The sequence below is a fragment of the Haliotis asinina genome, chromosome 5 (genome assembly GCF_037392515.1).
Source record: "Haliotis asinina isolate JCU_RB_2024 chromosome 5, JCU_Hal_asi_v2, whole genome shotgun sequence".
Taxonomy (NCBI): Eukaryota; Metazoa; Mollusca; class Gastropoda; order Lepetellida; family Haliotidae; genus Haliotis; species Haliotis asinina.
The window spans coordinates 47714125-47786213 of record NC_090284.1 but is presented as its reverse complement, the minus strand read 5'-3'; the positions used below and the strand labels follow the sequence as shown (position 1 = coordinate 47786213).

General features: G+C 42.5%; 2 protein-coding genes across 2 annotated transcripts; both read right to left on the bottom strand.

The window, feature by feature from the left end:
* Positions 1-31548: 31548 nt before the first annotated feature.
* Positions 31549-35402, bottom strand: LOC137284645 (transcription factor ATOH8-like). Its single transcript, XM_067816535.1, has one exon. It carries the CDS (start codon positions 34983-34985, stop codon positions 34107-34109), a length of 879 nt encoding a protein of 292 aa, XP_067672636.1. The 5' UTR covers positions 34986-35402; the 3' UTR covers positions 31549-34106.
* Positions 35403-35800: 398 nt separating this feature from the next.
* On the bottom strand, positions 35801-40773 carry LOC137283889 (cGMP-specific 3',5'-cyclic phosphodiesterase alpha-like). Its single transcript, XM_067815564.1, has 2 exons — positions 39840-40773; positions 35801-35829 (listed from the first exon to the last, which is right to left on the bottom strand). Exons 1-2 carry the CDS (start codon positions 40771-40773, stop codon positions 35801-35803), a joined length of 963 nt encoding a protein of 320 aa, XP_067671665.1.
* Positions 40774-72089: the final 31316 nt, after the last annotated feature.

The window sequence follows — 72089 nt, the reverse complement described above, 5'->3', positions numbered from 1 at the left end:
CTGAATGTGGCACTGTCAGTGTATCGAGTACATCACACAGATATCAGCAATGAAATAATAACAACTGAACCATCTTACCATCTCTTGTTCTTTTATAGTGTCCTGAAGAAAGAATGTGAAGTTTCCTTTTTGACTCAGTATACATACCTTTTCAAAAGCTCCTCCAAATCATATTCAGTGCAGAGGAGAAAGCCCCGCTGGGTGACGTGAACCATTCGCAGACTTCCAGAAACCATGGCATCAGTGGTGCGTGCTACACAGCTCTTTGCAGTGATTCAAGCCAGCGAGTGTTTGTCCAGGACATAAATATGTTTATTATGACAGATCTGGGGCAAACGATGATGATGAGTAGACGATACTTGCTTCGCATTATTCTCCACTAACGATTTTATGCAGCCTGCACAATATTCTGTTTCCAATCATTCTGTCCTTATTGATTTGCCAACGATGAAAGAAAAACCGTTCTCAAAGTTTTCAAAGCTCCAAGCTTACAGATTCATCTACACTGACGCTTCTCAAAAAGGTTTTACAGGGGAATCTCATTAATGCTGACATAACATGCTTCCTTTCACGCAATTATGTGCATCTCAGATGATTTGAAGGTACGCCAATTCGATATTTAAGTTTTCTATATTTTTTGTGAAAAAGCAATACTGCATCATCGCCACCATCAACGCTATCACTGGCACGTTCATTATTTTACATTTGTCGGATTTTTAAAATTCTTTATCATTACGTATTTTACGTTTTAGGTGGAAGGGGTAAAGGTACCGGTCGCCTGGATAAAAGTGGTCTCGATTACAAGGTCATTGACGCACAGGAAAATCAATGTGATGACAACATTTTAACTCTCTCAACCAATGGTATTAACACAGTAATGATGTGTGTGTAACCTGCAATATAACAGGGTGTAACTATAGCTTGTAGGTCTGCATAAAATATTAGGACAAGATAAGGGAGAAGCACTTGGTCGGGAGAATGCGTCTGAATCTTCTAGGAATATTACACTCCCCTTAATTTCAATTTCCTCCACTTCTGTTCCCCAGCCAACAACTCACGTTCACGCGTTCACGAACAGCTGCTCCTCACAAGACGTCCGACAACGCTGTCGGCAAAACCCCCCCAAAATAACCATCGTCTACGACAACTGTCCGCACCCCGGTCGATGCAAACCGCCCCCAGCAGTTTGCCAGTGTAAATGTCGGTGTGTCTGCTGTAAGTGACGGAGTCAGCAGCACAATGACCTTGGTCAACTCATTGCCCGGTGTCAAGGCACATCGTATTGGGAGGTTATCTTCTTGAGTTATTTCAAAGCTTTACGATACATTATCTTGATGTCTTAAAAGGAAATGGGCGGTTGGTTCAATCTTATAGAGCGTCGGTGTACGTCAATTTGGTGTCGCGTCCCGTTGAAGTCCCAGCACCCGCATACAGGAACACGTCTAGATGTGGATTTGGCCGTTGTTGTAGAGACATGATTCAATGACTGTAGCACTGACTGACTGATTTACTCACTCACTCTGGTTTGGATATCATATACAAGAAAAGAACTTGGAATTATCACGTGAAAGGTATACGATGTCCTAGTTGTCGAAGGGGCTGCAGTCATCTCTACAGTGCTGCGTTCCTTTTGGTTTCCTTGACACCTAATATCTTGGATTCGAATCCCGACTGGCGCTGACAATCTTCGCAGGTTTACCAGCATCTTTGTGTTTATTTCACAAAAGTGGTTAACACCTAAAACCTACACTCGTAAAGTTCCGGATTCGATTCCCCACATGGGTAAATGTGTGAAGCCCATTTCTGGTGTCTCCCGTCGTGATATTGCTGGAATAGTGCTAAAAGCGGCGTAAATCTATACTCACTCACTCATGCTACACATCAGATCTTCCCCATATATAGATTTGTTTTCATAACTTACAATCTCGGATTTAAATCCGAATCACTAACTCATTATTCATAAGAATTACGCCTGCGTAAAGAATCTGAAAACAAAAATAATTTCATCCGTCATATTTAAGAGAATAGCGGGATGACAGAAATAGAAGGCTTAGTGAGCAAGCAAGTGCGAATGCATAAATCCATGAACATTTGAAGTGTCGCGACGTCACAGCCTGGCCTACATGCTAGAGTATAGGGAAGCCACTTTGCAACTGGCATGCTTGACTTTATTGCTCAAGCTTGTCGTGCATCTAAAATGTAAAGAGTGTTCCCAGATTATTTATAGCTAGGCAGCAGATGTGATAGAGACAAATACAGCAATTTTATGACGGTTTTCCTCTTGCCCCCAGTTGTGCTGCCAAAATGCCGCTGCTGCAAGTGCGCTCTTGCACGGCTCACAGAGATGTGGGAATTAATATAATTATGCAAAAAATGATTTGTTCTTTTTCTAGACACGTTTAATCTGCTCGTCAGGTGGTTGAGTTGGGAAAATTTCATTTGGCGTTAATTGTAGCGACATATTCACAGATGTTGCTTGACGTCGATCATGGCGCTGAGTCGGAAATGGTTCGATATTAAGATGTTTCCATAGGGGCTAGCGGCATCAAATTGCGGTCATTGGCATTGTGGAGGCGAAATTCTGAGGTTGCTGATAAAATTTGTTAAATAAATAATGAATGTGGAAATTTTAATTTTTTCTTTTCAATGCTGACGTAGGAAATTGTCAACTCTCAGAAAAAATAAAGTTGCTTGTGTCACTGCGCTGCATAACATAGCTCGACATAGAAAGATGTATTTGTCATGCACAACTCAATGATATTGAATGTCACAGCACGAAAGTGTAACTGATTATTGTGTACATACCTATATATACCTATATGACAGGCTGGCGTCTGTTAGGTGCTCAAAAATAAAAAAAATGGGTTCGAATCCCATTGACTGGTTTGTCTGCACCGATGTTAATTGCTTTACCCAGCTAGTAAACATTTTAGCGATGTCACGTAGGTTTCCTTTATACATACTACACTGTAGTGGATTTAGCAGTAGCAGAACGGCCAAGACTGACTATCATAAAAGCATACATGACTTCGGATTTTCCTCCCACATTAACCAGACCAGTCTTGCACGAAATACCCTTTGATAAACCAGAAGAAAGATAGGCCTAAATGTATACATATATAATACACAATATAATAATAGTTTTACGCTGCTTTGGCAACATTCCATCAATATCAGAAATACCAGATATAGGCTTCACACATTGTACCCATTTGGGGTATCGAACCCGTGTCTTCGGCGAGACGAGCAAAGTTTTTAACCACTTGGATATCTAATCATCCCAATATATTGTCAGACCGAGCATAGGCTCACAAGATTTTAACATATAAAAATGTATTACGAGTAACTTAATAAACAACGGAACAATTGATGGGTTAGGTCGCCCTAAAGTGATATTTACAACACATTCTACAGAATGACATAAACAATGTACAGAGTTTGTAGATCAGACTCAATCTGGCGAGCTGTCAAGCGGATGAATTGAAACATTTACATCTGTGGGGATCTAAACACGCCGATTAATGGCGCGATTTTTCAAGGCAAAGCAGATAATGTTTCTACTTCGCACGAGCGTTCACTGATAAGAAATCCTTAAAAAATGTTTATTTTCACATTCTTTTTATTATGCATTCCTATCAGATGTTACTTTTTTATTTGAGTTCCACGTGTTCACTTGATTTTTTGCAAGCATTTTTATCCTTTTTCTAGGACGCGGGTGGTCTAGTCGCCTGAGGGGCAGCATGTTGATTTGTGCGTCATTATTCTGTTAACGTGGGTTCAAATCCCTGATCTATCATCCTGAGACCCGGGAATATCCGGGTTAGAACTGGACTTCATTAACCCATGTTTTTCGTAGGAGGCGACTAACGGGATCGGGTGGTCAGGCTCGCTGACTTGGTTGGCACATGTCATCGTATCTCAACTGTGTAGACCGATGCTCATGCTGTTGATCACTGGATTGTCTTGTCCAGATTTGATTAATTACAGACTGTCGCTATATAGCTGGAATGTGGCTGCTTGCGGCGCAAAACTAAACTCACTCACTCAGGGTTACATTAAATTGTAAACGTTTGAAAGTTGTATCCCTTGTTAGAGACGACTATCTTAGCGCTAAGAAAGCTTCGAACATCTTGGCCCAGGTTACACCTCGCCGTCGGTAGTTATGGCCCATGTCCGTGCTAGGGTTCAAATCCCAGATTACATAAAGCGCAGCTGATCACAAATCAGATTAAGTTTGGGGAGAGTCCGCTTTTTATTAACTTGAATCTAGTTTTATGCTGAAAGTGTAATCGCTATGCCTACCGATGTATCTGAGCAGAGGTATTCATGAGATGGACAAGTGGTTAATGTGTTAGCTCGCCAATTCACACGTTTGTGTTCGATTCACACGATCGCGACAAGGAGTGAAGCGAATTCATGTTGAACAATGATATTCAGTTATATTACTGGAATAGTGAAGAAACCGTAAATGTATACTCACTCATTCAGTTCGCAGGGTCATGTCCCTAACGCGTGTCAGGAAATGTGTTAGCTATAGAATCCTATAATGTCGCCTGTTATTGTTTATTGTCTATCAGCATCATACTTATGCTAGGTTGATTTAGGAAGAGGGTGGCATACCTCTTCCACGTCAAGATGGTACTGATGCTGAAATACTCAACAAGGAGCCGTTAAACCCAGTTTACTCACTCACTCACCAGCCCACTCACTCACTCACTCACCGACCCATCACACTCACCAGTCCACTCACTCCCTCACCGGCCTGTCACATTCACCAACCCACTCACACACACCGACCCATCACACTCACCAGCCCACTCACTCACACACCGACCCATCACACTCACCAGCCCACTCACTCACACACCGATCCATCACCAGCCCACTCACTCACTCACACACCGACCCATCACACTCACCAGCCCACTCACTCACACACCGACCCATCACACTCACCAGCCCACTCACTCACTCATCGGTCCATCACACTCACCAGCTCACTCACTCACTCACACACCGACCCATCACACTCACCAGCCCACTCACTCACACACCGACCCATCACACTCACCAGCCCACTCACTCACTCATCGGTCCATCACACTCACCAGCTCACTCACTCACTCACACACCGACCCATCACACTCACCAGCTCACTCACTCACTCACACACCGACCCATCACACTCACCAGCCCACTCACTCACACACCGACCCATCACACTCACCAGCCCACTCACTCACCGGCCCATCACACTCACCAGCTCACTCACTCACTCACACACCGACCCATCACACTCACCAGCCCACTCACTCACACAAAGACCCATCACACTCACCAGCCCACTCACTCACTCACCGACTCATCACACTCACCAGTCCACTCACTACTGAAGAATTCATGATGGCATCCGTGACGACAATTACCTATTCAACATAACGTCTTCAGGAAAATCTTTTCCCGATGAAGCACTGTATATCTGTTACTTTATTTTATACCTGTATAAAATAGCTCATACACTGTGATGGACAACACAAGACAGTTCTGTAAATGTCAATGTCTTATGTGAGATCACGTTATGTGATAGTTGTGTTTTATTATTAATTACTTTTCTGGCATAGATCAAGACATTACAACGGCGAGTACTCTATCTCGGGGTTACAACCAAGGGCACTTGGAGCACTGTTTTATTTACAGCCATTATACAGAAAATGAACATTATAACTTGTACAGTGTAAGGCAATGAAGTTATCATTTACAAATAAGTTTATATTATTTTCATAAAATATTTAATTGGGGACATTTCCTTCTTCTATCCAGTTAATCTGGTTCCTACTCGAAGAGCCTTCTACTTCTTTCTTTTGACTTCAAACCCGCAAAATAGGTTATGTGATACTTTTGAGTTGTCGTGAATTGCCATGTTAAACCTATAATGTTAAACCTTAAAATGTCATAACGATATATAAGCTATTATGACGTCTAACATGCATGCATTATTTACTCATACAGAAGCTATTGAGTACGACTCTGATATGGTAAGGGAAAAAGTGCTGAGTTGAGTAGGACGGTGTCGTGTGTGTGTGTGAGATTGTGTTTGTGTGTGTGTGTGTATGTGTGTGTGTCTCTGTCTGTCTGTCTGTCTGTGTCTGTCTGTGTCTGTGTGTGTGTGTGTGTGTGTGTGTGTGTGTGTGTGTGTGTTCGGGTTCATTTGCGTTTGTTTATATGAGTGTATGTGTGTGTTGGGGGGAGGGGGTGGGATGGGTTCATCTGTCTGTTCATTTGTTTTGGGAGGTGTGTGTGTGTGTGCGAGCGTGCGCGCGCGCTTGTCTTCGTGTGCGTGTGTGTTTATGTATGCTCGTGTGTGTTTGAAACTAACTCAAACAATCCTTGTCTGCCGATCAATCGTTCAATCACTCAACGCCGAGTGGCATGAAGGGTAACAAGCAGAAGCATAGTTTGATGTACTAGTATTCAGCTATAAAACTCAGCAGTAGTAGACAGTTGTTTCTCGTGCCTTTACTGCCCCTAATATTAACCCATCTGAATCGTTCACCGAAAAAAATCAGTTCAGTTTAAACTGATTTTGAAACTGATTCTGAAAACACCAGTACATTTTGCGTATCGTGTCAGATTTCCTGGGAAAATAGGACATAAGGCTTCTTTGCATACTTCAGCTGTGTGCAGGGTAGTAATCAAAGGAAGGTCAAACCACGTTCACTTCATCAAATCTGAAATCAACCAACCCTTCCTCTTACGAATCCTTGGGCCGTATCCGACGAAATAGCGAACTTAACGCTATCGTAAGTCTGTGTAGCTTCAGGGACTTGCGAAGTCGCTCTGTGGAACGGGTCGCTGTCAGTTTTGAAAAATGTCGTGAGAAACAAACATACTTTTTAACTGTCGATCAGCATCACAGGAAGAAATCTGAATACCTGACATATGTTCTTAGACTGTCTACAAAAATTGTAAATTGTTTATTTTCAAAACTCATAGAAGAGAGTTCCGGCGGACGTGGCATTATTCATTTCGAAACACGTGGAATTGGATTTGGACCCGAACTACGTCAGTGTTGTGTGACTTCTGTGGCAAATTTGTCAACTATTAAATTTTTTTTAAAAAATTCTCAGTATAATTGATGATATACCAAACGAACAGTTATGTCATTATTGCCATTATGTTGCCCAAACAAATCTGATTCATGTCATTAAGAAAACGGTAAACGGAAGGGTTTATCACTTATATTAATGTACGTGTTGATGACAAACTCAGTTACACAAAGGTGATTATATTCACAACTGACACTATTCACAAACTGATACTTTAAGATGTTACAAGTCTGCTCACAGTGAACTGCTTTATTTTCCATTCTGCCAAGCCCTTTCTGCAAAGCTAAAGTCCAAAATGGAATTCAGATTTCCCCAGGTTCTGAATCTCCCTCTCCAATTTGACTTCTTTTTGATGTAAAAGGAATAAATTAGTGTTCGTTCTATCAATATCGTATATATGCAGAGCTACTGGTTTTAGTCTGAGATGTTACATGCAAACCAATGACGTTCACACAAAATCATCCAAGACTATCTGTACCTGTAAAACTAACTAGGTAGTGACTACCCACTGGCTATGTAGTTCCAGACTAACTAGGTAGTGACTACCCACTGGCTATGTAGTTCCAGACTAACTAGGTAGTGACTACCCACTGGCTATGTAGTTCCAGACTAACTAGGTAGTGACTACCCACTGGCTATGTAGTTCCAGACTAACTAGGTAGTGACTACACACTGGCTATGTAGTTCCAGACTAACTAGGTAGTGACTACCCACTGGCTATGTAGTTCCAGACTAACTAGGTAGTGACTACCCACTGGCTATGTAGTTCCAGACTAACTAGGTAGTGACTACCCACTGGCTATGTAGTTCCAGACTAACTAGGCTACCTACCCAACGACTTGGCTGTTGACCGTCTGGATCCAGACGAGACGGGTCCAGACTAGATTGGCCAAGACTAGTCAGGTCCAGATAAGGCAGGTAGAGACTAGATTGGCCAAGACTAGTCAGGTCCAGACAAGGTAGGTAGAGACTAGATAGGCCCAGACTAGACAGACTCTTGTAGATACTGCCAAAAACAAAAAAAAGTTCCTAGTTTTTCTGTTTATCATTCACATAAGGATACCCCGTGGACTTTGCAAATACAGTTACTTGAGTAATGGTCTGAATTAGCTACTGTTTCAAAAGTGTCCATACATTTATAGCCACATCACATACATCATCTCTTAGATATTGATTTTCAATTCTAAAAAATGTGTAAAAACAGCAGTACTTCAGTTTGTGAAACTAATCCGAAGGAAGTACGGGCGGTCTTTAGCGAGCAAAACCGATGAAATAATGGCAACCGGAAATTGATAAATGAGACAGCAGGACCGGAGATCCACCTGCCCGAAATCTGATTGGTTAGAAATCCAACACTTGAGCAAAAGATTGATTTTGCTCCAGCTGGGAGATTCGAGCAATAAAGATAATTTAATTGTAAGTGCTGTTCTACAGATGCGGAAAAATCGAAGTCAGATAAATACCGTTGTTTGTTGGCAACATGGGTGCAGTAGCTTGGAACTTGGCGATGCAAAAACTCCATTAGAAACAGCCATGGATGCGAGAGTGAACTCAATCCTTAAACTTTCGACACTGTGAGTGCATTCGTGATATTGAGTGTAGCATTAATTGAGTTCCGATGTCATTACTTGAATACATGCAGTTTGATAAAAAAAACAATAGCGTTGCAATGGATGAGGTGTGTTCAATACATGTTGGCGATTATTTGTTACTGTCGTGGGTATTTTTATAGAGATTATTTACCATCCAAGGACGATCGAATTCCGTCGAACAGATAATATCATGGATTGGTTCCTCTCTGAGACAGCTGAACTGTGACGGCCCAATTTTCTCGTCAACGTGAGAAGGCTCCGTCTGAAGGCTTCATCTGCATGGCCTGGAAAGGGAGTATTTTAAAGTTAGTTGGTTGGATTGTTGCTCATCGCCGCTCACAACAACATTCAAGCGGTCTGCAAATAGTCGAGTGTGGACCAGACAATTCCATGATCAACTACATGAGGATTGTTTCCACGCAAGTGGGATTTGATGACATGTCTGACCACCCGATCCTCTCAGTAGCCTCTTACGACTAGTATGCGTTACTGAAGATCAATTCATACCCGGATATTCACAGATTAGCGGAAAGACAGATACGAACAATACAGTTTTGACCGTAAATAACATCCAGTGATTAGGGAAAACCCACTAGAAATCAAACGTCACTGAGTAAACGTGTGAGTGAGTGAGTGAGTGAGTGAGTGGATACATATTGGGCCATTTAAGACAACATCAAGTAACTTACGCCAGTAATAGGCTTCACATTTTGTGTCCATATGGGCAGTGGAACTCGAACTTTGGGCGGACAAGTGGATGCTTTAACAACGGAACTACGCCACTGCCTGCTTAACCAACCCTCTAAACAATGACTGCTTTGTCAGTGTATATACACTGCAGGTACTATCGTAACACTGCCAGCAACCCAGTTCTTTGTTCCTGTCTTTTCCAGATGGCGATTGTTTGGTTTCCTGTCATGTGATATCGTCACGACTGGGCTACCGTCTATCAGCATCAAACATCTTCATCAACCGTGTTAATATCGTGTAAACATGTTCTGTTCCTGATCGAGAGTATGACTGTTTCGGTTTGCCGTGTTTCAAAATACGTTAGCAAACAATGTGTACAAACAGTTGGTTTATCATTAAGAAACCAAGAGGCCCTGATGCCCTTGTTTCAACTCATACCCTAATACCACTTGATAAAATGTAACTGTATCTAAAGCATTGGAATCACTACCTTTACACTCACACCCAGCTAATCTGGAGCCGGAAATCCGGTTCCTCTCACAAGCGGACCTCCGCAAACAGGACCGGACCGGACCTTGAGAGAGTGATACTGTTTATAATCTTACCCTAATAACACTTCATGACATGTGGATCTATCTAGACCAACTGAATCACTACCTTTGGCCTCGCACACTGCTAATCGGGTCGACGTCAAGCCGGCTCCCTTAAATCCGGACCTCCTCAAACCGGACAGACCGATAGAATCAGGACATTCTTAACGCACAGAAAGGACATTAACACTTGCATTGCTTCATTAATCCGAATATCCATAAATCATTCCCTGGCTGTATTTTCTTCCTGAATAATAGGGTTTCAGTACTTTTCCTGGGGATCAGAGACAAAGGTACTACAGTCCGTTTCTCTATTCATCCATACTGAGCAAAGTTGTCCATGCTGGCGGTAGAGACATCCGTGTATCACCTAGTCTGTAACTCTCCCTGTAAAAAGCCAAATGTGGCATGCATAGATTTCCACAGCTTCTGAAATTAAGAAAGACTTCTTTTCATTAAATTATATTTTTTACAATGAACTCTCTTTGTATTCTATGTCCATTTCAGAGAGTTGTTTGTCCCTGTATCACCAAGCTGTGTGTTCCTGGAAACGGGGGTCATGTAAATCATACGTAGGGTGCGGTTTAATCCTTTTCTTGGCATGACGTTTGTTTCCTCAGTAACACATACGTATATAGCGTATGTTGTGAGATCAGCGAAGGGAACAAGCCATTGATGGGTTAGTAAATAATCGCTTACAAACACATACCAAGGTCGAGAATCGCCTTGTTCCGCCCATGGCCGTGTGTTGCACAGCCATTTAGCGACATATTTGTTGTATTCAACGTGTAACCCTATAGCCACATGCAACAATAAAAGATTGTTGTCTGACATTTTATGTAGGCAGTTCTACAGATGTCAGCATCAGCGAATTAAACATGGTCCGATCACCTACTCCTGCTGCTCTCTCCACCCAGATGGCTGGGTGAAACATCTACGAGCTGTTATCATAAGACATATTTATTCGCCTATAATACGGAGTTGTCGTGTTATATCCAAATACTTCTTGTTTTTGCCTCGTTGAGCAAAATGGTCTTTGTTTCGTGCAAAACTGCCACAACACTTGTTTAAACACAGAATATCACTGGATTCGACTGAGATCGCATTCCTAGCGATACAGTTCCAGAAGAAAACGGGTCATATTCTCGCCCCAGGCTCCGCGAACAGGTGGTAGACATGTTGTGGTGTGTATGTTTCTATGGAAGCCCGAAGGGGATGTCACTGATACAAGGGGTGATAGTGTACAGCGACATGCACGAGTTCCGCCTAGGTTCGGTCTGTACTCGAATCCCTGTCTTGTAAGTACAGTGAAACATGGCTCTGTCTATGTTAATCTCTCTGTTTCGTCTCGTCTGAAGGATTCTCAGGCCCTTGCCCTGAGTTGGACAATTCTTTTAATCAGTAGGTTCGCCCTTTTCTTGTTTGTTTGCTTTGTCTGTAGTCGGGTCCCTCTGGTTTAAATTCTTAATTCGAGTTAAAACATGTCTCTGTTTCTCTGTTACTTTGTAACAGGTTAAAACTGTTCTTCCCAAGGATTCTCATCTCCTTGTACAGAGGAGGACATGATCTTGCAGCAATACTTGCTCTTCAATTCTCGTTAGGGACGGTGGGGTAGCCTAGTGGGTAAACCGTTCGCTCGTCACGCCGAAGACCCGGGTTTGATTGCCCACATGGGTACAATGTGTGAAGCCCATTTCTTGTGTCCCCGCCGTGATAAAAGCGAACTCACTCACTCCTGTCGTTGTTAATGCAGGATGGAAGCACTGGGTTCTCAGACTCGCTGACTTAATTGGTTGATGAAGATAAGAATTGTATTTGTGAACAATTTCTTTACTTATGTATCACCCAAATGCAGAAGTTGTTCATCGACAGAGTTTATCCTTATCTGGCTCGCCAACTCTAAAACTCTAAAAATGAGACTCAAAGAAGTTGGTAGATGCATGTCATGGTATCACAATGTGTCAGAGCCTATGTGCCCAGTTCTAAATGACCATATATATGTGTTGACGTTAATTTCAGGAATCAGAACATGTTACAAACGCGCTGCTATAGTTTGCGCACTCTGCCAAGTATTCATCAACACGTGACAACGTCATCGCCAGGTGTTTCCATGGCTACTGTGTGTTGTCCTGACGCGATTCCGTACATTTTAATCTCTTATCCTATTTATAGAGACATTTGTGTACTGCTCCGAATAATGCTTCCTCTAAATGTAGAATCAGCCAAAACTTACCGGTTTAATTAAACAAAACGTCCAGACATACGCTCTAGTTCGAAGTGTGGATTTCCAGAAACTAACAACAAAAACTATTTGATAACATACACTGAAACTCCCTCAGTCCGGACCCTCTTTAACCGGACTGGCTACTCCCGAGCAATACCACTTCCGGGGTGTAGTGGTGAGAGCATCCGCCCGGGAGATCGCAGGTTCGATTCCCGGTCGCGTCATACCAATAGACGCTAAGATACGATACTAAGTCTTGTTGTTCCCTCCCTGGCGCTCGGCATTAACTGGAAAACCATGACTGGTGGTCTCGGAGTCAGTATAACGTGTCTGAGTGAGCTATTCTTCCTTAACTGCGACATGGTATCTCAGTGAGCTAGCACAATAAAACCAACTGGGCAGCCACACAAAGACATGCAAGCACATCGTCATATGAGCCAAATATTCTCAACATTAAACCCCATTCAGCCTCACCAATACCAGCATGAAATTCAAGACATGTTAGATCATACTTGTTCACTGACTCGTTGATAAGGACACCGGTCAATCCGGATGACTCCTGTGTGAACGGATCCTGACGAATCAACGTGCCAATGATCTGCTAAGCCGAAATTATATTCATCTCTTTTAAAACATTTATGATGTCTGAATGAAGTAAAAGTAATAGTTTTGACGAGAATAAAGACGGACACAAAACAATATTGAATGAAAGTATCATGTTCATAATTTAGTTTAAATAAATATTTCCAGAGGTGTCCTGTAGCCAAGTTTTACGTCAGTGGGGGAATTAAGGAAGAATAAGAATAGCATCTTAGAATGCATTTTACACTTATGCATAAGCACTTAACTGAATTTTAGAAGGGAACGTATGCGCTTTCAAATATTAAGATCTTAATCAAAGTTATTAACTTGAAAGGTACTTACGACTACGAAAATCCATGTTCGACAGGAGCTCACTAACAGTGACCGTGAGTGTCACCATAGTGTTAAATGTCCGAGACCTGGGGACGTCGGGATATAACTGAGATATTGTTTAAAGTCAATACCTAATCACTCACTAACTCAGTCAGCTTTCGCATTAGCGAAGATAACAGGACTGTATGGACCGACATGGACTGAGGACCCAATGGGTTAAGTAGTGTTGTGTGAGTTGACTCAAAGTGTGGTGTTCTGTATGCTCAACATGACTGACTACATGTATTCTGTATCGAGTATTTCCAAAATTCATTGTATAACATGGCGGATCTAATTAATGTCACACTGAGATATTCATGTATTCTCTACCAAATGATTTCCTGCTGACGTAGTATCACCTTGCAACATGTATCATATTTGGGATTTCACTTTCTTAGTAAAGTACAAATTCTTGTACTTTTTTTGGTTGAGTCCAGTCCGGGATTCGAACCCGCATCCTCAGTGTCAGGCACCTCTTGTGGAACTCGCGTTGCCTGAGCGGGCTAGGCGGTTGACTTTGTGTGCTGGCGGTTAGGTGCCTGACTGAGGGTGCGGGTTCAAATCCCGGATGGGTCTCAACCAAAAAAAAGTACTACAATTTTACTTTACTAAGAAAGTGGAATCCCAAATATGACATATGTTGCATTTGACCACTTTCTAAACGGCATTGTGTAACCGTATTATCACCTTATAGAACTTCCATAGTTAAGACCCAGTGCCCACATATATCGTACGTGGTGTTCATCTATCCTTGCCTTCCAAAGTAATTTCCACCATACCGTCGTCATCTGCATCACAATTGCCAGAGCGTAGTTGCCTCCCTTGGACAGACCGGGAACCTATGATAGCGGGTTCTACTTCCGCTTCAGGCTTCGTCAGCTTTATAGCCTTACTGGTATATTTGACGAAAGTGGTAAATAGACACCTGGCATTACTACGAGCTTTAATCCAACACGACTAAGACATATCGGTGTTAAACTCAACTCACTAACTCTGAGATATACGCATCATCACCCAACCAGGCTTCCATAGTTCGGAGCCAGTACCAACATATTCCGGGGTTATTACCCTGTCTTTCCTTCCCAAGTAATTTCCAGCCGACACATTATCACCCTCATAGGTTTCCATAGTTTGGGGTCAGTATCTACATGTACCGGGGTCGTCGTCTCAGGAGTTGTAGTTGCAGGGAGGCAAACGCTGCCACCGTAACTCAACACCTGCTTCAGGCGAATCGTGTTTACCAGCCACACAGCCTCCCCTTCAAAAAACAACGCCGGGATTGAATAACTAACAGGGCAGCCAGTGTACGTCCTGGTGTTTATGTATTCTCAGCCCAGCTTGTACATTATAGCAATCTGACGAAACCTCCATGCTGGAGGTAGAGAGCATGTCCGTCATCAGTATTTGTTAGGAAAATAGCACATATTTCTCTGACAGGTTGGCGCTGTAGACTGCGGTTACGCCAGAATAGGATAACACATGAGGCAGATGTTGGTAACCTGTCAGTCAGTTGTCCGACTCAAACAACAATGCTTTTCAATCTTTACCTATGTGTGACGGTTTGGTTTCAAATAACTGGCGCCAATCACCATACAGGCTGTTCGTAAGTGGGAACAAATCAAATCTCGTTGTGCCGAATCCTGGTTGTCTCGATCCCTCTTCCATGTCCCTGCAAACTTCATTCACCATTATCTATACTCGGGTGTGCAAATGCTCTCTTGCCGCAAGGCTCAGTCGTACTCGTTCACAGCAATGGTTTGTTTCTTTTATTTGTTATAATATGATATATCATTAAGTATCGTGATGTGGCCTTGAAGAGTTATGGTGGCTAAAGGCAGTTGGCAAATTCAGTATAGAGTGTGTCCATCATCGATGTTGACAACAGGCTTCACAACTACGACGCATAGAAGACGCTAAGCCATTGAAGAAAGCTTGGGGAGTTTTGTTCCATTTCTGAACCAACACTTGTCCCAATTCAGGTAACGTCAGTGGCTGATTCTAGGTTTGACGCCCCAAGCTCGCTGGACAGGGGACAGGTCCGGAGAACAACTAGCCAAGAGTGTACCAGAATGTTTTACTGCCTGAAGAGATCTGCGACAACAGGAACGACATGTTGACGGGTATTATGTTGCTGAAGCATGAGGGTACGTCTCATGAGATCCAAGTACCTCATCCCTGTATCACAGACCAGTCAGGTCACCATTTATGACAAGCTGTGTCCAATTATTAGATGTGATGTTTCCCCACTCCATAACGCTGGCTTCTCTTCCAAACTGTCGACGTTGAAGAACACCCTCATGTGCATATTGTCCACTTCGCCGTCTTTACACTCTTGCCCTGCCATCTGTGCTGTCCAGATGAAATCTCGACTCGTCAGTGAATAAAACCCCATCCCAATCTTGTCCCCTGCATCGTAGACGGTGTGTACATCAGTCAAAATGTGTCTGTCGGGGATGCTGGAGCAAAATTGGACGTATTGGAGGCCGCTGGGGGCAGATGTAGTGCCTCCCCCGTTCCGTACAGTCCTGGAACTGGCTGGACGTAAGCCAGGAGTGATCCGAGCAGTCAAACTGGCAGTCTGGGATCGATTCCGCGTGGATGGATAAACCGAATCCGGTTGTCATGCGGACGTGACGTCACGCGTGGACGGCCGATCCAAGGCAAATCTTTCGTGTCCCCATTATGTTGAAAACATCTCCATAGAGATGACATCGAGTCTCGCTGGACACCAAACTTTCACGTCATTTTGAGCCGTTCCAGTCTTCAGCATACATCCCACTGCGCGGAGACGCTGATTTTCTATGAACCGGAACATGACGTGAGCACAGTTTAGAGGCTCGATCGAGATCGAAAAGACAACCGTTCTTCAATTTCCAATAATAAGTGTTGGAAAGTCAGATATAAAAAATCACGCAAAAAGAGCATGAGTATGTTCAATGTGCATAAAGTGCACATGCCACGCGTGATACGTGACACCAACGTTCATACAAAGTATGAAATAACATGCATTCTATAAAGTTGTTTGTTGTGTGCAGTTAATTTTTCCGTTAGCATAGAGAGAACATTTCTCAAAAACAAAGCTTAACAAGAACCACGTGTACGTAAACACGCACGCATGGGAGGTTAACACATGTCATCGTATCCCAATTGCGTAGGCCGATGTTCATGCTGTTGTTCACTGGGTTGTCTGGTCCAGACACCAATTTAGGCAAACCATCCACCTATTGATTTGATTAATTGTTTGTTATTTAACGCCGTACTCCAATATTCCAATATTCCAATATTCCAAGTATATGGCCGGACCAAACTATTGGTGATCTGCAGTAGGAACATCAATTTACGTAACTTGGATACGATGATATATGTCAAAGAAGTCAGCGAGCCCGACGTCCCGATCACACTGGTCACCTCTTAGACTCGGTTCATGAAGACCAATTCTAACCCTCTTGCGATGGCGGCATGTAGAATAAATGTTTGAGATGTGATAATTCAAATGACGTCATCACGTGTACGAGTGTTAACTGTACGCTTTGGTGCCAAGTGCTTATAATTCGGCTAACCTCCTTGTACACCTTCCACGTTTCATTGGACGATAATGCATTACTTTGACGACAGTTCCCCAGGTGAGAAAACATTTTGTATTGCGCCAACAAGCCAGGTGATGGTATAACCTTTTAAACAAACGTTGTCTTGTAAACAGCAGCTCCGTCACTGCTTTTGAAGTAAAGTCATTTATGTCGACAAACTGTGAAAAAATCATACCTCACGCATACTGGCGTGAAGAAACTATAAGTCGGTGTTCGGTACGTGTGACCTTAGCAGTGAGTGAGTGAGTTTAGTTTTACGCCTCTTCTAGCAATATTCCAGCAATATCACGGCGGGGAACACCAGAGATGGGCTTCACACATTGTATTCATTTGGGAAATGGAACCCGGGTCTTCGGCGAGACGAGCGAACGCCTTAACTACTAGGCTACTCTACCGTTCTAGATGGAGAGATGAAAATAGAGGTGAGAGAAGGAAGAAAGGACAAAGGAGGTCCGGTGATGGGGAAAATGAGGTTTCAGCATAAACATGAAAAAGAGGTTGAGAGAAATAAGGAGAACAAAGCAGGATGGAGTGAAAGAAGAAAAACACATTTGGGTGTGTGGGCGCCACACATTGTACCCAAGTGGGTATTCGAACACGGTTTTCGGTTAGCGCTCTAATCCGTTGGCTACCCCGTCGACCCGTAGAAAGTAAGAGAACGAGATGGGGCGATGAAGTTAAAGGCAACATGAACTCGGCCTGTCCGACCGCCCGAGGCGGGCTAGATTTCTGATGGACGGTCGAAATTTACAACTAGCCAGGCCGATAATCTGGAAAAATGTTTCGATACATCACGGTACATTGGCCATATCTTTGAGTCTGGTCTAGTTAAATCCATCTAGAACTGGTAACATTTTAAAGAGGCGATGAGCAAAGATGAACAGACACAAATGGGGAGGTCTAAACGAAAGGGAGAAGGAGAGGGAGGTAAGGGAGAGGTGAGAGAGGGGAAAGTGCATTGCATGAGGACGAGGGAAGACGAGGAAGAGAGAAAGGGAGGAAGGAAACTGGGAGAGAGAAAGGAGTAAGAGTGGGAAAGGACGAGAGAGGAAGTGAGGGGACAAAGGCTTGGGGGGTGGAGGGGTGCAAGGAAAAGAGAGGTAGGGAGAGAAAGGAAGAGAGACATGGGGAGGACAGAAACTGGGAGAGAGGAAGAAGTAAGAGGGGGAAAGGGTGAGAAAGGAAGTGAGAGGAAGAGAGAACTAGGACGAAAGAGAGAAGAGTGCATGGGGAGGGCAGAGGAGAAGACGATGGATAGAGTAGGTGAGATAACATTAAAGTCACCTTAGGAGTACGGAACAGGGAGAGGAGAGGAAAAGGACGAGAGAGGAACTGAGAGAGGGAAAGGACAAGGGAGAGAAAGAGGGGCTTGAGTGAGAGAGGGAGAGGACCAAAGAATGGGAAAGACAGAGAATAGGGGTGTGTGTGTGTGGTTTTTTGTTTGTTTGTTTTTGTTTGTTTGGTTGGTTGGTTGGGGTAGGGGTGGGGGGGTTGAAGGTGGCGACTACTCTGTACTTTCAGACCACCACGTCGATACGTACGTATAACGCCCCTCATGAAGTCAGCAAGGTGGCCTCCAACTCAGCCCACGTTCATACAACCCTAAGACGTTGTGGGTATTTAAAACCAGGCTTCCTACACAGCTCATTTGCTCGAGACGCTTCACACCTGTGAGGTAGATTAGCATGCCTGTGTTGACCTCACCAGGTGACGCACCTGTGAACGCGGCGTTGTTCTGACGATTAGCTGCTGGGTACGAGAGACGTCGCTGGCTGGAGGGGGACACACCTGTGGCTCGTTTGCAGCGTCACGTGACATAGGTACAGACTGGGAAGACTGACATGCTGGATCGGGACAACACGCGTTTACGTCAAGCAGCCGTCACATTATGAATGCACAAGGCCTTTAAGAAAGTCACATATACTTTAATCATTAAAACTACAAGTAACAGCTGGTGCGCAAGATATAGTGTGTTATGTATGTAAGTCTCCTTGACTAACATAATAAATCTTCACCCGGGTCTTACAAAGTCTGTCTCACAGTTCCTAAAGCTAGTCTCTCACAACCCCTTAACCATATTATTTTCCAGCCTAGATCTCTCCGCAAAGCTAAAGCCGGTCTAGAATCTCCGGGACACGTTTTCAGTTTAAATGGGTTTATTTGTTACAATCAAAATCAAAAGTATAATATATTCAGATGCTAAGCGATGGACCATCTTCACTATTAACGCTGCGTCTCTGGACACACAGAATGTTGATAGAAGGAAGCAACTACATTTAAGCTGAAAAAGAACACTCGTGTGTTATGTTGGATACTCCGACCCCTGGGGACATATGGACTTGCTGCATTTAGAAACACAGCAAGCGCCGATAAACTAACACCTAGTGAGCGAATGTACATAATGTTGATAGTAATAAATAATACACTAGACTGATAAAGAGCCACAACGAGATGGGGATCGACCCTGAGCAAAACAGATTTGTTTCCTTAAGGTTTATCATTACAGAAGGGACTGGACAGAAGGGAAAACAATGATATGCGGGGACTGTGAGACTGGGTAGAGGCGGGATCCTGAAACAAGCGTATCTAAGAAGCCCGTGCAAGTCTAGAATATGTCCTAAAGCGTGATTACCTCAATTCCTGAACAGAAGTAAATCTTTGGGCTCTTTTAAAATAATTTTATGATTACGATTATTGAACCATTGTTTTCTGTAACGTATGCTCATTTCAGAGACTAGATGTTTGTCTTTGACCAACAGAGACTGATGTGTGTGTACGGAGAGCGGCCCATTCGCTGAGATTCCAATTCGGCATTTTGTTTTGGTTCCTCAGGCGTAATGACGTGAGTCCATTCACCTTAACTACCCTTCTGATATGATATTACAAGACAGGGTTTGGGATGGAGTCAACGCTAGGCTTATCTGGACTAATCATTACAAATTACATCTCGCCTATGCATGAGAGTAAGGCCATTGTAAAAATAATCCCCAAACGCATATCACAAAAAGTGAAAATATGTTATTTTAAAAATCAGGATCAGTCATTCAGTAAAGGAATGATACCTGTGTAAAATAGGTACGGTACGTCACTGTTTTCAAGGCACTAGTGGAAACTGCTTGAGCGACACTTTAAATAGTCTTCAACAACTCACATCTTCAGGATTAATTTTTTTATATAGATATTTCATATTGACCATGGAGTTAAATATACATGTACCCCCATCTTGAATAAATATTAAGTCAACACGGACAGCAAAGTAGAAGAGAGCGCCAGGCACAATGATGCTAACGATACAAACATAAAGTTCATCTATTTCGTATCGAGACATCACTACCTTCACTACCCTCCGGCATCTGACGCTGTGAGGCGCGGGGGAGCTCACACACTGTAATTGAACATCAGTAACCAGCCACAGCAAGGTGTCATTGTCTACTTGTTCACGACAGAGCATGTGACATCAGCAGCTATCGCCAAAGGCAGATATTGCACCGTGATTGTTTTTCTGTGTCAAAATAATAATTGTCTCGGTCTTAGCTGGGCTTTTTTTCTCACAACACTCGTCACGTAGCCTGTTTGTGTAACGCCAAGGTTGACATTTTCCTTAATTATCTCCCCTTCCGTCTGTACGTCAGTTGGAAATTTGCAGATGCGTTTTTACGTTGTCTGATTGATCCGGGAAAGGTCGAAAGGGTTTACTTACTGTCAGGTAACCTATATTGGAGAGAAGAAAATACCGTGTTAACCTGAGAGCCAACAAGACGACAGAGACATCGTTTTGGACACCAGTGACAAAATCCCGGGGCTTATATTGTTAAGAGAAAGAGGAGAAAGAGTAGATGAAACATGTGCTAAGATACGTAAACAGTAGTGCTGTACATGGACGCATGAACCTTCTCAGAGAGCCAGTAGTGGGATTCTTAACACAAGCGTTTGTTTGTTTCTTGTTTATCGCCGCACTCGTTAACATTCCAGCTACACAGCGGCTGTCTGTAAATAAATTTGTACCAGACAATCCAGTTGTCAACAGCATGAGTATCGGCGTATATAACTGGAATAAGATCCAGTTAGTCGCATCATTACGTCAAGCACGGGTTCCGGAAGGCCAAGTCTAACCTTCACGGGTATGAACATAAGTGACATCTAGCATGGACTCTTTGACATTAATGCAGAATGCATTCCAATAACATGAGAATGTAGGTCTTGTGAGCACTGTACAGGCTTCGTGCATAACGGGACAAGCATTTAATTTTCTTCTTACAACATGGATTTGATGGTAAGGATTAACTGCTGTTCCTGCAAAATAGCACTGGCTAAGTCCCCTAAGGTTCCACACATCGCTGTACAGAGTTGCGTCCCTTGGGCACCCCAGAAACCTATGACTGTATTTTCGAATCCCGATTTGTCAGCACTATGCCCGTGCTTATGAGTTTCAACAAAGCGGTGGGACGGTGAGGTAGCCTAGTGGTTAAAGCGTTCGATCGAAGTTCCGGGTTGAATTTTCCACATGGCTTTAATGATGTTGCTGGAATATTGCTAGAAGCGGTGTCAAACACAACTCACTCACTAAAGTGGTAAACGCACTGTATTGCCTCATGCTTCCTTCCCACAAGAAGTTAACATGCAATGACAAAAACGAACTGTTGAAGGCGCTCCACTCGGATAAGTATCAAACCAACATCTACACAATGTGCAGACGCAACCCATGTGTGTCAGAACGTTAAGACCCGATCTTGGTCACATGATCTGTATCCAATAACCTCCATTTCAATTTGTATTGAAGCGTCTGTTTCAATTAAACTTAAAAACTGAGTTTTGAAACTCATGTTTTATGTACAACCTACTTACGAGAAATTATAACAGTCATTCTCGTCGAACATCCAGAGTTGTCAGTAAACCAGTCTTCTGTCATAGACCTAAAACCCCATCCTTTATTGAGCAAATAATGTTAGTGTTTACGAAAGAGCTCTTGTCTCCTATATCCAAATCCACCTTTAAACCGTGTCATTACTACATACTGATAATTACAGCATTTAACAACGTAATTGTTTAAACCGGAATGTATTGTTGGGCTCTAGATTGGTTGGTCTGCTTGCGTCAGAAGTCATCTTGTCGCCAAGAACAGAGTAGTGAATACACACTGTTTTTTAGAAAGTGGTCAAATTTAACATATGTTATATTTTGGATAATCATTATAATTTCTCAGCAAAGTTGAGTCCCGCTCGAGATTCGACCCCATATCCCAGAGTCAGCCAACTTATTGCCTGTACACGAAGTCATCCATGTAACCCACTCAGACACTTTCGGTTAAATTGATGACTCTGTGTACTGGAGATTAGGCGCCTGACTCCGAGAGTACGTCATGTTTGAAACTGCAGACTCCAGCTGAAAAAAAAGCCTTCCGATGTTGCAGATGGTGCAGCATGTACCTAAATCCCAGTCACGTCTCGAGAACCAACAAAATATTGTTTTCGTCAATTTACACTTTTTTCAACTCAAGTGACATACAAACATTTTTTTGTTCAAATCAGGATTCAATTGACGTTTCAGATATGTCCGGTTTTCCACACCTAGGTTCCAAAGTGGCAAGTACTTACTCCTGAATGGTAGATGCTGTAAGGAATGGTAACCACAGCGACGACATCTTGTTTCATCGAACCTGGTGGGTGAAACTACCCAAACCGCATTTTGGTTGTGACATTTAGTTTGGGGATCCATAATTTGTCAAAACGAAAATTCTTCCGTAACTAATTGTTTGAGAGACTGTCACAGGTGCGACGATAGTTACGGCCCCATCATTGTGACGTTGACTGCAGCCTTTTGCTCACATCCACTACATAGCTAACGAAGTTCTTTGGTCATACTTTTTGGTGTCTTAGACCCGCACAATATCGGCAAGGTCTGTTCCTTTGTCGTACCTGTTGGTTGCTAAAACCTACATTATAGCGACGAAGATTGTTTTATTGTTGTTTCCTTTTCTGTGAGACCCACGCCAAGGAGACGAGGTCGGCGTTTATCATCGTTAGTGAGTAACTGGGTTTAGTTTTACGTTGCTTTTCGCAATATTCAAGCGATAGCTCAACTTGGGACACCAACAATGGGCGTCACACATTGTACCCATGTGGGAATCGAACCTGGGTCTACGACATGACGAGTCACCTCAACCACTTGCCTACCCCACCGCCCCTATCATTGATGACAGGTAGATCCCACGAATCTTGCACGCCTTATCTTCTGTCACAAGTCGTTCGTAAGGGAGTAAATATTGTTTCTGGCCACATTTTAAGTCAGCAGCTTTTGAGCTATATCACAGCAGTCTATCAATGTCCATGTGTGACTAGACGAACAAGTAACTGAAGTCCAAAGAAACTTGATCACGATGACATAGCTGTAACCAGATCACTGGCCTTGGCCATCCGATCCATATCATCCATTTTACAAGAACCGAGGACAGCATACTTACAGACGTTGAGGGAAATATCGAGACTAATTATGTCTAATCTCTGAAACTATAATATTTACAGAAAAACAAATATTGAATTATATTTATAAAATATAATATTAAAGAGTAAAGAGACCATTAGAAGCTGAAGTAACAACAGTCTTGTCAGATCTTCTAGACTTGAGTGGCTGTATTTGAAGAGTGGGTGAGTGAGTTAAAATGTATCGTCACTTCGGCAACATTTCAGCTATATCGTGACGAGAACAATTAATTACAAAAATACATAGTAACTAATGGCGCATTGTAAAAATCTGCCACTGTATTTAAAGAAATAAGGGAATAACCTCGAGGAATATTTGGGATCTTAGATAGCCATATTGTGACGATTACGGGCTAAGAAATCCCATTTCCCGAGCAAAAGTCATGACAACACATCACAGTGGCAGAAACCAGATGGTCCTTTGACAAGAACACTCCAGGACGGATCGACGGACAGAGCGCGCGTGGTACTGTCACTGATATACACCCACGGGCATCTGATCGTGGTCTCGCTATTTAGGGGGTGGGGATGGGCGTCGGATTGAGACCATGAAAAAAACAGGTGTTTGACATTCCAGGACAGACCCAAACAGGTTGGGGGTCAATGGAAGACCTGTTCCTCTCGCTGCAGCATTTGTCAAGTGTCGCTGATCTGAAACCAAAGCACAAATAGTTTTAATTGTGTACTTAGGGTTCGGCGGGCCCGTTTAGAGGGGACTACAATGTGGGTATTACCTATACTTCTCCTGAGGCTAGGGCTTCGTGTGAGATGGCGTTTGAATGGGGGTGGATAGTTACCGGGTATTGATGTCCTGACCTTTCGCCTGTGAGGCCACCCGTTAACAAAGCCTCCCATCGTTAAGCCTTGTCCCTTCTGCATGGTGGTCGAATGAGTGGCGCCTGGGGGATCGTTACTTGTCGCCTAATTGGAAACCGATGCTCCACGTCTTCTAGCACAGCCACTCAAGTAGAACCAAACAAAAAGCTGTTTTCACAGGTCTTGCTCAGATTTCACAGGCAGCCAAGCAGTGTAGCGATTGAAGGTCACTCTCAATGATAAGCAAAAGGCATTGTTGATGCACTTGCACGCCATGTTACCTGATTGTTAAACCTGACCCCCTACTTCTTGAGCTCTTCTAATCGGATTCCGACCGCCCTTTGAGGCGGCGAAGCAGCGGAACGCTCGCATACAATAACACCTTGTTACCTACATTCACACCTGGATAGCCAAGGTTGAGCTTCTTCACCCGGAGCAAGAGACAGGAGAGGGAGTGTTCCTGTCGAACGACGAGACGGGCACCGCCAGTTTTGATCCTATCGCAACCACCTGTTGAACATGACCGGGCTTAGCCGAGTGGTACGGACTCGGCCACCCCTGACACCAGTGCCCTAGGTCAAGTTGGATTAAACATATTGCACAAGGATGAAGCTGCGGTAGGCGGAAAATTTCGCCCGGTGCAATTTGTTTCACCGTGATTCAGCCGTGTGTATGAATGCGTCTAAATAATCGACACTTAAATTGATTTCGTGTTATTAAATACGCAGGGGCGTTTGTCAGAACGACACAGTCGTTAATCATACTTTAGTTATGTTGGCGACGCGTTCATGTGCTATACATGAACCCGCGTAACGTTTCCTGTGGGCCGTTGTACAACATGCGCTCCCCTCCTCTGTCGATGTCAAGTTCCTGTTTAAACATATATGCGAGCACACCTGGGCAATTCATGCCAAATAATACACGTATCTTTGTCGCACACCGTTGACAACAGGTGACGGGTCTTTATGTGATGCCGCTCTATTCAGCTTCCCACGAGTACAAATATTGGCGGTTTACCAAATGAAACCTGTTACACTATAGTTTAAGTGTGTGTTGATTGAAAACAATATCTTGCGTGTTTCATTAATCAAGTTATCAATAATCAATAATTACAAAATGTGATGTGCTCTGTGATATTAAGAATACGTTGAGGTAAGTGTGTAACACCAACGAAAAATTAAACTTGGGTAATGTGAACTCTGATCATAACGGATGAATTTAGGAGATATGTGATGCACTAGGGTAATTTTTTTGCGAAAATCTTCTCCTATAGACGATTTGTGAAGAAAATTTGAATGCAAAAGATAAACTGTAAAAGAAAACATTAAAAGAAATAATATAATGAAATGAAGCCCTGAGACTTTCTTCGTTTTCTGAAGCTAAGGGAATCTAGACTTGCGTGGGCTTTCTCGGATATATTTGCTTTAGGGTCTGTACGACAGACTAATGATAATACTAACATGTTAAAGGACGTTCCACTGTATTTTCCCCAGCTTGTATATGTTATATCTAATATTAGATCGTATATTAATACAACAGTACACTTTCACAGGATACTTCTTCACAGTGTTTTAAACATCAATTAAAGAAACACACACACACACACACACACACACACACACACACACACACACAGACACATAATCTACTGTACACACACATAATCTACTGTACGGTACACTCATTCATATCCGACCATAACTTCTCCTGAATTCAATCACACCCGTTCAAAACATGGTGTTATATAGCCGGTGTAGTCGATAATCTATCACATGTGTAATTGTGCCTGGCACAAATCATTACCACAACATATGATTAATAGTCCGCTGTCCCGATATAGCACTTCAGCAGTACCTAGCGTCTAGTTGGATGTGGTCGGCAGTTGTTACTATATATCAACATCTCATGTACTAATAAAAAGCTCATCCAAGGCACGAAGGAAACATCAAACGGACATTTCGCAGTAAGCAAAAGAGAGTATTTCTGGTTTCGCCAAAGAGCGAATGCATTGGCCCTGTGGGAGGTCATATCGCACGCTAATATATACTAGGGAAACCGCCCTCCGGCTTAAGGGGCAGGTCGACAATAAATACTCGGGGTTATTAGTAATTCGTAACACAAAACCGGCGTCCGCTCGATACAGCGTGGACCTAAATGACGGGGTAACTTATTCTGGTTACACCGGTCAAGACAAACGCTTAATCTATGCAATGTTCATGCTATCAAATACATTCATTAGAGTTGGAAAGGAGACCCAGTGAGATGGGAAATTCAAACCTGAGCAAAATCTAGACTTGCTTCATGTAGGATTTTAACATTATAATGTGAGGGCAAGTAGACTGTAAGTAGGATAAAATGGTCCAGGTACTGTCAGACGGACAACACCGGTTAAGACCGTCCGGTGTACGTCTTGATTAAAGTTGCACAAGTCCCTAAATTGAGCTTAGTCTGTCTCACAATCCCCGTGCCACACTATTTACCCTCTGCCATTCCCTCTCCACAATGCTACAGCCTTAAATGAAGCAAGTCTAGATTTCCTCAGGTTCTGGTCTCTGGTCTCCCTGGGGATCCTTTTCAATTATGGCCTTATTTGTTACTGTCAAACTTATACGTATAGCCAAAGACTATATAGAGCTAAGCTTTAGTCCACACTTCGTGCAAGGCTTCGCCTTACAAATGCGCCTCTCGCCAGATGGTTCAACTATCCACATGATCTATATTTGAACAAAGTAGTGCACATTTTAGTTTGTGTTGTTGGTGAACCTGTGCACTTGCCTTCGTCCCGGGAATGCAATCAGTTGACGCAGTTTGCATCGCTGACATGTTTTAAAGTTCAGACTTGAAAATGGGCTGAATTGCACCGTGACCTTGGAATGAGAGTGGCAACGAACGCGATTAGAGAATAGCGCCACCTGTTGGAACATTTAAATAACGTTGTGTTTTCGCCATGAAAACTAGACAAACATCTTATGTGCACTAACTGTACAGATAACATGGCACAAGCCCGTTTGCCTCTCTCTCTCTCTTTCTCTCTCTCTCTATCTCTCTCTCTCGATAGAGGAGCAAGGTATTTATTTGCGTTCCTTTCTAGTGGCGAACTTGCAATCGTCCTGCAGATAAATATAAAGCTCGTGCTGAGATTTAAATTTGGACACGCTGAAAGTTATTTATCAAACGTTTGACGGTTTAGTCTGCACGTGCATGATGTTTGCCACGTTTTTGACACCAGAACACGTGCTTCAAGAGGTCTTCCAAGCAAATGTATCTTAAAACCAATCGTCTGTCGTAACGCGAATGTATATACAGCTAAGGAAACAACTGTGTTACAAACTTAGTGTGCAGTTGTTTTGTGAAAAGTGATTAACTGAGCCTCAAATCTACTTGAATCTATGCGTTGGGTATAGAGAACATTCTTGACAAGAATGTCAGTGGGATGTAGCCTTCTCACATACAAACCTACAGGATCATGACTGAGCACGTTTCAGGGGGCTATGTATTTACGTTTTGTGGGCCCAGTTTTACGCCATTTTAACAACATTCCAGCAATATCACTGCGCGATACAGCGGAAAATGGCTTCACACATGGAACCCATGTGTTGAATCGAACCCAGGTCTTCGGTGAAGAGCGGACGCTTTAACCGCTAGGCTACCTCGTAGCCCCCATCTTTGTTTAGGTGTTGCGGTGTCCTACACGATAATAAAGGTCTCTATTATTCTGAACTGCCTTTTGTTTGCGGTACCTGATTCAATGAAATCCTAGTCAAAGCGGTTACCTAGTTGTAATACACGCACTTGTGGTGATGTGGGGTGGGGTTGGGTGGGGTGGGGGTGAGGGTGAGGGTGAGGGTGAAGTCGGGTTTGGCATCGAGTCCAAAATTCTTGTCATTCACTGTTCGAATTAGGTCTAGACAAGAATTGCTCATCAACGCGTATGCTGGCCCGTCTGTAACGGCCAATATGATGAGTCCACGGACCGACACTGTGCTTCTTTAAACCGCTAACATGTACAATTATTGTGATCTGGAATGCGTGTAATACCAGTTGATGAAGCCTCGTTTGGTATAATCTCCCCGGAGTTTGAAGCAGGCCTGCAACTAACACGTGTCATTGGTGTAGCTTGTAAGCACTGCGACAGATCGTTGTAATCACTATACTGTTGGGAGGGTTAGCCTAAGTACGCTAGAGTCTTCGTCTGTGGAATTACATGCATAAGAAATATCATTCAATTTGAAGACTCCGTGGGAGATACAGAACATGGGGAAAATATAAGAATTGTTCATGCTGAGATTCTGCATTGAAAGTGGTATGGAAAACAGTATGGGACTGTGAGACTGTGCCATTCGTAACCACTCGTCTCTTTCCGTGTCGTTACGAATGAGACGGTACTTTACCCAGTTTGTGAAACAACTGGTCTTACATCGTTGGATACATGAAACTTCTTTCCTGCAACGGACGATGACACAGTTTCTGTGTATGTAGCTGTCGTCATCCACAGTCACGTGACCCCACTTATATCGGACGCGGCGACGCCAGGTGGCTGCAGATTGAACCAGATGTTCATAAGTGCATACTTGGTCGATGAATTGTTATCGGGTCAGAGGTCAATATGTCTCATAAGCCATCGTTATCTACAAGCGACGACAGTTTGCGTTGTCTTGTAAATGACGGGTGTGAGATAAACTCAAACATATGTCATCTTTATCGGGCGCGCCATTGATGAAGTAACACCATATGTTTACAAAGGACATGAATGGACGTTTGTAACAGAATGCGTAAGATAGATATTCTTCCAGGAAAATTATTGTTTGTTTGTTTGATGTTTAACGCCACACTCAGTTGTTGTGAGTAAGTGACCGTATTTGGTATTAATGCCTTTTTTAAATGTATTCCTGTTCTATCCAAGTTTCGACATTCGTCACTTTAGTTACATTCACGAGGGATGACATAGCCCCCCCCCCCCCCCACACACACACACACACAAAAAAAAAACAAAGGTAAATCGACAATTCTAGGATTCGAACCAACCATTGTTCATTTCATGTATGCAGCTATATGCAACGAAATACGTTAGTGTTACCCACCAGTTTTAATGATCGGTGTTTTCGGTGGCAAAAGCGAGTGGATCTGGTTTTACGCCGCACTCAGCAATTAATATTCCAGCTTAAGAGCGGCGTTCTGTAAATAATCGAGACGATATTTTGTGAATATTGGCTTGTAATCCATGTGTTTGGGGTGTGTATCAAAGATGTGTTGCCGGTCCTTGCTACCCAGAATGAAGGGATGTGGAGGGAGCTAACAGGGCCTTCGCCTTGAAATGATGGAGGTTTGGTACAGACTGTAGGTCAAGGTCGATCGCAGCAACTATAACTTTCCACACAAGAGTATATAACCCGAGACCAGATTGTCCAGGCCACAATCACGGCCCATATCAGTGAGGGAAAACGGAGAGGATATCTTTCAATTGAGTGAGATAAACCATATTGCATAAAACTTCCCTAACTCGTCGAATGTATTTTGAGAGTCATTTTCACCATACGATACATTATGATCGTATTAAACCATATATTGAGATAACCACACACAGTCAAATTACCCAACTTTCGCTGCAAAATTAGTACAACTGGGTTAAATCTTAGGGATAGTGGTGAAAGCGTTCGTTCGAGCCGGGTTCGAATCCTCGCATGGGTGCTATGTGTGAATTTCATATTGCTGTAATATTGCTAAAAGCGGCGTAAAACCACACTCACTCACCTGTGGTGTGCATATGTGCAATGGTCTTTTGGTATTTTGAGTGACTGACTGACTGAGTTTTAGTTTTACGCCGCTTTTAGCAATATTCCAGCAATATCACGGCGGGGGACACCAAGAAATGAGCTTCACACATTGTGCCTATGTGGGGAACCGAACCCGGATCTTCGGTGTGACGAGCGAACGCTTTAACCACCAGGCTACCCCACCGCCCCTTTAACTAAAACAATAGTCAAGGCGGCGTTTAATCCAACTGAGATATCTCCAGTTTGAATAATATTCATACAGTCCATTTGGAAAATTCTATATGCTGTCGGTTCGGTTTAAAGGGGATTTGTTGCCATCAACGTGACCCAAAAGCCTACCACGAGATTGAAGCTCAAGCCGATTTACACTAATGTGCAGCTCTCGATTGTACAAGTACCGTACAGTGTTTGACGTGACCCGAACGTGTTTGAAGGATCAATGCCCATTAAAGATTGGTTTTCTGGCCAAGATAAGAGGAAATACAAGCAAGTAATGCGATAATCAGGATAATTGCCAGTCCCGACATCACCATATATTGCCCAGCTGGCGAGACGGATCGGCAAGTGGGACCTCTCTGGGCGCAACCCGCAAAACACATGCTAATTAGCACCATGTAATAAGATTAGTTTGTAATTATTACAAACTAAGTGTACATTTTGTTATCGGGAACAGCTTAGGGCCAAAGCAGCGCTCGCCGACTGCTGACTTTCAAACCCTAAATAAATCTATGAGTGATACGGTCATATTATTTAAAAAACAGCATGACATGTATAGATAAATCACAGTTTTTTTCATTCCTGTGTGTAGATACGTGTAATGAGTGGGTATGCAAGCGACATGGTACGTAAACAACAGGGACACTTATCAGCAATTACCATTGAATAATGTATCTTGCATGTGTCGTGTTAGGTTTCGCGTGTCAACACCAGTGACATTATTAGCAATCGTAACCCCTAATCACCACGCTGTTCAAATGGATGTCCGAGTCAAACAAACCCAACGAAGTGGTTGCGAGTTTGGATTTCTGGATTTGAATTGTGGTCGAGATTCTGTCGAGACACTGCAGCATATGCAACAACAAAATGTAGTTTGATGAGACGCCGGGTTAGAATTGATCGTAACAGCCCACGGTTATCGTAATAGTAGGCTGTTGGGTGGACTTTTTGATTTGGTTGTCGTTGTAACCCAGTCGCCCAGAGACAGATGCTCATGGTGTCAGTCAGTGGACTGTCAGGTCCAGACACGACCGCCGTCATATAGCTGGAATATTGCTGAGTGCTGTGTTAAGCAACAAAGAAGTTTGGCTCAATCAAATATCCACGGTCAGCAAGTGTCTGTTATATTTTAATGGTGCCTATGAACTGGGCAGTTACATACCCGCATGTCATGGAAACAGTGTTTCAGCCTTAAGATGACCGCTATCATGATATACTGAACAGCAAAAGAAACGCAAGTTTCGAAAAAATGATATCTCATAAAAGCATTCATGTTTACGTCTTCTGTTTGAATAATTGACAAACAAAATGAGTTGCGTTTCTTTTGCTGTTTGGTATATTGCCTAATCTTGAAATGTACTCCAGGCCATTGATCATCGTCCTCCTTAAAGCAACGGAAAACAGATTCAGTCTCCTTTCGTAGAAGTCTGTGAACCCACTTAAATAGTATAATCCACTGTAATATGAAGCAATCCCTTGTCTAGGCATGAAGTGTGCATAAACGAAGACAAAAGTCAAACTGTATGTTCGCCCATATCGAGCGTAATACTTTATCTGGTCACAGTAACATTTGAACATAAACATAACAAAAGAATCATATACATAAAGTAACATTTGGAGAGAAAAAAATACGCATGATGAACTGACCACTAATGTAAGTGCTCGCCATTACGGCGCTTTGTAGGTAGAACTGATATTTTACAGAACACAAACGCCCCGAACAGGAAAAATACCATGGACAATTTGATATGAGACTCGCAAAACCACTTCACACAGGTTTCACATATCTTCCCCCTTTAATCTGCATTCGAGAGGAAATGGAACAAATTTCTTGTTTTTATCAAAGATCTTTGAATATGGAACAGGAAAGCTAGGGCTTTTTCAATGGGACTCATTAAATTCAACCAGAGCTCCTTTGAAGTTTTACTTAGGCCCTGCTGACGATCTGACTCCCGCCCTGTCTCCTTCTTGAACATTTAGAGACGTGTCCATGCACACTGTCACATGCTTTTACAATAGGGCCCTTATTCAGTATAACACAGCAGGGATATTTCAAGTAATTTGATACAAAAAACCAAAACACTAACTCAAAGAATTGTGTGATGAAGTGGTTTGAAAGTGCACAAAAGCGAAACTCACACACAAACCCAGAGTATTTTTTAAAGCTAAAGCAGTATTGCTCTTGGTAGGTTAAACACATTGATGCATATTTCTGATAACAAAATTAAATTGAATATGTTGCTTATTTGCCTGTGAAGTTTTTCCCTTTTCTGCAAAATATCAGCTCTTCTCTGCGATGAGTAATGAGAGACTAAGATAAAACAGTGCCTTAGTCTTGACGTGGTAGCAATTCGCATGGACAAGAATCGGGATTTTAATAGGCAGTGCTGAAACAAACGGCGTGTTAAAAATCGATGTTGAGCAGAAATGTGGAGCTGTTGGAATAATTTGAACCTGCATGTCTGGGATTTTCAGTCTAATCTGGATAAAGAATATCTTTGATAATAATTAAACGACAATGATCTTCAAAAATAACTAGTCCTATATTCACAATCCTCCCATGATAAGAAGATGGTGAAAACATCAAAAATCCAAAATAATGTGATTAAGAAATACAATACTTGTTATTCGCTGCCTACAGTTCCTATTTCGAAAATTCCAGATAAATTATCTTCTTGTTATGGATAACAGCAGCAGGTGGAACAATTAGCACTATTAAAAGACATTGCAAAAATCTTTGTATATACATACGCGCGAACAGAACCATCAAATTTGAATCACCTATGTTGAAATCAGTTGATCTGATATTTCAAACTAATTCAGCACTTGTAAAAACATCTTTAGTTTTAGTGTTGATCAGATTAAAAAAGGTAGATAAATACTGGCAAGGAATGGAACTGTGAAAGTCGGAGTTCTGTGAAATTACACACGGATTCTCGAGTTAATCTGAGCACATATAATTCCAATAACACCTTTTAGATTCTTATCCGTCGCATACGGAGTTCTTTGGACACTTCTTTCACTTAGCAGATAAGGCCAGTACTACTTAGAGAGTCGGCTGTATAAACATGATATCTGTGATCGCAACTCCATGACGATCGTTCGCTGAAATGATATATATTGTAAACAGAACATTAGACGAGGGTGATAAAACAAACACTTCGTCCGCCTAAGTTCTGTAATGACTGTAATTTGTTAACTGGGTCTGAGCGCGGCTGATAAACATGGCATCAACAGTTCTGAGAATGTGTTCTCGCTGGGTTATCGCGAGTGCCCTCCCTGAATAGCAGACGATCACACAACCACGGCCAGCTGGTTGAAACAGGGGGAGGGACCTGCTTTAGCGGTAGACAGGGCGGGCGCTATCAGCCGTGCTGGACTCCGCGGTATATCATGTATTTATGTAGAGCTGGGGATGTCGTCTGCTCGCCAGATGTACTGAGTGATGTCCGCCTCCCCCATCGGCTTTCATCTCCCCAGCAGTTCGGAGACTCGACGTGGAGGCAGGAAGCCCCTGAGCGAGTCCTTCTCTTTCCCATTTTGCTGTTCTACTATTGTTCCTCTGCAAAAAAGAATTGTCGTCTGCTCAGCCTTATGCCACCTGTTTTCATTCTATCGCTTTTCCACTGACGTAATCGAAGACATCAGTTCATGAAATTTTAACAAGACCGAAACCGCTTGGGGATCTACTTTCATTATGAACACTCGACGCCAGGTTACAGATGTAAGTAGCAGGTGGCCGTGGAACAAATATTTGGGGAGTGGGGACCAACAGCTATTTAGACGCAACTCCGGCTGATTCAATAAAGATCACCATGAACGATGCCCTCTGCCACCTGTTAATACAGTCTCGCTCAAACTTCGAGCCTCTTGAGATCTTTTACCCACACAAAGTTGTTCCTCCAGATTTCATAGATTCCAGTTTCCAGTTCCAAACACAGGCACCCAGTAATTATGCCACTGAGTTTCCCATAATCATTGCTTACATCACATGAAACAGTAATCCAAAACAACGTAACAATATCACCAACAGTAAAATACTTATCACAGATTTCAACATGAAAGTGTGTATCTTCCTTCAATGCCTCCTACGAGCTCGGCCTTCTGTCTGAATAGTCTGGGTGCACATATCCACGCAGTCAGAAAACGACATATCCCCGACATCACGACAATACTCCACATCTGCCAGTCTTGTTAAAGCGAGTATGTAGCTACACGCAATCCGTAGAATGGCTAATTTGGAAAGTTTCTGATTATAGGAGTAAGATGGCACCGCTTTCCTTAAAGCATCGAAAGCCGCACTGATTGTGTGAACACGTGATCTCTCCCTTGCATTAGCTTCCACCCGTCTCTCACGTGTCATATTTTTGTAATTCTTCCTCTGTTTTTTGCCACCCTTTTCATCCGGATCTTCCTCCGAACGACTAGATAAGTCGTGTACCCCACCTGTTCCTGTCAAGAGTTCCATTTGTTCGCGTGTGAATCCGTTAGGATAAGGTTCGGGTAATGTCCCCATGGTATAATTAGAGAATCCGGGAATTAACGGAGAAGCCGTGATTGTCTTATTGATGTAGAGATTTGGCACAATACAGTTCGCACGCACGCCTGGCAGAAAATGTACCCCAGCAGTTGGGGTGTCACCCCTCCCTAGAGACGAATCATCATGGAGAAAGGTGGGGTCGGGCGTCTGAGGAGGGTTTTCCTGCACCCCCTCAAAGTCCTCACTGCACCCCGAATCGGACATTGCACTTCCTGGACTGTCGGGACAAAATCTTTTTATACTGAAGTCAGTCCTTTTCCTTGGCTCACTCAACTTTCGCTTATTCTTCCTCGGAGTTTCCGTAGGGGAGATGTCCTTTCCTTGGGTGGGGCCGTCCGGCGAGGGTGGGATAGAGCCCCGCCCGAGGGACGGGGATGAGGGGGGCTGAGGCCCTCCTGAATACTGCTTCCCTGCCATACTGCGCTCACAACTAAGCAGTCTGCTTGTTCCCTGAGCCGCCGACCGAACCTGCCTGCTCACCGCTCTGTTTACACTGTCGGCCCGCCAGCTAGTCGGCCAGATGTTAAATGTTAAAGAATTCCTTGGATGCGTGTTATTTATTGACTAATCTCATTCAGATGGCTATCTTTCATAGCGGCAATTGAGGCGGGATAAAAATAACCTTTCCGCCTGCTCGGCCGGCACTGGCTCTCAGCAGTCCACCGGGTCGGATTTGTGAGCTAGCCGCCCCACTACAAACCTTCTACAGCCTGTAGCCCAATCTTTGCCTTGTCGTCGGACCAGATATGATTATAATATGAAAATTGGGAGGCTGGTGTTTTTATTCGACTTTTATACAGCCTCATAATACAACTCGAGCGCCAGGTGGTTGCCTACAACCATTCTACACTGCTGGGCTTGTTCTAGGCCTAACTCAATATGTGATCTAATGCTTGAGTGGCGCGCCTGGTCCATTCTATTCAATGGGGGTTGCAGGTTTTGGCTTCGCCTGCTGAAACACCTGTTCGCCTGTTAATGACCTATTCAGACCTGCCCTAGCGAGCGAGATTTACGCTCAACGCTGGGACGGCGGTCTCGCACAGCTAGGATACTTCAAGCCCTCTTACCTCCCAGCCGATAATGGCATAATCAACAGGGACCGAGGTTTGACAATTTGCCAGATTTTCACATAACATCTGTCCAGGAGCGAACGCACTAGATGTGGCAAAGCGTCAAATATTTTAATTAAATGGGCTCCTACTTCTCAGCTGCGCGTTAAGCGGGCGACTTCATCAGTCATCGGGGAGGATCGGGACACACACTGAAAAACAAAGGAGTTATAAAAAATTGTGTAAACAACTGACGGGCTAAGACTGTGGCCGGTGAGAATGGTGTGTGTGCGATATGCCCGTCTGTTAGCCCAGGTGGCCTGCACTCTCCCCAACTCCCCCGCCGGCCGGGGGAGGGGGGGGGGGGGGGGGGGGGGGGGGGGTTAGAAGGGAAGGGTAATGTTGGGGGAGTGTGTGAATTCATTCGGCGATTACATGTTTATTTTCTCTCTCGTTACATACTGTAAGAAATGCAACATTAAACTACAACCAAAAAGCTCCTAAGAAAATATTCTACATATTTATTCTATTATTAATTAGTGAAAACGATCACTGTGTCTCTTGACAACTTGATTGGTGAAACAGTAACTACTGTTTGAATACAGATAGGTTATTTCGACGGAGTCTATAAATGCCTACATGGAATAACACCTACAGTCTTACATACTCAACTATACAACCTGGTATGTCCCATCTGAACTTGCGCTTTTGCCTATAGTAAATACAGAATGAAGACATTCTCTGTTGATGAAATATCTATCCGTCATTCATTTTTTGTTTTCATTCGTTGTCCGAACTCTAATTTTGTACACCTATTGTGAAAATCAGTTTTATCTTTATTTTTTACACATTTTCTCATTGATAGAACATTTATACTGTGGTTGTCAATACAGTCGAGAGGTCCTCGACAGAGGTGTCAATCGTAACATACCTGTTCGTCTTTTGCATATTTTGAGATACCGAAAAATATATATCGAAATAGCAATATGGAAGAATCGGTAGTGCTCCATATCTACAGAGTTCATGAAAGGTTAAGCAATGCAGGAATCTGTCTTCCACGTTTCACACCAGTCTGGAAAGTGAAATTATTTTTAAGTTATTTGTACTACCGATAGTCCTCCTACTGCTCCACTCAAGGCCGAGTGAGAGAGTTTAGTCTAACGCCTCACTGAGCAATATTCCAGGCATATGGCGGCAGTCAGTGAATAATCGAGTTTGGACCAGACAATCCAGTGGTCAACAGCATGAGCATCCGTCTACGCAACTGGAATACGACGACATGTGTCAGCGAGTCTGACCTGATCCCGTCACACAGTCGCCTTTTTCGACAAGCAAAGGCTGGGTTACTGAAGATCAATATTCAAGACATATGGACAAATAGATAAAATATATACAGATGATACACAATATAATTATTAATCTTTGATCTCTGCAGTACACACACAAAAAAAACCAAACAAAACAAAACAACCCCCTAAAGAAAGTAATTAACATAAAATTAACTACCACAAGCTCAGTTTGGATAAGTGGGTTTAACGTTAGGCTGTCCCACTGTCCCATCACGTCTGGAGCAGTGAAACCATATAGCTGGAATATTGCTGAGTGCGGCGTAAAACTAAACTCACGCACTCACACAGTCCCAGGAATGTGATCGCCACATGTCTCCTTTGGTCTGTATGGGGCACTGACACATTAATGATCTGTCTCTGAATATTTATAATGTTGACAGTAACAAAAGATCCCACTTAAATTGAAAGGGAGAAAATATCCCCAGAGAAGTGGGATGTTCAAAACTCGAGGAAATCGACTTGCTGCTTTTAGGGCTTTAGCGCTCGACTCGGCTGGGAGAACGAGGGGCATTTGGGGAAATAATGAGGCTCAGGAACTATTATGCAAACTAGGGGCACTGGGAACATGTTCTGCCCTTGGACCCTCATTGTGTTTGCTCACAGGGTCATCTGTCACCAGTCTCAGGGATGTCGATAACCTTTGATCAAATCTGACAGAAGCAGACTGGTCTCAAGGCACGAATGATACGGCGCCACAGTGCACAACCACTGATCTCAAAAACAAACACCGTGTTTGAAATAACTGTAAGGGTCGGGGTCGGTTTTTCACCATGACTGGAATATCTTCATATCTATTTTTTTTTTAAAAAAAACCCCAACAAAACAACACGTCTAACTGATATCCTCTGTGCAAAACCAACCAGTAGTAAAAAAAATCAAACCGATGATTCTGATATTGTCAGATTTATTACAGTCACTTAATAACACTGAACATATTCCAGGGTCTTTAGTTTTGAATTGAACTGATAGTTCTGTTTCTAAACGGCGTCAGTCATATCTTGACCGCGGTATCAATCTGTGACTGTTAAAAGTATCATATTTGATGTTTGCTGGTCTCTGCATGGTGTACTGCAGGGATAGGTATTGGACAGGAGCTTGTCTATACGTGCAACACACATTTCCTGTATGAGGCGACTAACGGGATCGGGTGGTCAGGCTCACTGACTTGGCTGACACAAGTCATCGTGTCCCAGTTGCGTAGATCGATGTTCATGCTGTCGATCACTGTATTGCCTGTTCTAGACTCGGGTGTTTACAGACCGCCTTATACGTAGAATATTGCAGAGTGCGACGTAAAACTAAACTCACTCTCTCACTCTACTCTAACCCCCTCACACATTCCCAGTTGCCGCAATAACTGGTTGCAAAGAGGTCACTCTTGTATACAATTGTTGCAATGAATCTACAACAACGGAACAACACGATCTTCAGAATGATATCCTAGATACTGACGCAGTGTTGCATCTGTTGATCATGGCGAGATCAGCTTAAATTGGGGTTTTCTCTCAGAGTGTACTCACTCACTCACTCAATTCAGTTCAGGGTTATAAGTCACTTACTTGGGTCTCGCCAAGCTGCATGTACGGCGCCTCTCTTTATTAAACACCGACTGCATCATGCGCCTTTTCATAAGTAACGAGTAGTTTTCATAACAAACAGCCCTGTGACAAACTACCTTACACCTTATGCAAACTGTTGGGTCACTCGTAGCTAGGTAAATGGATGTATTAGAAATCATGTTATCATCACCTGCTGAAAAATAGTGAACTGTCTCATTAAAACAAAAACAACGACAAAATGTAACGACAACAACAGAACAGAAGTGTGAGAGAATAACTCGACTGGTACTGTGGCGCCATTTAGAAAGTGGTCAAACGTAACGTGCTATGTTTGGGATTATTGTCCAAAACAGTTTTCCACGGGAGATATTGCTTGTGTGAGATCAAACTATATCTCCAAGGAGATACAGTTTTGACTGTAGATTTTGTACAATGCTATGACATCGTGAACTTGATGATGTCACAATGGCATGACAACACTGCACTGCATGTCTAATGGTAGTACTGTGTTCAGAGATGTACACGTTTTATTGAAAACTACAGAGGTGTGACTTTGGATGATAAAAAGAATTTCATCCTCGTGTCTCCTGACATCAAACATATCATCACTCGTTAATAAATGTAAAAACTAGAACTTTAACAACCCGTGGTGATATGTTTGATGTCAATAGATACGAGGGTGAGATACTCTATTTACACTTTCTTAGTAAAGTACAGATGCTATTACTTTTGTAGATTGAGTCCCATCAAGGATTCGAACCCTGCCTGACTCTGAGGGTGTGGGTTCGAATCCCGGATGGGACCCAAGCAAACAAAAGTACAGTTATCTGTACTTCACCATTTACTAAGGTGTAATCACAAACAAAACTTACGTCACACGTGTAGTACTGATAGATGCAGTGCATGCAAATATCCAAGTGCATGGAGAGGTAACAGATGTAGATGTGCACGGAGAGGTAACAGATGTAGATGTGCACGGAGAGGTAACAGATGTAGATGTGCACGGAGAGGTAACAGATGTAGATGTGCACGGAGAGGTAACAGATGTAGATGTGCACGGAGAGGTAACAGATGTAGATGTGCACGGAGAGGTAACAGATGTAGATGTGCACGGAGAGGTAACAGATGTAGATGTGCACGGAGAGGTAACAGATGTAGATGTGCACGGAGAGGTAACAGATGTAGATGTGCACGGAGAGGTAACAAATGTAGATGTGCATGAAGAGGTTGCAGATGTAGATGTGCATGAAGAGGTTGCAGATGTAGATGTGCATGAAGAGGTTGCAGATGTAGATGTGCAAATGAAGAGGTTGCAGATGTAGATGTGCATGAAGAGGTTGCAGATGTAGATGTGCATGAAGAGGTTGCAGATGTAGATGTGCATGGAGAGGTTGCAGATGTAGATGTGCATGAAGAGGTTGCAGATGTAGATGTGCATGAAGAGGTTGCAGATGTAGATGTGCATGGAGAGGTAACAGATGTAGATGTGCACGGAGAGGTAACAGATGTAGATGTGCATGAAGAGGTTGCAGATGTAGATGTGCATGAAGAGGTTGCAGATGTAGATGTGCATGAAGAGGTTGCAGATGTAGATGTGCATGAAGAGGTTGCAGATGTAGTTGTGCATGAAGAGGTTGCAGATGTAGTTGTGCATGGAGAGGTAACAGATGTAGATGTGCACGGAGAGGTAACAGATGTAGATGTGCATGAAGAGGTTGCAGATGTAGATGTGCATGAAGAGGTTGCAGATGTAGTTGTGCATGAAGAGGTTGCAGATGTAGATGTGCATGAAGAGGTTGCAGATGTAGATGTGCATGAAGAGGTTGCAGATGTAGATGTGCATGAAGAGGTTGCAGATGTAGATGTGCATGAAGAGGTTGCAGATGTAGTTGTGCATGAAGAGGTTGCAGATGTAGATGTGCATGGAGAGGTAACAGGTGTAGATGTGCATGGAGAGGTAACAGATGTAGATGTGCATGAAGAGGTTGCAGATGTAGATGTGCATGGAGAGGTAACAAATGTAGATGTGCATGAAGAGGTTGCAGATGTAGATGTGCATGGAGAGGTAACAAATGTAGATGTGCATGAAGAGGTTGCAGATGTAGATGTGCATGAAGAGGTTGCAGATGTAGTTGTGCATGCAGAGGTAACATATGTAGATGTGCATGAAGAGGTTGCAGATGTAGATGTGCATGAAGAGGTTGCAGATGTAGATGTGCATGAAGAGGTTGCAGATGTAGTTGTGCATGCAGAGGTAACATATGTAGATGTGCATGGAGAGGGAACAGATGTATATGTGCATGCAGAGGGAACAGATGTAGATGCAGGGCGGGGTTAATAGTAGTAGTAGAAGTAGTAGTAGTTGTTGTTGTAGACGTAGTAGTAGCAGTAGTAGTAGTAGCAGAAGTAGTAGTAGCAGTAGTAGTAGTGGTAGTAGTAATAGTAGTAGCAGGAGCAGCAGCAGTAGAAGAGGCAGTAGCAGCAGTAGCAGTAGCAGTCATAGTAGCAGTAGTGGTTGTAGAAGCGGTAGTGGCAGAAGTGGTAGTAGGAGTAGCAGCAGCAGCAGTATCAGGAGCAGTAGCAGTAGCAGTAGCGACAGTAGTAGAAGTAGCAGGAGAAGCAGTAGGAGGAGGGCGGAGCAGCAGCAGTAGTAGTAGTAGCAGCAGCAGTAGTAGTAGTAGCGAGATGCGGAGCAGCAGCAGTAGTAGTAGTAGTAGCAGCAGCAGTAGTATCGGTCATAGTAGTAGTAGTAGTAGTAGCAGCAGCAGTAGCAGTAGTAGTAGTAGCAGCAGCAGTAGTAGCAGTCATAGCAGTAGTAGTAGCAGCAGCGGCAGTAGCAGTAGTAGTAGCAGCAGCAGCAGTAGTAGCAGTCACAGCAGTAGTAGTAGCAGCAGCGGCAGTAGTAGTAGTAGCAGCAGCAGCAGTAGTAGCAGTCATAGCAGTAGTAGTAGCAGCAGCGGCAGTAGTAGTAGCAGCAGCAGCAGCAGCAGCAGCAGCAGCAGCAGCAGCAGTAGTAGTGGTAGTAGTAGTAGTAGTAGTAGTAGTAGTAGTAGTAGTAGTAGTAGTAGTAGTAGTAGTAGTAGTAGTAGTAGTAGTAGTAGTAGTAGTAGTAGTAGTAGTAGCAGCAGCAGCAGTAGCAGTAGTGGTAGTAGCAGGAGAAGTAGTAGTAGAAGTAGTGGTAGGAGGAGGGGAGGAGCAGCAGTATGAGTAGCGGGTAGCAGGTGAAGGCATAGGCGTGGGGGGAAAGGATGGGGTGAATGTTGCAGTGTGACCCCCTTGTAGTGGTTGTCACCGTAGTAGAAGACACTGTAGTACCTGTCGCCTAGGTAACCTGATACCAGTCTGTAGTTTGATATCATAAGTAGCGTTCGGGCGCGTGTAAGGGGCAACGGCGAATAGGGTTGGGGTGGGGCAGAGCGGTGAAGGAGGTCGAGGGAGGTGCCATAATGCTGTGAGGGAGTAGTCGCGTGTGTGTTAGTGCGTTTGAGGGTGGGGGGTGGGGGTGCAGAGGCTGTGATGTGAGGGTTAGGGGTCCGTCTTAATGCTGTGACAGAGCGTCATAGTTCAGATGCAGGATGAAGATCCAGGAGATGATAGTAGACAGGACAGACAAAGAGAGAAGACAGGCTTGGTGACGACAAGACATGACCACTGATAAATGCAACTGAAAATGCCCTGAAAATGAAGTAAGGTCGCGATTCAGCCACCTGGTCCCATCCTATTGTAAAGGTCCCCTTTGTGCGCTATGCATCTGCTAAGTGCTATTCTAGGAGTGAGTTACTGATTTTAAGACAAAGCGTTGCACACAGTATGAGGGGCCTATCACAGAGTCATTGTTCCTCTTATCCAGATGTTACAACCAAGTCTATTTCTGGGCGGAGAGCCCCTCAGCAGATCAAATTGGCCAATCTCTTTCAGAAATCGCAAACCTGGTCAGGCCTTTATTGAAAGCTAACGCGAGCTGTGGTGCATATATTGATTCGCATAGTGCCAGCTGTTAGTTTGGCTGAATTAACGATTTCAAAGGCCCGATATAAAGTGCCACCCTGATGCGAAAATCGAAACGCACGGACGTCGGAGAAGTTACTGGGGGACCTGAGGTCAGGAGGGATAATGATATGCGCGCGCAGCGACACAGGTGGTGCAAATGTTGTTAAAGACATCAGCGTTCAGGTCTTGTAGTTATTCATTCCTGACAAGTAATGACAGCCCCGTGGAGACCCATTCATAAGTATCACACAGATGCAATGACATATAATTCTGCAGATATTTAAACATGGTATTTAATACGTGGGTGCTGCTTTTCAGGGTCGTGAAAATATGAAGTCTTCAAATGATTATTTTGACGACTGTGAGGTTAATTTGTTAAACTTCATGGAGGTATTTACACGTATGGTTTTAAGTTTTTTACTGTCATCAATAAAAATTATAAAGTTTCCCCGTGAATCGAACGATATTTTAACGATCCTAGGAGATTGAAGTATGCAACTATTGTCCAGTTCATAAACACATTACAAGGCAGAAATCATGTGGGTGCCTGAATTAATAACGCATCGTTATCACTACATAATATTTGGAATTGACATTCCATAGTTTTGAAATTGAATCCCTGGAAAGTAAAATGCTGACAATCATATTGGTCGGCTATTTTTGTGGTCCCATTCATAAGATACATTACGTTTACGATGGTATTGATGTTGTCAGGATATAGAGCAGATGTCTACCTGGTCTTCGGAAGTAACTCAGGTTGCAAGGTAGGGTGGCAGAACTGCACCTTCGTGTTGTAGTTGTATTTTCGAAGATGTGATGAATATTTGGTTTAGTTGTTGTTTAACTCCAAGCTGAGCAATATCCAGGCGTATATGGACCAGACAATAATGTGATCAACATCGTGAGCATGGATCTACGCAACTGCGATACGATGACATGTGTCTACCAAGTCAGCAAGTCCGGTAACCCGTTAGGCGCATCTACGGATGGGTTGCTGAAGTCCAATTCGAACCGAACCCGGTTGTGATGTCTGAAGACTCTCGGCACTTTGGTGAAGCCTACAAGCACGGGTACATTGCTGAATAACCAAGAAACACAACAATTACAATATCCCAACTCAAGGTCAGTGAATTCTGGCCTGCTTAAGGGACACAACTCTACGCAGACCAATTTACCCGTGAAGCTTCAACTTGGGATATATACATATTTGATGTATTGATATGCACCCGAACGCAATCTGCGACATCTGCGACTGACGGTGAGGCACATTCCGATCAGCAGAATATCGTAGAATGGAATTATGATAACATAACTACTAATTTGAGACTGCTTGCGAAAAGACTACTCTCACGACAAATATTCTAAACCGCCATAACATGTTAGTTTACGCGTTGACATAAGAACGCACTTAAATCGATGGCAGCGAAAAGAGGCATGTCATTGATTAGGCTGAAAGGAACCTTTCGCTAAGAATCCCATGACATCTCTCAGCATTAAGACCGACTAATTAAGTGTTTGACGACCAGAAGAATAACAAATTATACACATAGAATTTTTAATCATCATGAATACGTTATTGCTGGTTAGATATTGTCAAGTTGTACGATTTCCCCCTCGCGCCTCACCACCACCACACCACGATAGAAGCGTTGTTCAAGAAACATAGTGCAAAAATTGTACGAATCAATAGTAGTTACAGGCCTACGACATCAAAGTAAGCAAACATCTTTTGTCAGCAGTTGCAGACGCTGGCATTTAAAAGCCCCATTCTGTTCCGTGACATTAGACGCAATAAATGAAAAATAATCGACTAAATAATGATTGTCCTGGTATCAGGCGCTCGCCTGCCACCTGTCTCTTGCACGTGCACATCTGTGTTCATTATCTTGCGCTCGGCTCGATCAATGCGCCGCCGCGCGACCCGTCAGATGTTAGATCACTCCGCAACAATCAATACGCATCACACACTCAATGATTCCTCGTCGCTGTACACCAAAAAACCTAGTCCGTTATGAACGAGCTCGTAATAGGGTTGCCGAAAATAATACATATAGTTTGCGACAGTTATTGAATCTTCTTTGAATTCTTAATTCAAAGATGGACTGCTTAGCGGAATTTGAATTAATATTACTCTTTTGTCGGAGTATTGGTTTATGCTACATAAGTCCAACTTTTGTACAAATTTTTGAAACCGTATTATGCTGTTTATAAAGCGGAAGAGAACGAGGGACTGGATCCGATCAGTTACCTATACAACGTACGCTTCGTCAAAAACTTATTGAACAAAACAAAACGCAGTGTGAAAAATGGTATTCCTGATCTGGCGACACATTGTTGCTAAGCAACTGTCGGGAAAACTATTCTATTACGCCACTGCGCTTATTTTCTACATTTAAAAACCCCATCGTCATAAATTTAGCAAAATATCGTTGTATTTTGTATTCTTTCATTTTTCTTACACGCATTCTTTCGTGCGTCAACCGAAATGGGGAGGGGTCGTCTGGTCAGAGTGGCGTTTTATTATAGTTTGATAGTTTTCAGCTATAGGTTGGTTGTTTAAAAACATCACTTAAGTGACCTTGGATCCGTTTCCCCCAAAATAAACATATTTTAAAAGTTTACAGTCTGTGATAAAGACTTGGAGTGAAAACAGTTCGATCATTATTTAGACTTCGGTATATTATCACTACAAGCAGCATTACTTCTAGGAGTAGTAAGTTCCTACTATTACTAGTTTCAGTGTGAATAGTAGCAGCAACAGCAGCAGCAGCAGCAGTAGCAGCAGCAGTAGAAGGTGGTGGTGGTGGTAGCATGTCAGCTATCTTATCGCATCAGTTGGATGGCTGAAATGCACTGTGGTCAGTGGTCAATTATCAAAATCGAACGCAGACATGAGGTTCTCAGTTGTCAAGAATGGTGATTCTAATAATTACGTCATGAAACTATATTCACTCGCCATCCTATCTCAACATTTCCGAAATTATAATAAATTTTCAATATTCTGTTGCTCACGTCTACATAACGATAACAATAAATCCTCATACGTGCTTACGACGCCCTCATTAACCTTGGGCTCACTGTATATCATATTGCATCGGCATGTCGGGGAAGCAGCACCTTGTAAACCTATTTGGCCATTTTGTAGTGAGTATACTTGTACAAGAGGACAGTCAATCTGCGCTGAGGTGTGAAAAAACCTTGTATATGCATCACGGCGCCAGGTCGAGTGTTGTGTTCAAATATTGCCCAGCTGGGGATAAATGTGGTATGCCTCGCGGCGTCCTAATGTCTGGAGACGAATCTCTCTCAAACACTGGTGTCGTCATTTATCTACCTTCGTTTCTCTTTGTGTGATAAGCTGTTTAAAGATCAAACCTTGCCCGCTCGTCAAACCGAGTAATCTTGTCGCCTGTCGTGTGAAGCGCTTACCGAGAGGCGTCAACAGCCTGCACCCCTTGCAAGGGCGAGTTTATTTCGGTGACGTATCTCACGGACCTGCAAGTTGACACTCAAACGCCGAGCCCAAACATGTGGCTTGTTTGTTTCTCATCATTCCTTATAGCAGTTGCGTAGAATAATGAAAACTTGTCACAAATCCGTGGAGTATAGACTAAATATTCACTGATACCGCCTTTATCTACTTTCACACTTAGATAAAGAAACCTTAACTCGCTTAGCTTTCTTAGAACAACTTGCAGAGTATCTAAAGGATGTGGGATCTGTTTACTGTGGAAAGAAAAATCATTGTGAAGTAATTTTAATACACGCGTCAACATTAAAATCTTCAACTCACTCCAACTTCGGTCATTCGACTACCATTATGCTTCAAAGTAATATTACTCTCTCGCTTCACGGACAAGTTCCCCTTCGACTACCACCACGACCACAACCATTACCGCTCTTCTACTGCCATTACTGATATCTAAAACACTACCGATTCTACCAACACTACAACTACTGTCATCATTGATATCTAAAACACTACCGATTCTACCAACACTACAACTACTGTCATCATTGATATCTAAAACACTACCGATTCTACCAACACTACAACTACTGTCATCATTGATATCTAAAACACTACCATTTCTGCCAACACTACAACTACTGTCATCATTGATATCGAAAACACTACCGATTCTACCAACACTACAACTACTGTCATCATTGATATCTAAAACACTACCATTTCTGCCAACACTACAACTACTGTCATCATTGATATCTAAAACACTACCAATTCTGCCAACACTACAACTACTGTCATCATTGATATCTAAAACACTACCATTTCTGCCAACACTACAACTACTGTCGTCAGTGATATCTAAAACACTACCAATTCTACCAACACTACAACTACTGTCATCAGTGATAGCTAAAACACTACCAATTCTACCAACACTACAACTACTGCCATCACTGATATCTATAACACTGTCCCTGATATCAGCACTGATATCTATAGTACCACCTCTACCTTAACCCCTACTACCATCACAGATATTTAGAACACTACCCCTGCTAAATACCCCTACTACCAGGTCTTATATCTAAAACACTACCCCTGCTATCATCACTGATATCTATAGCACCAGCCCTAGTACCAACACTGATATTTAAACACTACCCCTGTTAGCATTACTGATATTTAAACACTACTCCTGCTAGCGTTACTGATATCTCTAAAGCTACCCCTACAACAGACGCTACCACCACTAAGGCAGATAAAACCTCCACTAGTACCTGTACCACTGCCCCTACAACCAATGTTACCTCCACTGCGATTATTAATCACAATGACCACAAATGGTTATGGTGCGGGTTCTCGTTTTTGCTCCCTGTCCAAAAAATAACCGAATGATTCTTTTACGCAATCAGAAATACTCCCAGCCTGTAACACATGTTTAACAACCGACACAGTTGAGCCCTAACCCCAAAGTAATGAGATGCCGCGGACATGTTCTAATGTTCGTCTCCACGTTTTGAACAAGTGGAAAGGTGAAATACTGACGCCTACAAATGTCTTTTCTATCTTCAAGAGTTGGTCTCAAATCACCAACTTTCCCTATCAGAACGCTATTGTAATTCTGATTGCGCCAAGGCAGCCCGTGGGTACTCAGAACAAAACACGCCTGTAAGCCACCTGTGCGCCTATGGTTCTAATCAATTGACTGCAAGCTGTAACTCTGTCATCCGATGCCGGCAGCACATCGATACAACGTCAAAGGAACTGTTTCAGTAGCCATGCTCTGCGACACAGAACACTGCACAAGACAGAACGTCACACATCACAAATCAGAACGCACAAACGCACGAACAAAGTTTAAAAAGCCAAGATTAGTATTTACAGGAACGCAAGAATCGAATGGATCGCACGTGGATCATATGATTTACATACGCCCGCCCATAATAAAGTAGACGTGAACAAACGGCGTATTTTAATATTTCAAATTCCATTAAATATATTTGATAGGAACAGAATACAGTGAGAAGTTTCCTAATTCATTTTGGGCGCAGAAAAGGTTGCTACTCGTTATACAGAGCCTATGTGAGGAGAGCGCAGATCATAGAACATGCCTTCAGAAGAGTGCAGAACACAGAACATGCGTCAGAAGAGTGCAGAACATAGTATTTGCCGTATAGTATATGCCGAACATAGGCCGGGCGTCAGAAAGACAAAAAAACACAGGATGTGCATCAGGAGGGTACAGAACACACAGCCTGCGTCAGGAGGGCACAGAACATAGAATCTGCGTCAGAAGGGCGAGAACACACACCGAGCGTAAGAAGGACATAGGACATAGAACCAGCATCAGAAGGACACAGATCATAGAACCTGCGTCAGAAGGACACAGATCATAGAACCTGCGTCAGAAGGACACAGAACATAGAACATGCGTCAGAAGGACACAGATCAAAGAACCTGCGTCAGAAGGGCACGGAACATAAAACGTGCGCCAGGAGGGCATAGAACATACAGTGCAGAACACAAACCTTGCGTCAGAAGGGCGAAGAACGCAGACCCTACGTCAGAAATGGGCAGAACGTTTTTTGAGTCAGACGAGTGCAGAACATGGTACATGCGTCAGGACTCATAACAATACATGTCCTTCCGTCAGAAGAGCGCAGAACACAGACCCCGCGTCAGAAGAGTGCAGAACACTCCTGGGTCTCATTCACGACTGAATGTAATTATTACATATGATATACTTGGGGTATCTCTGGGCATAAATGTGGATTTGATGGCTTGCTACGTTTCTCGCCGTACCTCGACGTCGTGAGACGTGCTCGAATAGTCAACCACGAATCGTAACCTATCGTAAACCTATGTCAAGTATGAGAGTCTCTTTATCGTTAAGATAGCTTCGTGCAACGGGTTCTGATCTCGTCGTATCTGCGATTAGGGTAGTCCAGTGGGTACAGCGTTCGCTTGTCTAGCCAAATGCCCGGGTTCGAATCCCCACATGGGCGCATTGTGTGAAACCCATTTTTGGTTTCCCCCGCCGTGTTTTTACTGGAATATTGCTTAAACGGCGTAAAACACGACTCACACACTTACTCATATCTATACTGTAACAAGAATACTGCTGACCTCAACGTAAAATAGAACCCACTCCATCACTCACACATTTAATCATCAAGTAACACTCGCTGGTGATGTTGTTAATGAAAACACAACCCGTGCACAGAAGGCCGCTGATGCTGGGGTCAGCTACTATGATAGTATGACTGACAGAGCACTCACAGAGCGTGAGGAGATAAGGGTACCCTGAGGTCAGTTTCGGGATCCTAGTTATCACACGCACTGACTGGCCGTGTCAGAATGCAGATCACGCGAGTTGGAATACAGAAAGAGATGCTACCACCCCTGAAACCGTATCTCAAAACGAATCTTTATTTATCACATGACACAACTGACATTGGCAATCACTGGATTGTCTGGGCCAGCTTCTATTATTTACAGACCACCTCCAAATACCTTGTAGGGCAGTGTAACTACCCTTGTTATCTTCATATCTGTGGTGGCCTTGTGGTTACAGCATCTGATGAAGGCCCGGGTTCGATTCCCTACATCTGTGCAATGTGAAGCCCATTTCTCGTTTTGGATGGCTCTATGGTGTCCCTCCATAATTTGATTTCTGAAGCCGAAGGCGGTAGGAAGGTCGTCCTCAAATCGTAGCTTCAAATAATATTCAGAATATAATTATCTCGGTATGTGTCGTGAACAGGATGTGGTGTTAAATTTCCACACCCCACACTATTTTTTTATAAACAATACAAATTATAGAAACTTCTATATTTTTTGTAGACTGATGGACAGAAGTATCATGTTGGCAAACGAGGGATAATTTGTGTAAATCTGTTGTGTTCACGAATGATACGCAGTGTCATATATTGAGAGGGTTCCGTCCTCTCATTCATTGTAAGGGCAGTACTCTGCTGGGTACCCGGCAGATTGAGGTTGTTATTCAAGCGAAACCTTCGTTGAAGTTTGTGACTTGCGTTTCACTAGGGGTAGCCTATTGGTTAAAACGTTCGCTCGTCACGCCGATTCGGTTCCCCACATCCCCACATGGGTACAACGTGTGAGGCCCATTTTCTGGTGTCCCCCGCCGTGATATCGCTGGAATATTGCCAAAAGCGGAGTAAAATCAAACTCACTCACTCACTCACTCTTCTTCTTCTTCTTCTTCTTCTTCTTCATCATCATCGCCGCCGTCATCGTCGTCAACGTCGTACTCGTCGTCTTTTCATTACGTTATTATCATTGCCACAACATCGTCGACATTAATATGTTCTTTCTTTCATCCTAACCATCGTCGCTTGTAACAACTGGTTATATATCTGTCCTGACATACGGACTAACAAGAGCGAGATAGCGTGTCACGGCACATTCACAAGCAGTACACATGTGTTTCCCATAGCAATGTGTTTACTGCGCGCACGCTAGTGCAATACAGCTGCTAGACCCAGCTGAGCGCTGGATAGACGCCAAACAGCAACAAAATGTCGATAATCATGCTTCACAAGATGTGACAATAGCACAACGCACAACGTACATCACAACAACAGGTCTTGCAGTGATAATGACACGGACACAGCTAAGTGCGTGTATCTTCGTCATATTTTAAAATACACATATGACACTTTCAGACAACCTGCTTATCTCGCATTGCCAACGCTATCATGCTTCTGTCTATCTTGGGCTTAGTGGCACTTGTTCTGATCAGGTACTAATGCCGAGTTGCTGAAGAGATGTAACTCGTTACAATGACGAGCGCATGACGTGTGCCAGATGTTAGCCATCGGCTCGGGGTTGGCGAAGTGTGTCGCATAGTTGACTTGGCATACAACTATTATTCTGATGTGTACTAACCTTTTCTCATTCATCACACGCAAATACACACCTGCAGAGTCACGAAGCCTATGTATGGCTATTAAGTGTGCGTGAGCACGTTCGATTTTCTGTGTAGACTAGGCGACTTGCTGAAGCAGAGTTTGGTGACAATCAGTCACTTAACCACTCACCCGTCTTCGTAGTGTAGTGGATAGCGTGTTTGCCCGGAGAGGGGAAGGGTGGTGGTTCGATACAGGGTAGTATCCCCCTTAAAAATGGTACCCTTGTTATAAAATAAAATGTATGCATAGAACTGAACCATAGAATAAAACAGGCGTGATGCGAGGCCTAGTCTAACAGCTCGTCTCTGAAGTGAAGATATTTTACCAAAAGTAGAAGTTTTTTTAATTCAAATTAAATGCAATAGGAAAGAGCTCACAGAGATTCTAATCTAGACTTGCCACACATTGTAGACTTGCATGGACTGCATTGGGTATCTTTGTTTCAGGGTCTGTATGTCCTGCTTGGTGTGAAGTGTTGTTTGTGCACAAGAACAGTGTTGGTGATGTAGTGTTGCTCCGTCGGATGTAGTTTGCATAATTTGTTGAATTTTTGTGCTATGATGTTTTAGAGTAGCATTATTATGTAGTTTCTTTCTTGAGTGTTTTGTTCCCAAATGCAGTGTCGACCGTATGCTGTGTTGTTTGAGTAGCGGTGTTTGTTTGCAGTGTTGTTTGTTTGGCGGTGTTTGTTTGCAGTGTTGTTTGTTTGGCGGTGTTTGCTTGCAATGGTGTTTTTTTCAGAGGTGGTTGTTTACAGTTTTGTTTGAGTAGCGCTGTTTGTTTGCAGTGTTGTCTATGTGCAGTATTGTTGTGCGCAATTTATAGCGTTGTGTAATATATAGCAAGAAGGCAAAGTCATGAATATCCCCCGCAATGGCAAAAAAACTATTCATGTATATGTCTACAAGTTGTGGTTATGATATGTTTCGGTGTGTGGACAGAAAAGTGGAAGGAGAGTGTTGAAAGGTTTTAACAGTTGTGCTCCAGAAGGGAGCTCCACCACCAATTTCAGTCTAAGTCAAACATGTAGTCACGCCAAACGCCAAAATATATTATTCAGAATTCCAAAACTACCAAAAGGCACCAGTACACCACTAGGCCTATCTATGTGCCAAGTTTAATGAAAAAATAAACAATGGTTTTAGAGTTCTGCTCTGAAAGAGATCATTACCACCGATTTCAGGCAACCTTGTTGCCATGGAAACGCTAAACATATTTTATACAGAAATCCAAAAGGCACCCGTACAGCGCTACTTGGGCCAAGTTTGGTGAGAAATAGTGAACGGTTTTAGAGTTCTGCCCCGGAATGGAACAGATCACCACCTTGTTGCCATGGAAACGAAAATATTTCATTCAGAAAATACATAACTACAAAAAGGCACCAGTACACCACTAGACCTATCTATGTGTCAGGTTTGGTGAGAAAATGAAGGACGGTTTTGGGGTTCTCCGGAGAAGATCAGCATAGCCACCGATTGTAGTATTAGTCAACCTTGTTGCCATGAAAACGCGAAAAATGTATTCAGAATTCCAGAATACCATAGGCCTATCTATGCGACAGGTTTGGTAATCAAATAAAAAACGGTTTTAGAGTTCTGCTCCCGAAAGGAGCACTACCACCAATTTCAGTCTAAGTCAAACATGTTACCACGAAAACGCCAAAATATTATGTGCAGAACACCCAGAGTACGAAAAGGCACCAGTACACCACTAGACCTATCTGTGTGTCAAGTTTGGTGCAAAAATGAACAACGGTTTGGGGGTTCTCCTCCGGAGATCAGCATTGCCACCCGATTGTAGTTTTTGTCAACCTTGTTGTCATGAATACGCGAAAAATGTATTCAGAATTCCAGAACTACCAAACGGCACCAGTACACCACTAGGCCTATCTATATGCCAAGTTTGGTAATGAAATAAAAACGCGTCGGGTTTTGAGTTCTTCTCTGGAAAAAAAAACATTACCGCCGATTTCTGTCTGAGCCAAACGTGATGCCATTTAAACGCCAAACATAATTTATTCAGACATCCAACACTCCCAAATTTCGCTAGTACACCACTACTGGCGCCAAGTTTGGTGAAGAAATAGTGAACGGTTTTAGAGTTCTGCGACGGAAAGGTGCACCACCACCAATTTCAGTCTAAGCCAACATTGTTGCCATGGAAGCGACAACAATATTCTATTCAGGTTTCCAAAACTACCGAAAGGCACCAGTACACCACCTGACCTATCTATGCATCAAGTTTGATGAAGAAATATTGTTCGGTTTTCGGAGTAGCTCCGGAAAAGACGGACCCACGGACGGAGTGCATTTTAATAGCCCGTAGCGTTGGATAAGTAACAATGTCGGAGATTCAATGTGGCATAGCGTTGCTTCTAGATATATATTGTAAGTGTCTGTATGATACTGTATGTATATTACTTGTGTTTAGCATAGGCCACGTGCGTAGTGTTGCTGGCGTGATGTTTCGGTTTGGTTGTGCGTGTGAGATGTTGCTTGCGTGTTGGTTTCGTTATGTGTGTGTGAGAGTGAGAGAGAGAGCGCGTGGAAGAGAGAGGGTGTGTGTGTGTTGGTGGGGTAGGGGTAGGGGTGGGGGTGTTGGTGGGGGTTGTTATGTTTTTGCTGGGGTGTTGGTTTTGGTTGCGTGTGTCTAATCTCGCCAATGTAAAAACAGTTGAAAAAATTGTATACGAGGCATTGCTTATGTGTGTAGAGCTGATCGTGTGTGCAGGTTTACACGTGTGTAGAGCTGATCGTGTGTGCAGGTTTACACGTGTGTAGAGCTGATCGTGTGTGCAGGTTTACATGTGTGTAGAGCTGATCGTGCGTGCAGGTTTACATGTGTGTAGAGCTGATCGTGCGCGCAGGTTTACATGTGTGTAGAGCTGATCGTGTGTGCAGGTTTACATGTGTGTAGAACTGATCGTGTGTGCAGGTTTACATGTGTGTAGAACTGATCGTGTGTGCAGGTTTACACGTGTGTAGAACTGATCGTGTGTGCAGGTTTACATGTGTGTAAAGCTGATCGTGTGTGCAGGTTTACATGCGTGTAGAACTGATCGTGTGTGCAGGTTTACATGTGTGTAGAACTGATCGTGTGTGCAGGTTTACATGTGTGTAGAGCTGATCGTGTGTGCAGGTTTACATGTGTGTAGAACTGATCGTGTGTGCAGGTTTACATGTGTGTAGAACTGATCGCGTGTGCAGGTTTACATGTGTGTAGAGCTGATCGTGTGTGCAGGTTTACATGTGTGTAGAGCTGATCGTGTGTGCAGGTTTACATGTGTGTAGAGCTGATCGTGTGTGCAGGTTTACATGTGTGTAGAACTGATCGTGTGTGCAGGTTTACATGTGTGTAGAACTGATCGTGTGTGCAGGTTTACATGTGTGTAGAGCTGATCGTGTGTGCAGGTTTACATGTGTGTAGAGCTGATCGTGTGTGCAGGTTTACATGTGTGTAGAACTGATCGTGTGTGCAGGTTTACATGTGTGTAGAACTGATCGTGTGTGCAGGTTTACATGTGTGTAGAACTGATCGTGTGTGCAGGTTTACATGTGTGTAGAGCTGATCGTGTGTGCAGGTTTACATGTGTGTAGAGCTGATCGTGTGTGCAGGTTTACATGTGTGTAGAACTGATCGTGTGTGCAGGTTTACATGTGTGTAGAGCTGATCGTGTGTGCAGGTTTACATGTGTGTAGAGCTGATCGTGTGTGCAGGTTTACATGTTTAAAGAATTTCTCTTCTTGCATTTCATTCTCTTCATTCTCAGAACAGACACTGGTCCCTCTCTACAGTATAGTGTACCCGTGCAAGAGGTGGATGACTGCAGTGCGATGGCGGGTTGATTGAATGGGATCTTAGCTTCTGTCAGCTGGGACCGGATTGACGGTAGAAGCATTTACATTTACATAAAGACGGAACGTTACAGAAAAAACATCAGGTTTAATTTAATATCCCTGTAACAGAAACATAGCAACGAAATGGCAAGTTTTGTTTACTCTCGAGCTCTTAATGATGACAGTGGTGCAACAGGTCTCCTATTTCTAGACAATTTGTCAAAAAAGCGAATTACAACCATGACGCTTCAATATAAAAACGGTGTTTGTGTGAACGATCTTCGGCTTAATATATGAGCATGTATGTCTTCACATGTAGTGATTATCCTTGTATTTTGTTCCTTAAATGCAGCTTGTTTTTTACTTCACATTAATTCATAATATTACCAAAACCATGTAAGGTACCAGATCTGTCCTTCGCCGGATCAACAAATTATATGAGTGGATTTGAGAGGGGAGGGGGCATCTCGTGTAAGAGGGAACGTATTTATTTGCAACATACACTTGAGTTCGTGTACTAGATCGTATGATATCTACGATATCATCACGTTAAAAGGTTCGTGAACTAGTTCATTTGTATCATGACCGTGGATTGTGCTATTGTTCACTCAATCCAGTATGTGCTTGTGGTGTATGGAATACATGCATGTAATGTCATTACCGTATACTTTACATGGTTGTACAGTTTGACATGAACAGAATGGGATATGTTGGAGTGAAAGCAGGGCTTCTTCTGAAGAAGGTACAAGATGTGCCTACACCCACTTCTTCTGTGGTTCTACATACCCTGGGTCTGTTGCCAAGTCAAGGGTCTACAGAAAAATCTTGTTTGCTTATGTGTGGTAGAATCTGATTCTTCTGAGAGTTTGTTGCGACAGCAGTGAGAGAGGATCCCTCCAGATATTGTCTTATCCAAGAGCCTTGTTATCCAGGCTGATTATGGGAACTAGCTTTAGTAGTAAGCATAAATTTGACAAAATCTCTCATATTATTCATGCTAGTTGCAAAAAGATTATATCCAGAGAGGGTTTATGTGGAATAGTAGTATCTGATGTTATACAGATATTATGCCCTCTACAGTTCTGAGTAGCCAGAGAAAAGAAATGTTTGAAAGAATATGTGATATCATATCGATATCTGATTTTTTAATTTGGGGAATATGATGACGATGCAATATTGCTGATTTGCTTGGTGGATCTTGTACAACACCTGGAGATTTGAATATTGGTGCCTGAATTTATTATTGTGTGTCTCTCTAAATTCTTTTCGCAACAAACTGTGTACTGATTCAATGTAACAAGTCTTTGAAGGGCATTCTTTTTTCTTTTCTATTTTTCTTCTGATTCAATGTATATTTAACTCGTAATATTGTTGTAACATGTAACAATCTTCAAATTTTTCGCGGAAATAAATATGAACTATCTATCTCTCTTTTAGAACTGCACTTTTCCATTGCTAGGATTCAAGTTGCGATGCTTTGAAATAAAATGAGTCGGATCGAGACGCATTGCAAATCTCCAGTTTGAAGCCCGAACATCAAAAGGGAAGCCCCTAACCACGTCTTGTGGATACCATTCCTTATCATCCAGGTTGTTCAGGTAGCGATACGGGAGACAAGTCATATTTACTCCGCCGACTGTTCCTACATGAATTAACCCTGAACGTGGCTGTTCCCACCCAAGACATTCCACATGGCCCACGGAAGCAGATAAGTATGTAGACCATCCAGGTGTCTTACTGGTGAGCGCGGGAGCGCACCTAATGTGGCGATATTTTGTGTATCCAAGCTACAAGTGTCGAGTTTCCTCGCTTATCTCCGAAGCCAGATGGCCAGAGTATATATTTAGTCGGATCTGTCAGGAATGCACATCTCGCGTTCCTAGTGTAAGCGACCCAACACCACCCCTCGTGTTCACAAGTGGTTCATAGCGAGCTGAATGTTGACTGGGTTCATACCTGTGCGCGCAGCTCTCTTACGCTATCGTTCTTTAAATACAGTGTCCCAGTCGGTTGGTAAGTGGGATGTTGAGATGCACGTAGGGAGTATAAAAGTGCACTTGGTGCAGCGGGCGCAGGTAGTTCATGTACCTCTAACTAGGATTGTTGCACCTCTTGCTATTTACATAGGTATACACGGAGAACAACAACTGCACAAATAAACAAACAGACTACCTGCCAAACTAGCTGCTTTTTCCTGTTTTCACAACGATTGCAGTTAACAAATTGGCTTCTTCTCGGTCTTGACTTTCACGGTTGGTAATGATACATATTTGCTGACAATGCTTTTGTTAGGGATTGACACTTGAAGACACTGGCAAGGTGCGGAGTAGAAATGGATACATACTCGGGTGGTTGGTCCTATCAGACTGGCACAAAGGCGCCGAAACAATGCATACGATCAATTAAAGATAATTCCTTCAAAGGAATTCTTGGGTGTTTGAAGAAACCTCCATGATTCTTACTTTCAGACACTAATATGAGAATGCTTGCAGCCACTATATGGTCTCTGATGCAGTCGGCCAAGGCTGAAAGGAGGCGTACATGGAATGTTTTGTGAATCAAATATGCTCTTGAGTTTGTAAGAGATGCTAAGGCTGTCTGTCTATATATATATGTGTGTGTGTGTGTGTGTGTGCGTGCGTGCGTGTGTGTGTGCGCTTGTGGTTGCGCTGTTGGCAGATGTAGGTGTGCGTGCGTGTGTGCGTGTGTGTGTTCGATCACCCTGAACCCCCAGCCCCCTGGATCCCCCCATGTATGCGGCGAAATGTAGTACGACACCTAACGAATTATTTTTTAATCTAATTTGACATCTATAAAAAATACAATTTGATATTTAAAGCGTTGTAAAGACACTGCTCTCTGTAATATGACTGTCTATTCTCAAATAATCAACTACATTAGTTAGGGTACTATGAGATAACTCCTATGGATGGACTGGATAGCCTTCATATATACGACCCACGCAAAACGTATTTTGATCCTGGGTACAACATTCCAGCCCAAACTAACGTCTTAGCTTTCAAAATGATGAGTTGTTTTACGGGATTTTTATGTCTTTTTCAGAAAAGATTTCCAAATTTGGCTAAAAAGTGTCCCATAAAATTCCCTATTTAGTTGTGCCATATGTTGACGTGTTTACTATGTGAACAAAAGACGAGCCTTTGCGTGTGTTTGTGAAGTACGTATGCCACCGGTAGAACAAGATACGTTTTCTAACACGAAATCACTCGGTATCATCACTGTTTGCTGGTTTGTCATAACAGGTGCTTATGATCTAGTGGAAGTCCTACAACAAATTCAGGGTTAAATCCGTATTAAAATCCTACAAAAGTATGGTAGTTTTATATATATATAATGAATAATGAATAATGAAGGTCCAAGCCATGAACCCTGTTGTACTGCTGACATCAGGTTGATCCTTACAGTAGAGATGTAGCCGGAATGTCTACATATAGTCTGTCACTCAGTCCCTGAAGCAAAAATGTCCAAGAAAACCTACGCAAGTCTAGAACATGTGTCAAGTCTAGGTTTCCAAAGCTACAGAACATGAAGGTAGTCACATGTCTCCTTTTCATAATATAGTCTGGTTCATAATTATTGAGAATTTTTCTTCTTACTTTGAGCTATCCTAACACCTCAACTGATTCACTGATACTTAAAACTAAGTAATGGTATAAGGGAGGTAACTCATCTTGGCCTACTGAGTATAGTACAATTAGAGTTACCTCCCCTGAATTTGTAGCAGACGTCATTTTCCTCAGCACTGTCAACAATGTCTGCTGAAGATAAAAGAAGGTTGATTTTTGAGTTGTGTAATCAAGGAATTGATGATGTAAATACATTGGCAGAGAGAACAGGAACTCCTCTTTCTACTGTGTATAGGATTAGGAAGAATTTTAAAGAGGGAAAGGATTTTGGGCACCAGAAAGGAGCAGGGAGACCCAGAAAATTGGACTTCTCAGATCGCGTCCGGCTGGGAATTTTAGCGTCTAAAAAGCAAAGGGCAAGCATCTCCAACATCAGGTATGAAATGATAGAAAGGGGATCAACAGTTGTATCAAAATCTACAGTTAGAAGAAATTTGATTGATCTTGGATGGGAGAAAAAGACTGGAATTCCTTCTCATCTCATGAAACAAGAACATAAAGACAGGCGTGTTGAGTGGTGTTTGGCACATGAAAACTTTGACTGGGAAAATGTGATTTTTACTGATGAAAGCTCAATATGGGTATATCCCAATAATGTGAAAATATGGACAAAGTCTGCGTCAGCACCGTTGTATCGACGACCTAAATACATCCCAAAGTTTCATGTATGGGGAGGGATATCCTTATTAGGAACGACCCCGCTGTGTGTGTTTGAGGGAAATCTGACAAGTCAACGCTACACTAACATATTAGATAATTTTCTCCTTCCAAGTGCACATGTGTTTTATGGAAATGACTGGATTTTGCAGCAAGATAATGACCCTAAACACACCGCAAAACATGCCAAGCAGTGGTTTCAGGAGAAAAATGTGACTGCATTACCATTTCCTGCATATAGTCCTGACTTAAATCCCATTGAGAACATTTGGGGGATGATAAAGGAATGTGTGAATCAAAAGGGGTTGACAAAAATTGAAGACATGAAGAGAGAAGTGGTCCGATACTGGGACAGCATAACTCACGAGACACTAACCTCTCTGATAGGAAGTATGCCTACCCGTCTTAGACTGTGCCGTGAAGCTCAAGGAGACTTGATAAAATATTAAATTGTTACCTACACAACATGAAAAGGTCAGTTCACTTTCACAATACATTCAATTTTATCTGATTTGTTCTCGTTTAATAATATGAAATGCTTTAGCTATTCTCAATAATTTTGAACCATACTGTATATATTATATATACTGAGAACCTCTTACGACAAGCATAGTCGCCTTTTGTGGCAAGCATGGGTTGCTGAAGACCTATTCTACCCCGGACCTTCACGGGTCTGTTTGTGTAAGAAGCACTGGTATCCGAACCACTGTAATGTCCTTGCCATTATTTTGAACACGTGTAACCAAATCATACAAATACGTTAACCGATTTGAAGTGGAATCAGCAAGTATAGAGCCAGAGTTTAAATTACTCAATATTGTTTTGTCCCTAAAGTAACTTAATAATGTTTGTCTTACTTTACGTATCAGCGCCATGGCATTGTTTACACAATACGGTCAAGGTCTCTCAGTGACCCGACCTTGTCCCAGAGGTCATGTTAACTTGTTACGTCATGGTTTTACGCCAATGGTATCCAGTTGAGACCCCGTGTTGCAGTGAATAAAGCGTCACACCGCCCCAGTCAGTACTACTAACATTTAGTGTCTGATTATATATACTAAACAACACAAACCAAGAAACACAACTCTGCCTTTTTGTCAAGTTTTTCAATAGCAGACACAAACATGAACGCTTACTTTCATGAGATTTTATTTTTTCGAAACTTGCATTTCTTTTGCTGTTCAGTATGTGAGTTTCATAGCAAACAAACACTACCAGTGAGACGTGAAAATCAGGGCCTGAATAAATGTAGACTTGCTTTTGCAGAAGAGAAAAATTGAATGCAAATGAGCCAGTCTCTTGCTCCGGTCACGTCAGTGACACTTTCCTACATTGATCGCCCACAATCAGACTGTATAAATTATGATAGGCAGCCATAATATAGCCATTGGTGTACATTTTCTAACCATTTTAAGTGCCACAGACCGCTTATAAGAACCTTCATTTTCAAAACGAGGGCTCGGGTGGCCCGATGGCCCAATCGCAGTTAGCTTACAGAGTTAAATCTACGTTTAAGGGTTCGTCCAGATTATGATTCTAGATTTCATTACCACATCTTTAATGACAATCATTGTGAAAGTTTCCTGACATCCATGAGACCTTTAATATTGCTAAAAGCGACGTAAAACAAACCAACTTACTGACTCACGAAAAGAGCAGGTGGAGGTAGCCACGTGGTTAAAGCGTTCGCTCGTCACGTCGACAACCCAGGTTCGATTCCTCACATGAGTACAATATTTGAAGCACCTTTCTGGTGTCCCCCGCATTGGTATTGCTGGAATATCGTTATAAGTGGCGTAAAACTATACTCACTCTTTCCTCTACTCACTCATTCTATTCTCTAATCGACCCGTGAAGGTTCGGGGTAGAATAGGCCGTCAGCAAACCATGCTTGTCATTAAAGGGACTATGCTTGTCGTAAGAGGCGACTCACGGGGTCGGGTGGTCAGGCTCGCTGACTTGTTTGACACACGTCATCGGTTCCCATTTGTGCAGATCGATGCTCATGTTGTTGATCACTGGACTGTCTGGTCCAGACTCGATTATTTTCAGACCGCCGCCATATATCTGGGAAATTGCTGAATGCGTCGTAAAACTTAACTCACTCACTTTCCTGTAATCCGCAAATACCTACACGCTTTCTGATGCACCTAAAAGCAATACTTATTCACTCACACGTTCTTCTAAAGTGTTGAGTTTGTTTCTGGTACGTGGTATGTGTGGAGCTAGCTGTATACAAGACTTTATGGATCTCGAATGATTTTATTGTCAAACATACAAATATACCATTGTCGTGCAATAGATCTAATTCTACTTTGTCTCACAAACACCTTGAACTACATTATTTTACCCTCTGCCTTGAGGGTTCATTTTCAATTTGAATGGGATATTTTCTACTATCAAAAATATGTATATTCAGAGACTAACCCCTAGTCTAAGCTAATTCCTGACAGTTGGTTCCTTTGTATCTTAATTACACGTGGGTGCTGCTTTGACGATGTGCGTACAGTCTGGCATATATCGTTATAGCGTATCACAGCGGTCGTCCATTTGCACCAAAACTGAGTAATTATGGAACACAGTCTCTTGTGTTCAAGAAAGTCATAGCACATTGACTAGAAATAAATCTGTCTACCCAACTGGCTTAGCAACTTTGTCAAGTTTCAACTTCAAAATCAGTAACGCCACTCCTAATCCTCGTTATAACGCAAAAGTTGTTATTTGGTATATAAATCTTTCATATTAAAACATGTTATTAAGACGAACATTTGGTATGAATTTAACTACAGAACGTGCTGTTTGGAGCGTAGTTTCATTGTAACACGTCTTCTGAAGTTGTGTTATATCGAGCTCCATGTATCTGTCTGCCAGGTGCGATGTCGATCTGACGAGCCAAAAATGTCTTCCCGTGTTATTGGATCCGCTCTGTTGACAGTGAAAACACGTTTTACTTTTTGTTGCGAACACCTGTTCGAAGGTAATAAAGACCGGCCCAGTACGCGACCTCTGCGGTCAAAATCATACTTGCATATTCACAACCCTATTCAAACAAAACAACCACACACCTGTTTCTGTTTTAATTATTTTTAAACTCTCTGAATATGTCAGTGGGGATTTGGAAATGAAATTTAGTTCAATGTGAACCTAGATAACACCAATATTATATAAAAATAACATTGTATTACGTCGAATTGTTTATTATGTGAAATTACACTGCTTGCTTTTTACACTGTAAACAACAGAATGAATAAGTGCAATGTTCAACTCAATAACAATTGAGTCTTAAGAAAATGGCGCGTAGCAGCTCCTAAGACGTCGGTTATCAATCCACTTAAAACAGCTTGTATAACTTCTATAGTCTGTATATCGATTTGGTTTAAAACAGTTCCACTAAGTTCGTTGAAGGGTATGGATTGGCCTTGTCTCAATCCCTAGGGCTATTCCTCGTCTTGGCGTCTTCACACATGACGGGAAAAGCACCTCCTGAAAATTACAATGTCAAACCACTGCACAGTGGTTGGTTCCAACCCGAATAGAACAGTCCGTGCGATCCGAGTTCGTTTGTATTGAAAAAGGAAAAGACAACCGCTGCAAATGCGGAATACGGAATTGATTTTGCGGCCGCCCAACATGTACAAGTGGGGCCGGAGGGGTAAAATGGGGAGGGTTGAAAACACACAGTGGCTGTTTCAGAGAGATTGTTTGGAGTTCCCGTTTCCTAGCTTGAAATAATAACAGTCCGTCGGCAATTTTTTTCATTTATATTATTTCAAGAGTTCTCATGTGTACTCATGTATACAAGGCGGGTGAAAAAGGAATTCGTATGTTTTGAAAAGCCCGGGGATGGAATGATAATTGCGAAGTATTCAGGTTTGCTGCGATATAAAATAACTACTTCTGAAACAGTTCATGATAAATTAGATCGCTCAAATCAAGAATCGGGTACCCTGAACCAGACGCTGTCATTGACCTAACGGAGGACATTAAGACTTATACAAAACTGAAGATATATAGTTGAATACATTGCATAAATTCCATGGTTCTAGCGGCTGACTTCACCATGGAGACACGAGGATTTGGTAAACCGGCAGTCGTTTGTTTGTTGTTTAACGCCACACTCAGCAATATTCCAGCAGTATGGCGGAGGTCTGCAAATAATCGAGTCTAGAAGACACAATCCAGTTATTAACATCATTCATGAGCATCGATCTAAGCATTAGGAATACGATGTGTCAACAAAACTTTACATGCATACACACACACACACACACACACACACACACACACACACACACAGAGAGAGAGAGAGAGAGAGAGAGAGAGAGATAGAGAGAGGCAGATATACATATATAGATAGATAGATAACGATTTGGGGCACGGAACCCCTAAAGTTATATCATTGGGTCACACCACCATCCCAGTAGTAGTAGTAGTAGTAGTAGTAGTAGTAGTAGTAGTAGTAGTAGTAGTAGTAGTAGGAGGAGGAGGAGGGGGAGCAGCAGCAGTAGTCATTGTGATACAGTGTATCTGACCTATATTTAGTGTGTCGGGTGACGACTACGGTTCGTGTTCAGCGAGCTGGTCGCACATCCCTAAAACTGTCTTAAATTGATATCGCTGAATCCGAATGAGAAACCCTTGACATTACCCACGTGTTGAACACATTTACCCTCAACACGTCAGATTTGACCACTTGACGGGAAATATTAAAACTTCAACTCGAACAGGAAACGGAAACCGCAGTGCCGATGGCAGTTTATTTCTGGCGGTTCAAGTCTGCCCATTGAAAGTACGGCTCACATCAACGGTGATAATGTTTCCTTTTCAATTGCGGATTTCGCATTTGGATGGAAATTGTGGCGTCTTTCAGATCGACCGATAGGAAGGCAACGACTGCCCAAAATACAAGGGCACATTTCTTAAAGGACCTTGCGCATATTTCAGACATTAATTCAGTTCCTTTCATGTCTGTTAGGATGTTTTGACATGTATTCCGCAACATTTCTTAGATTTTATTTGAGCAGATAAGGCAAGATAGGAAGTTATTATAAAAGACAGACTTGGGAAGGAAATACGCACTTCGTCATGTGTGTTTGCATAGCAATAAATGTTAAGGAGCAGCTACTATTCAAGTCACTGTGTCACAGTAGTTCATCTGTCACGGTCACAGGCGGGGGTGCTGCCCTCCTTTTGTCCTGAAATTTAAACAGTGTGTACTTGCGTACGTGCGTGCGTGCGTGCGTGCGTGCGTGCGTGCGTGCGTGCGTGTAGAACAATGATGTCTGCACTTTTATTAAATATTGAGCTTATTTCAATTGTTCCAAGCCACGATGTTGCTAAAATATTGCTAAATGCTCACTCACTCACTCGCTATTCCAATAATTAATATCACTGAACAGATATCAGTTACAGTATCAGCACACCGTAGAAGCGGTGAAGGGCAGGAAATATTTCATACCAAGAAGTGAAAGGTTTTCTTGGTTTTATTTTCAAGGCGTAGGAAACTTCTCAATATCTATATTGGTATAGGCCATATTGTCTAAAATAACATAAGTGTAAGTCTACCAAATATCTTTCCATTCCGTCGTTATACAAGCAGCTCATGAGGCTGTCAAACAACGCATAGCTTCCGTAGAGATGCATCAACATAGGTTTAGGGTATCACTTCTGTATAAACGAAAAACCATATACGCCAACATTTGCAGTAATTATCAAACTATCTTTGTGCCAAATTTGAATACTTAGCGTTATGCCGTTTCAAGCTTTCATCCTCCGACCGACACCTTCAAACAGGTGTGAACGATTTCACAAACCCAGACATGAAATCGACGATTTTCTTAAATCGTTCACTAACAGTTTGACGGTGTCAGTCGTTATAACATAACATGTAAATTGCGGTTTAATAGCAAAGTGGCTTAGTGTAGTAGATGTATATGTTTACATGCTATGTCATGCTAAGTCCGGGTTTGATTTCCCTTTTCTGGTTATAAGTGGTCTTCAGTGAAACATACTTGGGCGACTAACGGGATCGGGTGTTTAGGCTTCCTGACTTCGTTGACACATATGTCATCAGCTGACATCATATGTCATCACCCAATTGATATTCATACTGATGATCACTGGATTGTCTGGTCCAGACTCGACTATTTACAGCCCCCGCCATGTAGCTGGAATATTGCTGAGTGCGGCGTAAAACTAAACTCACTCACTCATTTCCTGTTGATATTGTGTGAAGATTACATCACTGGGATGTAAATGCAGTCAATCTCCGATTCGTACATTCTTCACTTAAAATTCACGACAGAATCCTTAGTATACTGTGTTCTTGTTTCATATCTAACGGCATCTGTGTTTGTGAGAACATATAGCTTTCATTTTTCACCACAGCTGTCGCGATTTCAGTTTTGTACAAATCTGAAAACGAAATAGTTTACCCCTGAAATGTAGATGAATTCTGCATAGACCCTCATATCTATACCTACTATTACGTCACGGAGACGCTCCGCTCTGATTTGTTGAAATTTCATATGCGGCTTAGAATTGTGCACTGTTGTCAAAAAGGTCGAGTTAAGGTAATTAAAGATCGAAATGAGCAGTTTTAATGACGGGGTTTCATTTAGAACGATGTCAATAAGTGATTTATGCATTTGCACCCCTAGAGTATATGTGATCTTTAACGCCATCTGCATCTCCAATATTTTGTCAGGTTTGATCTCCATCACACTAGGGCCCCCTTTAATTTTGAAAGGAATTGCTTGTTTCGGTGAAAATAATTATTATATATATTCAAAGACAAAGCCTTGATCTCAAATATTAACTTATGGACAAATTTTATGTCAACTGATCGGCATGAGGCTAAGCAGATCCGAATCTCTGTCGAGAAACGTCATAAAACCCCGTTGCCAGTTAAGGAACGTACGCTATGACAAAACAAAAGAAATGACAACAAAATGTTTCCCTGTTGCAATATTCCTTCTTTGTGTGAGGTTTCGAACCTGTCGCTCAATCCTCTTTACAACTGATAGATCAGCAAACAATCACTGTACAAGTAATATCGAATATCTGCAACTCCATGCACCTGGCGAGAACGTGAGTGTATGGTTGTCATATTATCCTGCGCGATGGATTACTTGTCACAAATTGTAAGTCGTCTTTGTTAAATTGCTTTTTACAATTTTCCGGCATGTGATATCAACATTGAAACACGTCCAACGACCATATACTGATGTATTCTCCGATACTGATCGATAATTTTCTATAGCTTATGAATCTCCACGATCCATATCGATAACCCAATCGTAATTAAGTCACCTGATCTCTGAAACCCTATAGGCATGTAGATAGAGCTCTACAGCGTGTTATTGATATTTATCAACGTGTGAAGGCGATGTTTATTTACTGTGATCGTTATGGGGCGTTGAATAACGCTGAAGGATGTTGATTTCTGTATAACGCGGCTCTCAGTAATACTTCAGGTACATGGCAGGTCTGAATGATCGAGTGTTCTCCAGACAACCCAGTGATCAACAACATGGGCATTGATCTACGCAGTTGGGATACGGTGACATGTGTCAGTCAAGTCAGCGAGGCTGTTAGTCACCTCTTACATGACGTTGAAGGAAGTGCAATGCCTACACACAAGCTGAAAAATCTCGTTAATTTCCCTTTTGTTTCGAGAGACACTGATACAATAGGATTAAACCCATCGTGTATGATTTTTTAATTTGTCGGCGTACTTGAGAAGTAAGGAGAAGTCAACAAGTCATGTCTATCATCAGAACAAAGTCACACTCAAGAGCAGGTTTCCATATACATGCTGCACCACCATTATACTTGCAGGAATGTCAGTATTCGGGTATTACTTGTTGTCGGGTAAAACTAAGTATACTCTTGGATTTGACAACAAAACGTTATGAGTGAACGAGTGAATTCAATTTTAGGCCTCACTAAACAATATTCAAGCTAAATGGCATCGATCTGTAAATAATCGAGTCTGAACCAGACATTCCAGTCATCGACCTAAGCAGTTGGGAAACCATGACATGTATCAACCAAGTCCGGCACCCGATTCCGTTAGTCGCCTCTTACGACAAGCATGGGTTACTGAAGATCAGTTCTAGCCTGGATCTTCATGCATGGAGACAAGCATGGGTTACCGAAGATCAGTTCTAACCCGGATCGATATGAACGTTATCGAAAAATTTCCTTGATTGAAACCCTTAGCCGAAAGGCTGCAGTCTGAATATCTACCACACAACAATTAAAACCGTATCGAATATATCAGCATAGAATACCCATTTTCTGTTTGTGTCATTATCCGCAATCAAACATATATAGTGGTACACTTCCTTCTATTTAGTAATCTCAATTCAACAGGTAAGCGTCACACGATGAGTAGTTCTCATGGAAACAAATATTTATGTCATGAGTATTTGCTTGATATGGATTGGATATAAAACATACACCACGCTTTGTAGATATGAATATTGTATGACCGTATACAGAATATACACGAGAATCTATTCAAACTGTGATGTTCCATCAGCTGTCTACGTGCGTCTGGACGATATCGATATTAGGAAACGGGCCTAGTGTACATATTTTATGAAAGCTTCAACAACTTAGCATAACGTGAGATTTTTTAGGTGTATTTATTAAAATGATAAATATGTTTTTATATAGCGCTTATTTCCAGATAGGTTAAACTGATGAAGAGCGATTTTGGGCAGTGAATTGTCCTGTTGAATACATATAACAGTCAGTCTATATGCACGTAGAGATTTATAACAGTCAGTCTATATATATATACGTAGAGTTTGCAGTTTAGGCGTAACATGAGGACCGTGAAGATGTAGGTTTTCAGGTGTGATTTGAGTGTTGCTGTTCCGAGAAGATCGCAGCTCAGAAGTGAGAGAATTCCAAAGCCGTGGAGCAGCGATTTGGAAGTTTCTGTTTCCAAACGATGTTCGGTGGAATTTATCAGAAGGAGATGGCTGTGGGATCGCAAAGACCTTACAGGCTGATATCTGTGTAAGTTAGATAGGGAGGTGCCTGAGAGTCGTGTACACGGATAGTTAGAGTCAGTAGTTTCAAATTGATTCTGTTTTCGATCTTAAGATTCTTCAGTAGAGGGGTGATGTAGTCTGATTTTCTAGTTCTCTTGATTAATCGTGCCACGGAATTCTGGACTTTTTGGACTTTGCTGATGAAACGATTTAGGAGGCCATAAAGAAGTGAGCTGAAATAGCCATGGTGATACATAACACAAGCTTGCACGATTATAGAAGTAGTTTGAAAGTGATGAATTGACGGATGCGACTGATGTTCATATTGGCTCGCTGACGTTGCTGACATGAGACTCGGCGCTGGGTCTAGAGTCGAAAATAACACCGAGAATCCTGGCTTCCAGGCTTGGGTCGATGACTCTGGTTGACACTCTGAACTCAGGAAGTGGCAGTTTAGATCTGCTGAATTTTAATGATGTTTCCAGCAATTCGGTTTTTTCCTGATTCAGTTTTAGAAAGCTCCTTGTCATCCAAGATTTGATTTCTTCGATAGAGGGCCGTCATTCCTGACAATGCAGCATTGGTTGGGTGATTGTCAGTAGGCTCGAAAGACAGGCACAGCTGCGTCGTCGGCATAAAATGAAAGATATGAACGGGCAAAATCACCAAGTGGGGAAGTGTAAATTGTAAAACGTATTGGCCCTAGCACGGAACCCTGTGGTACTCTATACCTAAGCTCTCACATCTCAGATCTGACACCGTCTACATCGACGCATTGGTATCGACCTATTGAAACCATGATAGTGCATCGCCAGTAACACCAAATCTCTAATCAAGGGTGTCTAGAAGTCTTCCTGATCAGTGGTGTCAAAGGCAGCACTTAAATCCAGGAGTAACAATACTGCTGCACAGATTAAATCCAGGAGTAACAACACTGCTGCACCATCCATGTCGACTGCCTGCAGGACATGATCGCGAACAAGGGCAGTCTCAGCAATGTGGCTTTTCTATAGGCTGTAGTTTCTTGTAGAACTTCGGCGTTCCCAAACCTCGAAACAAACGACAGGCTAGACACTGGTCTATAGCTTTTATGATACTCAGCATCAAGTAGTGATTTTGTCAATAAAGACGAGACAAGGGTCTGTTTGAATGCTTCAGGAACGATTGATTCAATAACGGATTGATTAACTAAATGATTAACTAAATGGGTGATCACACCATATCGTCTAGACAGTCCTTAAGGAGCCACGTGGGTAAAGGGACTAGACTGCAGGATTTGTTTGGACTCTGTGAGATAAGATTCCTGATCTCCAGCTCCCTGGTGTCAGAGAAACTGGACAGCTGGGGAAGGTTGTGATTGGTACTTGAAGTCTCAGATGTCCCGCAAGTACTTTCAAGACTGGAACGAAGAATTTGTATCTTCTCTGTGAAGAAGTTGGAAAATGCCTGTTAAATAAAAGCCTATTTCTTTATATATTTATCTGTGGATTTTCACATTTGGAGAATGCAGAAATCATATTACAGAGGAAGAAATGGTAAAATGTTTTACAAAATGGGAGGAAGCACTGTTATCAATTCAGTCAAGGATAACAACAGGTTGAGCATGAGCCGAGACCACAACATTCTTCCTTTGGACTAAGGGACATAACTCGTGTGTGCTTTTAGATACCAATATTCCTAGTCGAGGGCGACGGGCGAGTCGATGAGCTGTCATATCAGCATATTTGGCGGCACTCAAATGAGGGTGGCAAAAGGCACCGGTGAAGGTGAGATTTTATTTTTCTTATTAATGTACATGAGTATATATATTTCAGTGTAACTCAACGTACTGTGTAGATTTCTAATATTTATGGCCGTACCTTTCATTGGAACCAAATCTGAATTTCAAAAGGCAGCTGCACGACCCCACCCGCTTACAATGTAGGATATATTCCATTGTTTTGTTATTTACAAGATTATTTCATGTTTATCCTTTTGTTTCAAGTTTGTAATGTTAGTTATGTTCATTTTAAAGTTTGACAAATTCGGTTGAAAATGCCTTCAAAGAAAGACAGCATGCTTATCAGTATTAACATCTTGTCTCTACAATTTACATCTTTACACTACAGATAAAACAGTTCTTTAATTATTTAAACAAAATAAAAGAAAACACAGTACCTTCCAGAAGCTGTAATAGTCTTGACTTGCCAAATATTGTAGACTTGCAGTGATTGTCTGGTATATACTTGTGTCATGGTTCTCTGTACGTCAGTGATAGATCTTGTCCAGATTTAGTGTAATTCATTCAGGTAATGGAAAGCTGTCCTTAACAAATCTATATTCTTCTTATATTTTCTTACATAAATGAACAATGAGTGGCATGGTTGATAGAATGATCATGTTTGTAACAGAAGTTATGGTGTCTTAATTGTTTTAATAATTCCCTAAGACAAACCATTTAAGTAGAAGTCCATGAATAGACATTATTGTTTCATGTGATATTTGCACCAGTGGCCTAAAGCATTCATGATGTGGTGTTGTAACCTAGTGGTTAAGGCATTTACCCATCACACTGAAGTCCTGAGTTTGATTCTCCACGGGTACAATGTGTGATGCCCATTTCTGATGACCATCTCTGTGACAAGGCTGGAATTTTGCTAAAAAACATATTCACTCACTCACTCATTAAAGTATTCCAATTGTCTGTACAAAATTCTGGAACATTTTAGTGTGCAAGAGTCACCTAATGTGGTTTGTATCTGTTAAAATCTTTGGTTTTCTCTGCACCTGGGGCTCCTTTCACAAGTCCACCTTTTACTAAGGTTATCCTTGTCTCCACTTCTTCAACAATGCATTAAGGTTACCTTAGTCACTTATGTTTACCTTAGTGCTTTGTGAAAGGGTGGCCATATTAATTCCCAACAGTTTACCCAAGGGGATTAGTTCTTATAAGACTGCATTACTTTAGTGGCCATTTATCATTTTTCTGTAATGTGACTGAAGTAACAAATCTCACTGATATCATCTTTTATGTTGTATTTAACTCACCAGAGAAAAGACTAGTCAGTGATGCAACTTAAAAGCTGGAATACAGAATTTGGTCACAGTAGACTCAAAAGACTGCAAACAGACAAGGAAAGCTACAAATTGGATCTGCTAGAACGAGATAATGGAATGGAATACAGTCATCATGGGGATCAAGAAATGGATACAGCAAGGTTTACTGTGAGTATATCTGTTGTTGGATGTTCACTGATGTTTAGGGAGCCGGGAGGAGACACACAAGTATTTGACTATGAACACAAGATTCTGTTGGTCACCCATTCATGTACTAATGGTAGTCAGCAAGATTCTGAATGGAGGATAAAGTGGTCATCATGCTGAAGACCCCGGTTCGATTCTCCACATGGATACAATTTGTGAAGCCAATTTATGGTGTCTTCCACCATGATATTGCTGGAATATTGCTCACCTCGCTCACCTCACTCACTCTCGCATTCACTCACTTGAAATGGAGGGAGGAGGGCTGGTGGTTTTGGTCACTCGTCACCAAGATGGTGATAGTTGTGACTGCATGACACACACCATAAACATTTACAAGAAGGTCTCATGTACTGTGTCTTTGTTGGGTACCCATGACCTACTGTGGCAGGCTTTGTCAGAGAGCTACAGCAGTGCAACCACCGCTAGTCCAGCCTAGTTCCTGCTGTTACTCCACACCCCAGTCCTTGTGTAATCCCAGGCAAAGCAGCAAAAAGTTCCATCCTTTAACAACTTAAGCTATGACATGACTATGGAATGAACCAACAAACTTCTCCTCTCTGGCCAGACACCTTTTCCGCTACACCACAGCTGTCAGTGAGGAGTCTCAAAGCCACTGCTAAATGCTCATTAAACCAAGGCCGCTCACTGTAGCCAGAAAGATATATTTTAAGTTATATCTTGTTTCAAACAAGGAACCATTCCTTCTGCTTGAAGGAGGTAGTTCTGTGTGGGGTATCCAAGTAGTTAAAGTGTTCACTCATCACATTGTGTTCGATTCCC

Coding starts and splice junctions, on each gene's coding strand:
- LOC137284645 (XM_067816535.1), bottom strand. CDS start 34,985: ATGGCAGGGAAGCAGTATTCAGGAGGGCCTCAGCCCCCCTCATCCCCG.
- LOC137283889 (XM_067815564.1), bottom strand. CDS start 40,773: ATGCACAACTACATCTGCAACCTCTTCATGCACATCTACATCTGCAAC. Junction 35,830..39,839: donor CTTCATGCACATCTACATCT/GCAACCTCTTCA, acceptor TTTGTTTTTCAG/TGTGTGTCCCGATCCTCCCC.